The 72,089-nt window shown below is 35.9% G+C and overlaps 1 protein-coding gene and 1 long non-coding RNA gene across 2 annotated transcripts; both read right to left on the minus strand.

The window, feature by feature from the left end:
* Positions 1–21,696: 21,696 nt before the first annotated feature.
* Positions 21,697–58,084, minus strand: LOC131050877 (translocase of chloroplast 34, chloroplastic). Its single transcript, XM_057985174.2, has 9 exons — positions 57,836–58,084; positions 56,167–56,285; positions 55,923–56,030; positions 55,636–55,760; positions 55,191–55,455; positions 28,557–28,694; positions 22,814–22,873; positions 22,516–22,677; positions 21,697–22,391 (listed from the first exon to the last, which is right to left on the minus strand). The coding sequence occupies exons 2-9, from the start codon at positions 56,263–56,265 to the stop codon at positions 22,305–22,307; spliced, it is 1,044 nt and encodes a 347-aa protein (XP_057841157.2). The 5' UTR covers positions 56,266–56,285; positions 57,836–58,084; the 3' UTR covers positions 21,697–22,304.
* Positions 42,932–51,563, minus strand: LOC131050878 (uncharacterized). Its single transcript, XR_009107050.2, has 3 exons — positions 50,176–51,563; positions 49,915–50,056; positions 42,932–43,181 (listed from the first exon to the last, which is right to left on the minus strand). It is a non-coding gene; the product is annotated as an uncharacterized LOC131050878 (long non-coding RNA).
* Positions 58,085–72,089: the final 14,005 nt, after the last annotated feature.

The following is a 72,089-nucleotide window of genomic DNA, read 5'->3' on the forward strand; positions in this document are numbered from 1 at the left end:
GAGATCTTGGGAGAGGAAGAGTAAAAAGAGAACCCTGAACAAATCCAAAGTGAATGTTTCTGCTATAGAAGACCACAAAAGGAAAAGTAAAACTAATGCAAGCCTTGGGAAGGTGCTTAACCTTCCCCAAACACAATGCCCTCAATATAGTGCTTGATTAAGTGTCAAATCGATCAAACAAAACCAAATATTTGCCTCCTTTGAGAAACCAAGCTTAGAAAGGAGGAGAGCGAGATAAGGCTTGATCATTGGAAACAATGGAAAGGATACTTTGTGGGATCAGAAGGAGCTTCAGGGGGATTAGGGTATTATGGAATCCTTGTAAAGTAGAAGGCCTAATAGTGGAAGATAATAAATGGTGGATAACAAAATGCTACAAATAAATGAGTCTTTTTTTGTAATTAATGTATATGGTCCGACCCAAACATTGCAGAGAAGGGAATTATGGACACTATTGACAGTTAGACTTGAAACAATCAAGAGAAAGGGATTTTAATGCCACTAGAAACAATCAAGAGAAATTGGGTGGTTTCAGGAAAACTACAATGGTTCAAATAGACTTCCAACATTTCATAGACGTCAATAATCTTAAGGACTTACAGGAAACAAATGGATCTATGTGTGGACTCATTGGAGGAAAGGTTTTACCAATATAGCAGAAAGACTTGATAGATTTATGATGGTTGGTAACTGGGATAGCCTAATGCAGTTTTATGAAGTCTATGTGCTCCCCCTCACTAGCTCTAATCATTATCCTATCCAATTGACATCAATTCAAAATAACTTTTCTGCAGGAATCCCATTCAAATTTGAAAACGTGTGTGGCTCAGGGACCCAAATCTGGAAAACTTGATTACAAAGTGGTGGAAGGAGACAAACCACAAAGATCATACACACATGTTCCAACTTAATTGTAAGCTAAAGTATGTCTAAGATGAAACTAAAAGACTGGAATAAAAATATATTCAAGAACATTTTTCAAGAAAAAATGAGATTAGAAAAAGAATTAGATGCTCTCGATGAGAAAATCATTAAGGAAGGTATGGGATCAGAGGAAATCATTAAGGAAGGTATGGGATCAGAGGAATGTGAGAGAGAAAAACTCTTAAAGGCAGAATTTTTTGAAGTAATAGCAAGAGAAATCTAGGGAGGTTTGGCTTCTAGAAGGTCATAGAAATGCAAAAAAAAATCATAAGAACTCTCTAGCAAATAAGGAAAGATGTAGAATTACAAAAATTAACAGAGCGGATGGTTCGATAACATAATCTTTGGAGGAAGTTAATCAGGAGGCAACAAGATATTTTGAAGAAATATTAAATAAAGATTCACCTTTGAATGCAGAAGCAAGGAAGGAATTTCTGGAAGGAATTCCGGAAATTATTTCAGATCATCAGAATAATGAGCTTTTCGAGAAGATAACAATCGAGAGGGTTAAAAATGAAGTATTTGAGATGAATCTTGATAAGGCTCCAAGCCCAGATGGCTTTCTAGCTAGTTTTTTTCAACATTTTTGGGAAATTTTAGCAGAGGATATTTACAAGGTTATGGAGGAATCAAGGAAAAAGAAGACAGTATTGAAAGCAATGAATCACACTTTCTTAGCTTTGATCCCAAAAAGATAGCAAATTCAACATGAATAATTTTAGACCAATAGCTCTATGTAATACAATATACAAAATCATCTCTAAAATTATTGCAAATAGGCTCAAAGGAGTTTTAAAACTTTAATTATAGAGCAAGAAAAAGGGTGGTTAATCAGTTCGAAAACCAAAAACATGAAAAAAATGAAACTAAGGTAATCACATAACTTAATCTAACATGTTAACCTTTCCTAATCCTACCAACAACACCATTGAAACAAAAACAATACACAAACCTTGAAATCTTCAATGAATCCTCGTTGTTTTTCCTTTCATCTCTAATGATGTTATGTTGCTCTCTTGTATGTCAGGTGCATGAAACATATGAAAGCAAAGATTGGTGTTTGAGATTTACTAGGAACGTGATTATGCAAGATTGATTTTGATAGAATGGCAATGCTTAAGCTAGATGATTACTGGACAAAATGACAGAATGAAATTACATGAAAGTTAGTTTTTTTGACAAAGAAAGGGCTCTCAATTTATATAAAACTCAAAATTTGATGGACGGATGGGATTTAAAAGATTTTTGATCAGGTGGACAGACCAGATTGAGTACATGACAAAGTTGTCATTTGAGGAAGGATGAAGATAGAAGAAAGCAAATGGGAAGATATTATGAGAATAAATAATAAAATCTTTAATTATCTTCTCATAAATACCAAATTAGCAAGTTGAAAATATCAAAAAGATTTCAATAATTAAAAATTATTCAATATCTTCATTCAAAAAGATAAATAGAAGAATTAAAAATAAATAAAATATCTTCGTATGAGAGGATAAATAGAGATGCTTAATAAATAAGATTTATTAATTATCTCCTCACAAAAAAGTAGATTTTTGAAAATGCATACCTCGTTTGAATTTAAAATAAAGATTAATGAGATATTTTCGAAAAGATGGATTTTTGAAAAGCAAAGAAGATATTAGTTTCCCATTTTTAAAAATTAGGAGGATAAATAGGAAAAATAATTAAATAAATAAAGATATTTATTTAGTTATGACAGAATTAAAAATCGAACATTTTAATTAAATAGTTAAGATTATTTAATTAAAGTGTGAAATTTGAAATTAATTAAATAAAATAATTATTTAATTAATATTAAAAGGGAATGATTAATTGATGAAAGATTAAAAGAGGAATAATTAGTAAAAAGGGAAGGCTTAATTAATTTAAGAACTAATTGAACCTAAAAGGGAAAATTAGTCAAACTGATGTCTGAAGACCTTAATTGGGTCAAATTAAGTCAATTTGGTCAAAATAGGTGAAATTGGAAGAAAAATGGAAAAATTAGGTTAGGTTAGGACAAATTGACATGTTAAAAATGGAAGACACAAGTGAAGTAGATTTATTTGAGCGTTGTTTCAAAGAAAATTGAAAAAAAATCATGCCCCAGCAAATCGAGGGATGGAGGTAGGATGCCTCCTTGAGAGATTGTTTGTGTATGAAAAAAATGAATGATCTCTTGAAAGAATAGAAGAATGTTAGATGAATAATTGACCAATTGGACTAAGGAATGACAAGATGCAATCCTATGTTTTTTGGGATTTTGAAGATTATGAAAAACCTTGGGAGTGCAAGTCTAAAGAGATACCCTAAGAAATTGGTATGAAGTCACAACCTTGATAGGACAAAAGGACAAATTCACAAAGTCTCACCTATTGCTTGGATACTAAGCTAGGTTTGACTAGATAATGACTGATGGTGGATAAAACTTCTTGATAGTGGATAAAACTTTTGGATAATGACCGATACTAAGGAAATGATATGAAGAAAGGTGATGATATGTGCTAAAGGGGAAAAAATGGACTAAGAATCTTCGTAGCACTAGCTCCACTCCACGACACACACTTCTCAAGCATACCAAGCTTCAAATTTCTAAAGACCCGAAGATCCCAAGAAATTTTCTATCTCAAGTTGAAGGGTACATGAGGGGTTTCTTCCCCATGTATGTATCACAATGTTTGAGTCAACAAGTAAAAGGTTTTTGGCAATCTAAAACAATTGGTTCGTAATAATTTTTAGACAGGTCTAGGTACAACAACGGATTCTTTAAGCAAGATACTTACAAATTTCATTGAGCTTATCGGTGCAAAGAAGGCCTCCACATACGTCAAATTCACTCAACACTTCAGCCGCCTAACCAGGTTTTTTATATAGTGGCTCGAAAAACACCACTCAAGATCCTGCTAGAAGAGATGATATCCCCAACATATCTCAATTCGAAATACCCTTGTGAGGTGATCAAATCCCTAATCAAAGATATCCCTCTACTACAAAAGAGAAAAGTGGTTTTCGTTATCACCTTTCCCTCTCTCCCAACACCCTGAAGACGGGTGGAAAGGTACTCAATGCAACAACAGGCCCACCCTACAGAACAAGCAAGCGCTCAAGAGATGGCAAACAAGTATTCATTCCTTTAAAGATAGAAATGTGTAAGCTAATCTAATCAAAAGAAAAATCCATGTCCATTTTAAACCAAAGTGAAAAGATAGCAATGGTGAGCTATGCTATTAAAACATCATTTGAACATAATTTTGTTTGATTTTCAATCTTAGACAATCATTCTGCATCAAACTAATTAGTAATTTTGTGAATTTCAATCTTCATCCCACCGATGCCACAATGTTGCAAAGAACTGATTAGTAATACACAAAACCTCTAAGCTAAGTAGGAAAAGCCACATGCAACTAAAAAAGCAACAAGCGGAAAAAACAACATGCAACTAAAAAGCAACATGAAAGAAAAAAGTAAAAAATGCAACTAAAAAAATGCAATAGGCAAAAAAGCAACATGCAAGCAAAAAGTAAAAAGAAACATGCAACTAAAAAAAGCAATAGGCAAAAAAGTAGCATGCAACTTAAAAAGCAACATGCAAGCAAAATGTAATATGCAAAAAGAAACGCACAACTAAAAAAGCGACCTCCAATGAAAAACACTACATGCAAGCAAAGAAAACCGACAAGCAAGAAAAAAGGAAAAAGGAAAAAGAAAGTGACATGTAAGCAAAAAAGTGACACGCAAGCAAAAAAAAAACACGTAAGCAAAAAGTGACACAAAAATAAAAAAAGTGACAAGCAATTAAAAAAAGTGACACAAATCAATAAAGCGACAAGCAAGCAAAGAAAAAAGACATGAAGAAAAGAAAAGTTGCTTTATGAATTAATCCCCTAATTAGACTATGTGCAATTTATTGTAGAAATGAAAGATAAATCCAAGACTAATTAGGATCTAGGTGCAATTTGTAGCATGAAATCAAAGATTAATCCAAGCCTAATTGGGAACTAGGTGCAATTTGTAGCAGAAAGGGAAGATTAATCCAATCCTAATTAAGAACTAAGTGAGAGTTGTTGCATGAAATTAAAAGATTAATCCAATCCTAATTAGGAACTAAGTGAGAGTTCTTGCATGAAATTGAAAGATTAATCCAATCCTAATTAGGAACTAAGTGAAATTTATTTTTTCAATTTTAAGTCTTTGATCGATTAAGCCCTACAATAGACACATTAACTCTTCTGAAACCTACACAAAAACAGTGACGAGCACAAAAATCAAGAAATTTGGTCTTTTGGAACCTGTATCTCATCAAAATGTCTCACAAAAACTGTTAAATTGAATGTGTGATTCACGTCAAGTTCACCAAAGGTAGATCAAGAAAAAGGGTGATTAATCAGTTCAAAAAACAAAAATATGATTGAAATGAAACTAAGCTAATCACATAACTTAATCTAACATGTTTACTTTTCCTAATCCTACCAACAAGACCATTGAAACAAAAGCAATACGCAAACCTTGAAATCTTCAATGAAGCCTCATTGTTTTTCCTTTTATCTCTAATGATGTTATGTTGTTCTCTTGTATGTCACATGCATGAAATAGACGAAAGCAAGGATTGGTGTTCAAGATTTACAAGGAATGTGATTATGCAAGATTGATTTTGACAGAATGAACAATGCTTAAGCTAGATGATTATTGGACAAAATGATAGAATGAAATTACATGAAAGTTAGTTTTTTTGACAAAGAAAGAGCTCTCAATTTATATAAAACTTGAAATTTGATGGACGGATGGGATTGAAAAGATTTTGTATTGGGTGGATGGACCAAATTGAGCACATGGCAGAGCTACCATTTGAGGAAGGATAAAGATAGAAGAAAGCAAATGGGAAAATATTATGAGAATAAATAATAAAATCTTTAATTATCTTCTCATAAATACCAAATTAGCAAATTGCAAATATCAAGAAGATTTTAATAATTAGAAATTATTAAATAACTTCATTCGAAAAGATAAATAGAAGAATTAAAAAATAAATAAAATATCTTCATATGAGAGGATAAATAGAGATAATTAATAAATAAGATTTATTATCTTCTCACAAAAAAGCAGATTTTTGAATATGCATACCTCATTTTCGAATTTAAAATTAAGATTAATGAGATATTTCCAAAAGGATGGATTTTTTAAAATCAAAGAGGATATTAGTCTCCCATTTTCAAAAATTAGGAGGATAAATAGGACAAATAATTAAATAAATAAATAAATTATTTAATTATGACACAATTAGCTAATTGAATAATTTAAAAAATTATTCACATTTTTCGAGGCATAAAAATTCATATGGTCGTACCTGCACCTGTGTCACAAATATTTTCCAAAAAAAATCTATTGGCTAGTGAAAAAAAAAATTCATTGCTGTGTTTTTAATTTTTATTTTTTATTTTTTTAAAAATCAAGTGGGTGCATGCCATTTCATAAAGATTAATTTTTTAATCAATTAAAAGAAGTCAAAGTACCTTCAGCATATTTTTTGTCCACTGACGTCAACGGTACAGTCAACATGCATGGCCCCTCTTTGATCTTCTTTATGCCCTAAAAGAGGGGGTTGGTATTTTTCTCATAACTTGAGCATACGGAGTCGAAATCATGCAAACCATATATCGTTGTAAATCTCCTTCCGAGCCCTATCCAAATATGGAGGTATTTTTTTCCGATTATTTCATTTCACAAGTTTTTTTTTCTAGTTAAAATCAGAAGTTGTAGTTTGCACTCCTGGGGGCATATCTTGTGCATCCGGACTCCGTTTTTCGCAAACAAGATATTGTCAAAAAAGTGATTCAAAGATCTATCGAAATCCTAGGTCCATTTTTGTAGATATCTTTCCAACCCACTTTTTCTTCCTTCCAAAGTAACCAGTGACTTCATGGCCCTATTTTGCCCTCTTGTGATCCGAGCTCCATCCTTTTGGCACAGATCTTTGTTTTTTTTGCATCATGGAAAATAGCATTCATATTCTCAGTACCTATCATACCTCTCCCTTTTCATCATTATGGGGGGGCTTCTACTATTGTTCTTAATGCTTTCTTGGTTTCATGTTGGAGTGTTTTATGTATTCAGTACTTGTTCCTATGTACTAGGAGATGCAAGGCCATTTACCATGCATTGTTTGTGAGATGGAGCACTTATGTATTTGTTCCTATGTACTATGAGATGCAGCAGCCATTTGTCCATGCATTGTCAGTGAGATGGAATACTTACCATATCAACACTCTTCCATTCCTATTTCTGGAGGTTAGATTTTTAGCATCATAGCAGTCATTCTACCACAGTGTTTGCAGTTTCTTCATGTTTCATGTTTCTTCATGCTTGTCCTTTGTTTCTCTTTTGGAGATGATTTTTGTTCCCATTCAGGGTTTTCTCCTTTGCTCCGTTTTTGAGAAACTTTCGTGTTTGTTCATGGATACTCATCAGGCTTTATGTCGGGCCCATCTTGCATTCATCTTCGCATGCTTTTTTCCTACATCTTTTTTTGCTCTCTCCCAGTTGTGCATTCAGGGGGTGTTGGAATAAGTAATTTATATATTAATAATTCACTTAATTGCATTAATTCACTAAATAATTTATTACTTAGTTAATTAATTAATATTTATCTTCATGCATAATGCAAACTAGGAAAATGCAAACTATGTTTAGATTTTTGAGAGTTTCATGCATTAATTAGTCTATTATGCTATTTGTACATACATGATTGATTCATGCATTGTATTTCAAACTCTTAGTCTATTTGTAGACTCCACCATTTAGGGTTTCTATCTTTAGAGTTAGATTTCTTTATAAGGATGTCATATCCTTCATTGTAATTAAGCAATTTCAAAGCAATACATTCAATTATTGTTAGTTATCTTCCATTCTCTTTGTTGTTCAATTTTCTCTTATTGTGTGATAAGTATTCTTGCAAAATATAACTGGGCTTGTGGGATTCACATTTCATGAATTCTAACAATAACCTGGGTAGTGCACTATCCGCATCATTCTTCCTCTTTCTTGGCCTTATCTTGCATCCCACCTCTCACCTAGCCTCCTCCATTGCCTCCCTCAATTCTGCCTCCACTTGCATCAGGTCCACAAAGGTCTTCAATGCCTCCCACCCGCACTTTGCCAGTGCCTTGAACCTCTCCTTCAGTTTGCCTTCCTACCATCTCACAAATGGCAAATTATCTACAAGAATTTCTCCATTGATTCCTTCAACCACATCAAAGCCTTCTCTAGGCACCGCTCATTCAAATATTGTCCATAACCAGCAAATATTCTTTAGGAACCAGAGCCTTCATCACCTTCCTCACAGTATCAATCGAGTCTTCAAATTCCAAACACCACGTAGCCATTAACGAATATACATCCATAATCGTTCTATAGTGGTGGCTAATATAGCTTATCTCCTCCCCCATAACCAATTTCACCACCTTTGTTAGCCTCTTATCCTTGAACCGAAAGAGGCCCTGCAATCTTCTATCTAAGACTTCCTACAAAGGGAACCAACCGCTTCTCAGTTTTAAACATAAAACTAGCCTCCATTTCTTCCGCTTCAACAATTCCACCACCTTCACAACCTTGCCCAAACCTCTCTACAACCAAGCTCTGAGAGAAAAAAGAGGAGCTTACAGATAAAATTGCAAACACCTACCAAAGAAATAGCCACTTCTAAAAAGTTGTAGCATCTATCAATGCGCCACCATTTCAAGAGCATTCCTCATATGCACGCCATCAATAACCATGCTCATCAACGCAAAATCATAAAAGTATTGTCCTTGGCATGTTGCAAACATTATTATCCTACTGAAGAAGCAATAAATCCATCACTAATCTAGCCATTAAGCACACCTATCACCCTCCTTCTTCGTACTTGCCAATTTCTAGGATATGCACGAGAGCTTAAGCATCCACCTCCACATCACCAATCTGAAGATTTTGAAATAATATGAGTTGTCTTCTATGTTTCGAATGATGTGGCCCACTTTGACAACAGATTCGCCACATCATTCACTTTCCTTCATGCATGAGAGACTCTAAAATCACTGAAAAAAAATTAAATCATTTTTTATCCTTTTGACATAATTATTTAAAATCCGTGCCTATGTCTCCCCTTTTATTATTGCATTGATAATTATTAAAGAATCTCCTTCCAAATGGAGATTTAAGAAAAAAAAATTTAAGTTTCATTCAACCACCAGTAGAGCTGCCTGTGTCTCCCCCTCATTATTCGTGCCCCTACCCAGCCTTTGAGCTCCCAATGCTATAATGTTCCCTTTTTAATCTCTAAAAACCACTCCTGCCCCTGAAACTCTCAAATTGCGTTTGGAAGCCCCATCAAAATTTGCCTTAATCCATCCTTCATCTGTTGGTTCCCATTTTTCCTTATTTTGTACAGCGGAAGGGCAAGAAGACATATCATCCCATCTAGGCCCAAAGGAAAAATTGAATAAGATAATGAGAAGTTTTTTTTGGAATGGTATTAATGATCAAAACAAAGTGCCTCTATTAGCTTTGAAAAATATTTGTAAACTAAAAAAGGCAGGAGGATTTGGTTTGAGACAACTGATTTCGATGAATTTAGCAATGGAAGCAAAGCTAGTATGGAATCTCTACTCAAATGGTGATCAGAAATAGGTTAAATCCTAAGAAGAAAATATTTAAATAGCAATAATTTGATCATCATTCTGAAAAATTAGTGACCCCCCTAGGGGCTCAACAGTTTGGAACTATATATTGGAATGTAGGGATATCATAATGAGGTGTGTAACATGGGAGATAGGGGGTGGAGATCAGGCCTCTTTCTGGTCAAATTGTTGAAACCTTTAGAAAATTTTCCAAATCTAGAGGATATAAGAAGAGAAACCCTATTGAAGTGGGGGTCAAAAGTGAAAGATTATGGGATGATATTACAAAAGAATGGAATTGGGATTTAGATATGGAAACTTCTAGATAATCTTCAAGCCCCAAGACTACAAAAGGAAATTTTGTTAGATCTTCTAAAGGAGAGATGGGTGATTCCCTCTAATGAACTGGATAGGATTAGATGGTGTGGTTCTAAATCTGGATCCTACAAAGTAAGTTTAGGTTACAAAATTAAAGAAATTGTCATAGAAAAATTTGACTAGCCATGTAAGCTACTATGGAGCAAGCATTGCTTTCCTAAAGTAGGGGTTTTTGCTTGGCAAGCAATCCAAGGAAAGGTACTCACTCAAGATCATTTGGAAAAAATGGGAATACAAGGAGAAAATAGATGTGTCCTTTGCAAAACAAATGAGGAATCGGCATATCATATATTTCTAGACTGCTCTTATTCAAGAAAATACTGGAATCTTTTTTTGGATAAGCTAGAATTATATTGCCCCAAACCCCAACATCTGCTAACCTAGTTTAAAATTTGGAATGGAATGGGTAAGAAAGGCCTTTTTTTAAGTTTATGGAAGGTTACTCCTTCAGTTTTAATTTGGTAAATTTGGAAGGAAAGGATTAGGAGGATCTTTCAAGATAAAGAAATGCATGTGGAAATCCTGTATCAGAAAATGGAGGACCAAGTGGTGGAATTGGTGAATATAGCGGCCAGAGATAAAATAGATAAAGGAAATGTTTTCAGTCCATGGGATGATGAAATGATCAAAAAATTTAAGGGCTTATTTATTCCTAAAAGCTATCAAGGAGGCAAAATCAGGGACTCAAAAGTTAGCAAAGAGAATACTAAAGGGACCCCTCCAAAGGCAGGCTGGATTAAAATCAATTTTGATGGAGCAGCAAGAGGTAACTCGAGTGAAGGAGGTATGGGGTTTATTGCTAGAGACGATGTAGGTAATATAATTGCCTAGGATTCAGAGGTTTTAGGTATGACAACCAATAATTTGGAAAAAATGAGAGTTGCATTGCTAGGACTACAACTGGGTTTAGAATTGGAACTAAGAGAATTCACTTGGAAGGTGACTCCCAGATTGTAGTCAACACCATTCAAAAAAATAGTTCACCAAATTGGTTAATGGCCAAATGTGGTTAATTCCTATATTTGAGATCTAATCATGAAATTGAAAGATTTCATTATATACAAAGAGGGGAATTGTGAAGCGGACATGCTGGCAAAAACTGCAGTTAGAAATGTTTAATTCCCTATTAATTGGTGCTTTTTCTAAAAACGGATCATTTAAGTATTATTTAATTCCTCATTACGTTTTCGCCTATTCAAGCCAGAGCTGATGAAAATTTTAAATTTAAAACTTATCATTAATGTTTGATGGGACTATGAGGTTAGTGGAATGAGGAATACTCACGGATGGGATGTTTGATTAAGTAGGTGTAGTGTTGAACTAACTGTGGATGTCAGATGATTAAATCATTACTTTTGTGCCCAAATTTGTCTTTCATAATTTTTCTTTATCGAATTACTGGATCGTGCAAGGTGGTAGTAGAATCAATATTGCATAGATAATTTGACAGTAGTTGGAAATTGAGCTATTATTGGAGGTGATATGGTAGGAAAATAGCCACATGGAATCATGAACAATTGAGTTGGTATCCTCAAAGTTTTATCAACCAAAAATCATGATGGCAAGGTCATTAAATCCCAATTTTGATGAAGGAAAGACAGGCACTCTGAATTTGACGTGTTTTTTTTAAAGAGGATTTGAAGGGGATTAAATTGTAGAAAAAGGACCAGTGAAATTTCCAGAAGAAGCCCACTACAAACAAATGTCTTTGCTTATCCATTAGTCTGGAATTATCTGTCCAATGGAGACTCTGATCCGTCTGCTCGCAAATAAGAGGCAGATGGCGTTTCTAGGAGAAATTATGGACAAGAGGCTGAATACTAGTCTGAGACAAAGTCATCCCTTAGTAATATACGCGATCAAATATCTTCTGGGTGAGGATTTCATAATGGCAGATCACAGTTATCGGGTTAATACAGATATTTTGTCTATGTTCTTGGCTTTAGCATTAGATAAGGGGTTAAGCAAAGAAATGGCTAGAAACCTATGCAAAGAAATCTTTAAATCTCAGGTTCTGGGTGACTTGGAAGATGTATTGAGAAACTATGAGGATTTTTGGATTCCGTTGCCTAAGGATTTTGACAAACAGAGTGAGGAAGTCCCAAAGTTGCCCATAATCCTTTTGGATGATGAAATGGGATGTCAGGGCTATAAGGAGACAACAATCTGAAGTCTAAATTTCCTGTTGAACTGGACAAATATAGTTGTGAACGCAGCCCTGGACTGGATTTCGACATTTATCCAGATGGAAGACCTGGAGGAGCAGACTCATGGAATCAACATGGAGAGAGAGATACCTGTGGACAATGGAAGGATGGACAGTGATATTGAATGTTATAAAGTGGGCCATTGTTCTCCTTCACTTGTTATTCTGACACTTTTTTGTCTACTTAGTATAGTTTGGTAGAATATATAACCTCAGTAGGAAGAATCAAAGCATGTAGGCGAAGAAGTATGACTGGAAAACAATAGGTAGTCTTTGAATTCTCAGAAATCTAGCAGCCCGAAGCTTATGTTAAATCTGGATCATTTTGCAATGCCTTGTAATTTCTCTAATGTTAGTCAGATGTATGCATTTTTAACAAATGCTTGCTTATTATGAGCGTAAACCAGAACTATTTTTACAGTCGAGAGATACTTTCTATCATGTTGGAACTCTTTGATCATGATGTATATTTTTATTTCATTTTGAATGAATGGGGACTAGCCCTATCTAGTAGTTTAATTATAAAAAAAATGACTCCCTTATATTTTTTTATGCAAAAATTCTTGGGAAATGAAAATATCGGCATAAATAACCAATGAGGAAGCTATCAAAATCTTCCCTCTTCTATAGCATGTGTTTTAATGACAATTGAATGCAAACCTCCAACATGTGGTGCTTTATTAAATAAAATGAGAGAATTGGGACATATTCGTTAGATGCCTCCAAAATGTGTAAACGCCATTAATAGAGCCTGCTAATAAAATTAGGGAAATGCCACTATCATCCTTTTCTTGTACTTGACCTTTAGTATCTTCATCCTTAATTACTCTAGGATTTCCTATGGGTCGAACAATTTTGTTACATTTCAAGATTATGCATAAATTTGTCATGTTGTCAATTAAACAAATAAGAAAACCTAGATAGAGTTTATTAAAGCAATATTATGAAACCCTACCAAAAACATATTCTAGTAGCGACACAAACCATTGCCACTCTCCCTCAATCGATCTATTCATAACAAATGAAGAGTAGATGCAAAAACTATCAAAATTATAGAGATGTTCCATTCCTGATGCTCAAGACAAAAATTTAGGCATAAAATTATAGAGATGTTCCATTCCTGATGCTCAAGACAAAAATTTAGGCATACTTTGAATCTAAATATTTGTTGTTAAGAAATCTTTCTTCTCGTGCATGGGGTGAGGAATGTTTCAAATGTTTGAAAATTGTACCTTGGCATGCTATTTTTATCATTAGGGATGCATGTCATTTTTCATGGCTACATATGGACAATGTTACTTCGAAGTTTGTTAATTTTTGGACGTAGAGAGAGGTGGCTATTGGCAAGGTTAGGTTCAAATTAACTAAGGATTTGATTGTGAGAGCTACTAGTCTATCTTGTGAATGGTTAAGAATTAAAAAAAGAAGGGAAAGTACAAGATATTCATTAACACTTTCTTTGAGGAAGGTGAGAATGTGGAGAAATTTCAAAATAATTATAGTCAGGAGAATCTTTTCAAGTCATGGATTGCGATAAGCTTACATGTTACGACATATTCCACACTTGAGGTAAGGTTTAAAATTTTCCTATTTTAAATCAAATAAGACGTAGTAAAAAAAATCAATATACCATTTTATCTATCTCTCTATAGAAACATATTGTCCATGGGGCCTAACCACATTTCTAACAAAGTTTAATTATGATTTTTTATAACTATAAAATTATTGTTTCTCCTAAGGTTAACCTTGATGATAAGCAACAAAATGTTCAAATAAAATATTGGATAACAATAAAACCACAAGAATTTATGTTAAATTTTTTAATGATAGCTCAAGCACAATTGATTAAAAAAAAACCCTATTGGTAGTAAGAAGGGCTCTAATGAAAATGGTAAGGGGTTTATGCATGTGTATTCTTTTGATGACATGAAACCTTCTCCCTCTTGGGATTTTTTGTTCATTATCCCTCCAAGAAAGAGGAAAGCCTCTGATACTGTTGTTAATTTGAAATAAATTAAAGGTAAGATAATTATGTTTCATAATAAGGATAATTAAATTGAGGATGAGGGAGTTCTTCCTCAACCAAATGAAGACTTGTGTGCAAGGAGGAATTCTCCCAAGATTATTTCAAGGACAATGAGAAGGATGACTCTAAGAATGAATAGGGGAAAGATGGGGAGAATTATAAGGAGAGGAAGGGAAATAAGAGGAAGACAAGAGAAATGACAAAAGAAAAGATCGATGGATGCAATTGCAGCTATATTAGAATATTAGTTGAGGATCGGTTCAAGGAGATATTTGTTATGAAGAATAACAATGCAAAAGTTGTATGGTGAATGTGAGCTTCTAGATTTGACTGTGTGTGCTTTTTTGTTATCAACGTTTTGAATCATACTCTATGATTCATCGACAGGATGAGCTAGAGAAGAGAACAAATGAATGAAGAAGTTGTTCGGAGGATTGTGGCGAGAAGTGTTTGTCCCAAGCCCATATACATAACGCTGAGATTTTGGAGGGTTTCATATACAATATTGTGTGCATGTCTAGAAAGTTCAAAGGGGGTAGAAAGCAATCAGAAGAATGGTGAAATCGGCACATGTTTTCAATGCTCTGGCTACTCTACGATATTTAAATCAAAACCCAAGTAAGGGATATGTGGGAGACACAATTTGTATTGCAACAAATCGGAAATCTAAAAGTAAGCAAGCTATCACCCTCCTGCATGAGGGACAGAAAAGAAACATTATGGAAAAATTTGCATGTTATGTAAGCTTCTATGAAAATCTATTCTCCCTAACCTAGATTGAGAGAATTTAAGAAGTTGAAGATAGGATTAAAGTCCTAATTTTCTCTCTCTATTGCTAGTGACTATATAATTTTGTTTTTTTAGTGAATAGGAATTGTCTAGCAATCTACCTAAAAAAATATATTAAAAAATCATACGTAAGATAATAGACAATATACCCATCTAAAGATGACATAAAATTTATCCTAAAAAAAATTCAAAATGGAAAAATCCAGCTTTCAAAAGCATCCATGACATGTATTATCAACAATGCAATATTACAATACATCTTTAGAGCCTCCATGGACACCTTTGAAACATTAAGTCTCTCCAATGCATCCTCCATGTATTCAATCATGAATCCACACATCCCATGCCATGTTTCACGTATGCGCTCTTCAAAAGAATACTTAAAACCTAACTATCTAGCCTCAAACAACTACCCTTGTGTTTTCTTTTATAGAAACAAGTTCAACAAAACCACCAAGTGGCATTACATAAAACCATGTGACTAATACCATGAGATTATAAAGTCATTCACTCCTTATTAATATTGGGTACTAAGTTTTCACTTTATTTCTCTCCATTATTGAATTAAATATATTTTCTCAATGAGACCCCACATAAATATATTTCTCAATATTAGATGTTACAAACAATATATAAAGTGAGCAAGTTTGAATATTAACTCCTACTAATGCATATACTTCTAGATCCTCTTGTGTGCCTCACACATATAATAATAATTAAACATTAAACATTATGTAAGATGTGCAACATCTTATTCCTAACAAAAAAAATTTATTCCTATTTCCTTTACAACGACGTGAACCAATGAAACAATAACATTTCTTCAAATAAATTTAATTCTGAATGTTCTATCAAAACTAGCCAGTCGGGAATCCAAATGTAAATCTTACCTTTTGTAAATATAAATATGCTCGTCAATCAATGTTTACACCTTCAGTCTAAAAATATTTTTGAACTTTTCAAATAATTTCCTTATTAGAAAAATTGTTTGATAGCTTTCTTACCTTGTAAAGGTTAAAAAAAGTCTCTTGATTATGTTTTTAAAGACCACAAAAATAGTTTGTTTCCTTCCTACAATTTATGCAATCATTCTTGTGAATTACAGTTTAAATTTCTTTACTTTCATTCAAATGGACTAATTACTTACCATCAACTTTAATTGAAAAATCAAGTATTACTACCAAACCAATATAAATTCTAATCACTCAAATTGAACTACGTAACCTTATAACAAGTCAAGAAGTGACACAAGAATAAAATTGAAGTGCACGCACATAGAATATTTTGCTCATTCTTCAGCTTTTGATATTAACTTTAATAAATTACAATTCAATTCTAAGATGGTCCCCTGTTAAAATTGATTATACAAATGCTTTGTTGCTAATAAAATTGGTGTGTATTTTGTTGTGTAAGCATAAGCATCACTAAGAATAATTAAATATTGTAGCATGTTGTCCAAGTTTCTTTATTCTCATGAAATTTTGATCTCGTCCTTTTGTTTTGAATCTTGGTATGATATTCATGTGTTGTGGTATTCACAAAATTTCAAACAATTTCTATACTTACTCATTTTTCTAACATGTCAGGATTTCACTTTGGTTCAAGAACTCCTTTCGAAGTCGACAAACCTTTTTGCATTAACTTACTCATTTTTCTAACATGTCGGGATTTTACTTTGGTTCAAGAACTGCTTTCGAAGTCGACAAACCTTTTTGCATTAACTTAACATTTGTGATCCTTGTCTTTAAGTTCTAGTGGACATTTGTCTTAGTTCGAGAAATTGTGTTGGTCCCCAATGACTCGTCTGTAATAAATAAAGAGTTCCAATTTTTTTGTTGAAATCTGAAATGTAAACTTGAACCAATTTTGTTCTCTCTTTAGATTTATTTGTTCAAGATTGTCAAATTTTAAAGTTCTAAGTCAAGCATCGGACTCTAATGTGATTTTTGAACCATGTTGGAGCCCGATTGTTGAGTTAGAAAACTACATTCGAGACCGAATGATCATTTCAAAGTGATTCATTACATGTTTCAAATTCGAAGAAGAGTTCAAGAACTAAAGGTGGCCCCTAAAATGGTGTCAATAATTGTTGTATAGTCTGACGCTCTTCTTCAAGAACTCGATAGAACATTCAAACTAATACGAAGGTGACAAAAAGGCATTGAGCATTAATTACACAGGATGGCTATGGGTAAGTGTTAAATGCACTAGAATAAGCTTTTAAATCCCTCTTTTATTACTGAAGAGCTTCCACCAAAAGATTCATTACACTAAAAAAGGAGTACGAAAGAAGGCACGGGCGGAGTAAGCAGAATAGTCTTGCCACCATTGTTACAAGGGGAGATCTTGCTTGAGTAATGGTTTTTATACTTGAGATTTAGGAAGTGATTAAGAATGAAAAGTTTCAGTTTAATTCTTGCTGCAATTTTCATTAAAAGGGGGAAAACATGAAATTCAAAATACCTAGGGTACGAGCACTTAAATGGGCTCGAGTGTTCTCAGCTAAAAATAGGAGATACGAAATTGGGGCACATAAATTTGAATGGATTTTGGTAGAGAGTAGAAAACCCTAACATGCACCCAAATACACAGAAGACTAGCAAAAAGAGGGTTGCCTGAAGCGATCGCCTTCCCAGTTGTCGTGCAGTGTATAGATTTGGTGTTAGAATGCATGAACGGATACAACCCTAACACTAGAGAAATCAAAACACAAGATAACAGGGTTCTTGTAGCCCTTGATCAAGCCACAATTCAAAATTGTTTCCACCTCCCAAACAGAGCGGAATATGCTCATTGAAATTTCACATTGTTTCGATGTAAATTCAATATGAAGTAGGGTGTCTACATGAACATGATTACAAAGGAATGGTTTGCTATGCCCGGGAAGGGGCGATCCAAATTGCCAAAAACCATCCACAAATATTTGCTGAAAGAAGAGATTGCAAACATAATTGTTTTATTACAGAGCCTCAGAGGAGATGAAGATGTATTTAACCTAGATGAATGGATGTTTTTCTTCATTCAAGTCATCTATGCCGGAAACTCGTACTTCCATTGGGCGAGCTTGATTAGTGAGCAGTTGCATTATATGATAACTCATTTCAGACTCTTACATGTTTAGCTTGCAGTTCATATTTGTCAAGTTTTGGATTATGTGGAGGAATTTGATGACAATATCCAAATTTATGACTTTTATCTAGATTCACAGCTGCAAAAGAGTTATGCTAATTTCAGAAGAGTTAATGATGTATTTACAATGGGGTTAGTAAGGGAGTTAAAAGAACTCCTGAAGTGGAGGATCTGACCTAAAGCGAACATGTTGATAAAAGTATATGGCAATTAATTTCTACAGTTCCCTAACTTCACGTATATAAGGGTAGAAGGCTATGATGGTTTCCCTCTAAAATGCCCAACTATGTTGAAGATAAGTTCATTTTGATTGAATTATGCAGACATATTTGTGAAGTCAATAAGAGGTAAGAGGTGTGTGGTGAAAGAAGGAAAATAGGCATTCAATTTCCTATTAGCCTAGGAAAGTATAGTTGCAAGACACAATCAAATGCCTTAAATATTTTAAAGGTGCTAGAGAAATATACTATGGATACCTATGATGTCCTTAAACTGAAATTTGACAGTAAAGATTTTGATAGAAATAATTTGCACTTGGGCTCTGCATTTTGTCATGTGCTTGCTTCAAGGATTATTGGGAAGATTGCACAGATGATTTCAAGGTGAGAAAGAGGGATTGGTCAAGAATGACCTTGAGGCAAATAATAGATTATCATCTTGAATGGGATGTTGATGGTGTCATTGACAATGGGCCTGATATGATCGACGCTACATATGCAACCCCTAGACCCTATTGATCGAAATCAACCTGAGGAAGAGAATTTGGATAAAAGGATTGCAACAGTACTAAAAAGAACTTAAGCCTAGGTGGCTAAGAAGAAATGTAACTTTCTAAGACCATCCCAACAAAGACAAAAAAATTGACGAGACGGAGCAGCGATGGTAATGTGAACCCCTCTTCTACAACTCCACCTACACAAACAGCACCCCCAACCGATTCAGGGGGGAATGGAAATGGAGAACCACCAAAGAAGAACCAAGCTCCCAAGAAATGTGGGGATGGCTCAACACGAAATATTGGAACAAAGGAACAAGAGAAAGAGAAAGAGGAGAAGAAAAAGAAAGAAGAAGAGAAGAAAGTTAAAGAGCCTAAAAAGGATGGAGATAAAGGAATAGAGATTGCTAGAGAGACAAACCCAATGGGTATCACTAGCAGTAAACTTAAGTCTCCTTTTCCTTTTGATTTACAAAATATAGATAAAACTTCTCCTATTAAAAAATCTCTTTTTTCTCAGCCTTATGTCATGCAAAGTGCTACTCGAAGTCTATCCTCTCCTCCATGTCTAGAAGTATCTTTGTCCAAAAAGAGAAAAATTGAGTCCATTAGGGAACCAGCCAAGGATACTATTTCATAGTTGCTTCACCTCCAGTTGAGGATGAAAACTCTAACCAGCTTTTCTTATAGATTTCTCAACCTACGTCTCAAAAAGACCCAAGTCAGGCTACCGTAGCTAACTTTAATTTCACTTGCATTGATATGGGACTTCCAAGGAGGGAAGGAGATCTGCACAATTTCCAAATCACAACCACCAAAGTAATTGAGAGAGTAAAAAGGATAAGTTGGACAAGGAGGGTCTGAAGCCACTGGTTGAGGCATTGTTTTGAATGCCTAAAGTCACTACTGAACCCATCACCACAAGAATTTAGCTCTTTGGAAGCCATATTGGATCTAAAATCATATACTAACAAAGAGTTAGTGGTAAAGTTCCAAACGAATAACCATTTTGGCTGAATCGCATAGGAATGGATAAAAAAAGTGAAGAATTAAGGTATTCCATTCATTGATAATTTGAGCAAATCTTAAATGAACTTGTGCTGGCAAGGAATAGTCCGACTAGTGAAATAAGTAATGCTAAAATGGAAGACTACTCGCATTTGCAGGCCATCAAGGACTTAAGAAATTATTGAAATGTGCTTTGACTTGGCTGTTACCGAAAAGATAATCCCAACCAAGGACACACCTTGCAACACATAAGTCAGGAGCCTGGAGTGAAAAAGCAACTTTTTGTAGCAAAACATTAGGGAATAGGGTAGATTGCGCAAAGCTAATAAAATGATCGCACAAGTAATATAGGAATTCACAGGCATTGGCTTCCAGTTGAAAAAGAAAGATAATTCTAGGATTGCCACAACCAATGAGCTGAAAACAAAATTTCGTAACATAGATACTTTGTCTGACCCACAGGCCTTTGATGAAAAGAAGCATGATCAGTTAGCAAAGATTGATGCATCCTTAATTTGGTGAGCTAACCCTGATAAGATTTTCATTGCTATGAGCAAGGCCATCAGAATAGGGAAAGCTTATCGGCATTACGAACAAGCAATGTGGTCATCCTGTGCAGACATGAGATCCCAAGAGTCCTCAAAGCACTGTAGGATTACAAAGATACGCAAGCCAAACAACAATCTACGCAACCAGAAGGCACTTGTACCGGATAGGAAGAAATAGCCTTCCAACCTTAATGTTGTCACTTATCCACTTTCAATTTTATTTGTTATTATTGTTTCATAAACTTAAATATGCTTTTAAACGGTTCTTTTAAAGAATCGGTCATATTTTTGTATCACCTAAATATGCAGGCTGTGAACATTGAAAGGGATCAGCAACTTTTATCCCCCTTATGCTTGGTCATATGAGTGAATCAATTTTTTGAACATAAATACATGTTGCTGGATTACTAAACTTCCTTGTGCATAGCTGTGAATTTATGCAATTTAGATGTCGTGTTCTTTGAAATGTGATGTTCATGTAAAGTATCTTTCATTTCTTTCAAAATTCAATTAATATCTAAATCAATTATTTCTTTGTTAATAATCAATCGTCAATCTTTGAGTTGGTATTGATGCCAAAGTTTCTTTTATGAAATTCGATAATCTATGAATTATTTCAATCTTTTTTCTATTCTTGTCATTGCATTTAATTCATTGTGATGGGCATGTGTTAGACCTTTCCGACTTTCTAGTTCAAAGTATACCAAAGTTTTTATATATTCAAAGATCAAAATTTTATCTTACGAAGGGAATTATAACTCTACTTCAAAATTCAGAGGGAAACTACCTTTAGTTTACCCAATTGTTGCTAATAGATTAAGTCTTGTTTTGGGGAAATAGTATGTTTTTATAACATTTGAAAAAAGACCAATCTATTAACCAACGCGGCACAAATAGTTTGCAAAGAACTAACGAAAAGCATAGAATGGAATAACAGAATAACACACGACACAGATTTACGTAATAAAATCTTGACAATGTGCCAAGAAAACATCCACAAGAAAAGGTTTTGGTATTCTTATTGCTTGGAAAAAACAATTACAAACTTTACAGCTGCTACTACCACTATTACAAATTACAATTTGCAATGACTTTGCCTCAGGCAACAAATCCATATAGAATATATCTAAAACCACCACCGCCACCGCCACCGCCACCAAACATAGAAATCCATATAGTTTAATTCTTTTAAAGAAATTAGAAACTCAGAAAATAAGATTAGATTAGAATTGTTCTATTGTTTTCTCTGTTTTCATCATCCAAAATATTTGAAGATACTCGTGAACGGAAATAATTATCCTCTAATTGAACAAATAATATATAAAAATACAGACAAGATCATAAATTAAGGTCTGTAGTACAGAATTATTCTCCAACAAGTTACACTTTGAATTGCATATAAAAATCTACACGGATCAAATCACAATATTTTGCTACTTTCATTCAACTAACTAAATTTGGTAGCACTCATAAAACTGATCTTTTAGGGGAAAAAAAGAATAATGAGTATTTCCACAGTTTGAATCAGTGACAGGCTAGTAAATTGTTCTACAGACAAACAGAATTCCAATAGAGTGAAATTTTGAGTAGTCATGGTCAAAATACAAACATGACACCTAGTATTCTGTATAGCTTGTACAACAACCTATGAGTTGAATGTTAACCCTTCCGATGAAAATTCACAAATCTCAAAATTTCTCAGCACTTCGTACAGCTAGCCGCACAGCTTCAGTTGACTGACTTCAGAAAACCCATACTATATTACTTTGACAATGATAGCCTAAGAATTGAAAGGAAAAATGTCTTAACTGCCCAGTTAAACTTCATAGTGCATTAAATATAAAACATCAGATGTGTGGCTCCATTGTCCAGAAACTCCAGCTAATGTTTTCATCATCAAATGTATCTCCAATCTCTTTTCATGGCATTAATATTTCACCCAATCATTTCCCCTCCATTCAGCAATTTTATCTTGCTTTATGGCACGTAGCATTCGCTTCATCACAAAAAAGTACTGCATAAAATACTCAGATTATTAGATAATTTATTTCTTATTTGTCGAAGAGCAAGCAACCGTCGACTCTCGTACAGAACTATTCATGAGATTCAGGTCCAAATATGTAGTCAAAGAGCAATACCTGGAACAACAACACAGCAGGAATCCAACGTTTGCCTCGTTGATTGGCATCAGGACCATCAATCAATTTTTTGTCAATCACAATTGATTTCCCGTCATTTGTTGCCACCTCAACAATATTCTTTACCAAATTAGGAAGCCAAACTGTACCATCTGGAAGAATCTGTTAAAGATAGGCAAGCTGAAACTAAGGCAAGGGAAATGAAGAAAATTGGAAAATTTAGAAACAGAAGATCAAATGATCATATCGAAATTCAAAGACTACAAAAGATATACGAAAGTCGAACAGTTAGAAATACCTTTTCCCCACCATCATTTGTGTTACAGCGTCCACTGTTCTCCACCAATACTACTGGAATCTGCAAAAATCAATATTAACACAGCAGTTAGCAACACATATATTAACTCCAGAGTTGCAGCAGGAAATGCCTAGAAAATACAGGCAATAAATCTTCCCCAGTGATCCCATAGAATAGCAAGAAACTAGGAAGAAGTTAATATCTAGAAACACTAAACCTATTTGTTTGGATCTATTGAACACCTTCGAGAGTGAAGTCATGGAATTGCATGTTCAACTGAAAGATGGTATCCAGCAGCAGAAAAAATGATGAAGCCAGCATTGAAGATTAGAGAGCCTGAGCCATTCAAAGGACAAAGCAATGATAAGTTATCAGAGAACTACTTCTAAGACGTGCAGGAACTGTTTTAGTCAAGTTTGGCAGACCTTAGGACGTCCATCACTTCCTTACTGGGAGTGCCAGCCTAAGCCACATGAAGAATAAAGGGATGATAAGTTAAAGACATGAAGGAGCTTTTGTCAAGTTTGACAGATCTTAGGAAATCCATCACTTACTGTGAATGCCAGCTTTGATGGAGGGCCATCATTGAGTTCTAGTAGGCCAGAAGAACTGTGATGAAACTAGATTATTGGGAGGAATTGAATGACTCCCTATGGGACCAATGTAGGCCTGAGAATTTGGTGTAGTAAGGTAAGGAACTATGTTCAAGCCTTCTAAGCATTGGTACTTTAAAGAGGAGTCTAAGAGATATGGAGCTATCGAAATGATCAGTGGTAGAAGCCAACACAGACAAAATGGCGAGTCAAAGGGATCATGGACTTCCTACAACAACACTCAATCTGGAAGTGGTCAGCCTTCCCTGACAAAGATTTGGTGATGGGGTCATCAAAGGAAGCTGAGTCCATCACTATGTCCAAAAAGATGACCCAGTTAAACCATTGGGCTTGCAAATGTCCAAAGAGGAAGCATTTACAAACCAAATGCCAAGTGAGTTGCCAGTAGCATTACCAACTAGAAGTGCCAATAACCATAACATTGAAACAAAGCAGAGAGCCAGCCCTCTTGTTTGGGCACCTTATAGATTGTCTGGGTCTAAGATGATCTCATTGAAACTCGGGAGTTGTTGGCAGGGTATCTTTGTCAATCAGACTCACATATGGGGCCTGAATGTTGTCCCAAAAGAAAAAAGTATGGTTCACTTTGGCTTTGAAGGGCTATCGAGCACTCAATAAGTCAACCATAAAGCACAAACCCTCTGCCAATAATAGTGGATTATTTTGATCAACTGACACAGGCAAGGCACTTCTTCAGGTCCAATTGCAAGTCTATTACAAAGAAGGTAGCTGCTGGGAATGATGAGGAATTTGTGTGTGAGAAGATAGGGACAGAATCGTGTATGAGTTCTTTGAGCTATGTGATGCACCAATAATATTTTGCACCCTATAAACAATGTGTTTCGACCACTATTGGGCACATCAATTCTGCATTTGGATGACATCTTGGTTCATAGTATGAGCACGGAAGAGCACTGGGTTGACCTAGCAAAGGTCTTTGAATTGCTTGGGGAGCATAACTTTTTTGTAAAGAAGTGTTCAATTAATCAAAAGGAAGTCAAATTTCTTGGGCATAGGATTGGCAAAGGAATGATCCAGTTGGCTCTAGAAAATCTGAGGCTATTTACAACTGGGAAACACCAATATTCATTCATGAGGTGCAATAGTTGTATTTGGGACTCACCATATATTATAGAAAGTCTGTGTAGGGTTACTCATGTTTTGACCAACCCCTTCCAAATCTTTTGAAGAACAACGCTTTGTGCTGTTCAGAAAAGAATCAATGGGCATTTTAAAAGTCTGAAGAAGTTAACATCTGCACATTCGTTCTTACCAGACTTTGGCAAGGTTTTTGAGGTGCCATCAGACATTAGATTATATACCATTGATCAGATCTTGACCCAGAACAGACATCCAGTAGCCATTGAGTCAAGGAAGTAAAATGATTGGGAGAGGAATCACAATATTCGCACTATTCATTGGGGCTCCATTTGTAGTTCAAGACAGACAATATTTCCTCAGCCTACTTTAGGTTTCAGGCCAAGTTGATCCCAAATAGGGCAAGACAGCAAGGGTTCAGCATGGACATTGTCTACAACCCAGGGAAGAAAAATGCTGTGGCTGATGTCCTCAAATGCAAGGCTAAATTTGCTATTGTGCTACACTTCTTTGGTGCTCCCCAAAAGAGTACTCAGTGTTAATATTTCTTCTTGTGCCCCTCTGCAATGTCTGTCATCTAGGTTTTCTAGCTATGTTAGAAGGTAATGAGATATCTCCTTTTCTAAAACACGGTTCAAAAATGTTGTACTCTATCAATCAGCACCTCAAACAGCAATTTGCTCACCCTCAACCTCTGTAGGAGACTCATAAGACTTATAGGACCAAGCATCCTCATCAAACTCACATCTCAGCTCAGTACTTTGGTTGTGACAGAACATAGACCTTATAAACCTTGGAGAACTTCTTGTATCCTATAAACATACTCATCAAGTTCGCAGGTCCAAGCTTCATCCTTTTCTCCTGTTGCCCATGAATGTATATAGGACTCCCAAACACCTGAAAATGAGAATCATCAAGTTTGTCTCGTGTAAAAGCTTCCTCTAGAGTATTGTTCTCCAACATCCTATGAGGACACATGTTCAAAATGTAAAAAACACAACTACAAGCTTCTACACAAAAAAACATGGGTGAAATTTGGTCATGGATCATGGCCTTTGTTCTCTCTATCCTCTCTGCAACCACATTTTTCTGATGAATGTAAAACAAAGTTAGCTCCTTCATAATACCTGCATCCTTGCAAAGGGTATCAAAAGCTTTGGAGGTATACTCACCTCCATTGTTAGACATCAAAAGCTCAATCTTCCAACCTATCTAATCCTATGCATGAGCTTTGAACTTTTGGAATTTCCCAAAGGTAGTCATGAAATAAATCTAGGTTTTTCTAAAAGAATTATCAATAATTTAAACACAGTAAATGTAATCAGCCAATGAAGTTGCTTATATAGGTCCACACATATCATAAAGATTCATATAAAAAATCCCTCTTGATACATGCTCACTAGTTGTCTTCTCTATGTTTAAGTCTGGTAATCCCTGCATCATGTCCTTTAAGAGAGGCAATGATCCATTGTGCAAGTGACCAAGTTTCTTGTGCCAAAGCTTGCATTATTTATCACTATCATGCACAAGGCTCCCATTTGTTTAGATCAGCAAGGAATCTTTAATGGCCATTCTCTCACATAATTTTGGCCAAAAGTCAACCAAGATCCTAACTGCAATCTTTGATAATTACTTGTTGATCATCAAACTCACTCACACACCTACGGTCTATCAAGGTTGACAATGGAACCAAGCTCTTTGTTAACTCAGGAACATGTAAGACATCATGACGCTGAAGCACATGACCTTGAGGCATGCAGAACTAAACAAATCGCATACATGTAATTGCATATGGGGCATCATCACCAAGCTTTTCTCATACACCTACTTTCTGTTTTTGAAGTTCTGTTGAAAGCAATAATATGCATCAATGGTCCACCATCCACAAGCCACCTTACACAAAGAATAGTGAAATTAGGTAGGCACGACACCAAAGAGAAAGCTATCTCAAGCTTTAGATGAAAGCTACATCCATTGTTGAGGCTTCTACACTCTGTGCAAACTGCTTTTATTATTGCTAGCCCATCTCTTCTTAGGGCACTCCAAAAGATGGTGGTCAATCTTGTGGTCATTTGAAATACCTTCGAAACACTTAATATGGTTCAAGTCTTTCTTCCCTCATTGAGAATTATTCGAATCCTCTTTCCCCTTTGACCCTCCTAGGTTGTTCTTTCTTATCAAATTTCCTGGGCTTGCCAATGAGGGTTAGTTTCTGACTTTCTTCCACTTTGACTGACACAATCTCTAGTCTAATCTCTTAGATAAAATCATCCCAAAGCTTCTCAAAAGTGAGAAGCTTCACAATCACAAACACCTCAAACAAACAAATCCCAAGATGGAGAGAACCCATTCAAAGCTATAGGTACCAATTCATCATCTGCAACATTGACCTGGACAGCAGCAAGTTGATTCAATGCTCAATGACCTATGTGTGTGCTACTAAGCCCTTTCTTTAGCAACATCTTGCAAGAAAAGTTCACACTTTGGTAAAGAGTTTGCACTATGAGGGATCAAATGGTATCTAGGGTGATTCAATTCACCTTGGCTGACATTTTGTAATAAATGTTAAGACAATTAAATAGGATTTGTAGAACTGCAACCTTCATCTCCACAAAACTTGAATGGTCAACCTCCTTCAGTAGCGTCTGCAATCTATGTCTCCAAGGAGCAAAGTTGGAAGCATGCTACAGACAGTTGCATTCTCTGAGACCGAGACTAATCTTACCTGCCACTGTTGGAGCACATTGAAACAAAATAGATCAGCTGGGAATAAGTAATTTCTACAACCTTTCATAGGTCTGCATCGCTTTGATCACCAAAGCAAGGGCATCAAGCCCGCCAAAATCCTTCAAAAGCTCCCTAACATAGGTAGCAGTACACTCTATACAGGCATACTGCTGATAAACAGATTTTGTACTAAAAAATTTAGTCCCGACTACAATCAAAACAGCTGATCTGAGTTTTCTAATCTACAAACACATACTGCTGAAAATATGAACAGCAAATACTCAAAGATATGGACTCTCAACACTGTATCTATCCTTGATTAAAAACTAAAGATAAATGCATTACACTGAAATGAAATTTTAGAAAAGAAACTCTGTATACATCATTATTAAAATTAAAAATATACATGGTTTAAATAGGCAAATGCACAATGAACCTAAATAAGAGAAACTACATAAGGTGTCAAGTTAAACTAATAATCCACTAGAGTGACACTCAGTTTGACTGAATACTCAACTAGTCTGACTAAGCAATCAACCAAGTCTAACAACTTATAACTACTATTAAAATTTTAGAAAAGAAACTCTGTATACATCATTACTAAAATTAGAACATACATGATTTAAATAGGTGAGTGCATAAGGAATGTAAATAAGAGAAACTAGATAAGGTCTAAAGTTAAGCTAATAACCCACTATAGTGACACTCAGTTTGACTGAATAATCAACTAGCCTGACTAAGCAATAAACCAAGTCTAACAACTAATAACTCCTAATCAAAGTAACTTTGAGAGTCTGAGACTAAGTTACATAGTCTTAAATAGTTAACTGGCTACCAATCTGAAAGATGAAGCCATACATAGCCGGGCACCATTCTCCTACATAACTACATCCTCTCCATGCTGTTCTCTCTGCTGTGCACAGGTCAGGATCCACTGCTGACAATATTGTGCCATCACTGTGAAAACTTCATCGCTGTAGTACATAACATGAGAGAAAACTTATCTGTCTCATACAGTCAGTCATCTGTGTCTTGAAGAATCTAATACTGCAATGAGTCCAATTAAATCTCTAATTTCCTATGATATTTTTTCAAATGCCTCTAAAATTCATAATCAGAATCTAGGTATATGTGCTCTAAGTTAACCAATCTACTGTATTCTAACTGCTGTAAGGCTAAACAGTGATGTATGTACTACTGCATAAAATCATTGTAGATAGTGACAAGACCTCCACCAATATGCCCACATTGAATTAGTTCAGTAATTAAAATTTCATAGATTGGACAAGAAATCTCCTGCTTACCTTCCCAGACAATGTTACAATATTTCTCTGAACATTTGATATCAAAGGTAGATTTGATACAAATGTTGCACCCTTTTTGCAGGAATTCGATATCAAAGGTATATTAGATAACAAAGGCTTCATCTGCATTAGCTTCATCTGCATCATTTAAAAGAAAGGGAAAAAACTTAGTGCAGAACAAAAAGGAAATAAGTTTGTGATAAGACAAAATCTAGTGTTATAAACCTTATATGAAACAAATAATTTTCGGTCTTCCTAGAAATTGGATAAGTTATCCGTAATAATTTTTCAGGGATTTTGAAACAATGATTGTCAGAAACTGTTTTTATTAATACAAAGAAGTTGTTAAAAAATAACTGCTAAATCTCAATGTCATATACAAGCCACAAATGTGGATTCTAATCATAAGCAAATATGTACGTTTTCAGCTGCTAGTATCCAGAATAAAATTATGAGATAAATCTTAAGACTGATGTAGGAGTTGACTCCCTCTAAAGAAAAAACTGAGTAAAAACTAATCAAATAAAAGTTGTTAAATGAAGAATCTTTCTAAACTAATAAATAGTTTATTTTTAAACTCCACAAGAAATTAACTTCAAAATACACAACAACAAATGCATGATAACAGACTTAAAAAATATATCAAAATGTGATTGTGCATGCGAAGGTGCGCCCCTCATACAAAAGTTCAAATTGCTATGCAAATGGTTCAAAATCGGAATGATGATATTGGTGATATTAAAAACATAAGAAAATATCTGCAGTAATCAAAACACGAGGACCCACCAAATCCTAGCACCAGTCACCCCCCACCTATTTGATATCAAATATCTCCTAGATCCTTACAGATTTCAGCTTCAGCAATTGGAGCCCTCTGGGAGATTTTAGCTCGAAGTCCTGCAGGATCAACCACTGTAGTTGGAAATCAAAACAATGGAATCTCAGTCAGACACATCTCCATCTTCCATTTCACTGAGTGGACATCTCTGAATGAGCTTAGTATTGGCAGAAAAGGAAACGTGAATGAATCCTGCACAATTAACTTCAGAAGATTTAAAAGTACCTAAAACTGTCCAATAGTCTGCCATGTGATAGAATGCAAACAAAAGGCATATAGTTCCCAAAGTCAGTACCCCTCAAATCTCTCTAACCCTAGAATGTACTTAAAAGTGTTTTGATCTAGACATGCCTCTTACTGCTTCAGTCAGCTATAGCACATCAATAATTTAGAGTTAGAGTCCCAAAGTTTCATGGCATAGTCAATAGATTTGCCTAAATTTTTGCATTTTTAATAGACAGCTCCAACCAACCAACCCTCTTTCTTGATCAGTGAATTTGTATTATGTGCCACAGATTATTTAGGCATGTTGGTTCAGGGCCTTGGGTGGAAAAAATGATGAACTGGTGAAAAAGCCCGCCACTTTGTTATGGCCATAGATTTTGGTCCCTAAGGCACATTGTTGGAAAGGCTTGGCTTTAGAACTGAATGTGAAGTGCCTCAAACAGCTCCTCCTGCAACCAATAATATACATGGAGAAAGTTGTGTGCAATAGAAATTGCAAGCATAGTTTGGGAAGAGATTTGCCCATACCTGGTTCTCTAGATAAGTAATAGGTCCTTGGACGCAACCCCCACTTTCTCTAGTTAGGTCATGAGGATAGTTTGGATAGGCACCCCACAACTTTAGAAAAGATGGAAAAGGGGGCAAACTCTAGAAGAGAGAGAGGTGAGAGGGTATGGTGAATGAAGCCACAGACCCCGTGTGGAGTTCCACCGATACAAACAGAGATCGGACCAGGAAATTGCTCTAACAAGAACTTTCCTTCTGTTAAAAAGTACAGATCTATCAACTACTCTTACCAGGGATGAAATTTATGGTTTCCATTGGTGCAAATCCAATCACCTTGATGTGGGATGAAAAGCACTTCATCATTGGTAGAGAATGGTTATCAACCCATTGAGCAAGGAAATAATGCAAATTGAAAAAACATAAAGAGATTATGTTTATATTGCTGCGAGAACGGACAAAAGGTCAGATACCTTGCCAACTCTCACAATTACATGTCGTTACTGTACCTATAAATCTTATCATGAAAGTTTCTCTTACTTGATAATTCGGGGGGGAAGAGATGAGCTAGAGATGGTAAACTATACAAGTTACCAAATAACTCATCTCATATCTTAGGGCTCCGGCATATAGAGAGGACCTTGTCATTAGATAAGGAACCATAGAAACGAAGAAATCCATAATATATATATATATATATATATATATGTTTTTTTCTTACTTAAATGCAAGGTCCAATCCCTTGCCTACTTGGAAGGTGCCTAACTGAAAAGAATTATGGTTGGGAAGGTTAGAGTAGCAAAAGCCATTGGAATCTATATTTTATACACTAGAAAAATCAGTTTTATTCTTAATAAGCCAAACAAGAAATAGATTGATCAAAAAATAGATTAGTCATTTATGAAGAATCAACTTCAATGACCAGAGTTAAACGTGCATATATAGCTAAAAAATGTCAAAAAAAGATTGTTGCATTTGCATCAGGCTCTCGAAGAGCCCATTCAAAACTTTTTAGGGTCGCTAACCAACAGAAGAGGAGAGCATTAGTTTCCGCTCACCAAGATAGACTTAAGCAGAAGAGATTTTCGTCATTTGTGGATTACTCAGATTAATGCAGCATCCCATGCGAATGGAGTTTCTTATAATAAATTCATACATTTTTTATAATGCTACAATTGGATCTGCTACAAACAATGTTTTGGATTGTAATAAACCCTTCACATAGGATACCTTCGCATTTCTTATTTGTTGCCATATTTTGTGAAATACATATGCCTGGGAGATTCCTTGGAATGTTTGTATCTTTTAAAATTGAGTTGATAATTCTACTTCTATTGGTAATGAATATTTTTCTGATTGCTCCAGTATTCTCCACAATTACATGTAAAGTGTATGTATCTTCTTGTGGCTTCTTTTCATAAGAAGTTATCTCAAGTGCTACATTTGATTCTTTCTTGCCCTTGTGTGTTAATGTTTTAGCAACACAGAAATCTGAAACAAAATACACAGAATTTATCCTAGGAAAACCCTCCACTTGAGGGTGAAAACCCCAGCCCACTCAAAAATGAACTTTATTATATCTCTGAAAATGAATACAACTGTTGACAGTTTCAGATTACAATCAATCTCAATAAGATAAGTTTGATTCTCCACAAATCAATCTTGACAATGAAGTCAAATGATACATCTCTTATAAATTCTATAAACCTTCATAAGTCTGAAAATTCAGAACACAGAAAACATATAATATATCTGATCTGACAGACTACATACACAATATTCTCAACTTGCTACAGACAAACAAGAGAAGCCAGCACAATATATCTATCCATCTGCCGAAGAAGAAGAGCAATGAATATAAAGAATCGGAATTGCAAGTGAAGAGACACCATGAAGGAAGAAGAAAAGACACCAACAGTTACATCTTCACCGACAGCCATATGGACATGAAGAGTCACCGGCAGGGAAGTGAAGAGACTCAATGGTGGAGAGGAAGAGTCACCTACAGGAAAGTGAAGAAACTCCATGGTGGAGAGGAAGAGTCACCGACAGGAAAGTGAAGAGACTCCACAGTGGATAGGAGTTAGATATTATCTTAGATCTCTATCGCAGCTATAAACCTTCAACACTCCCTCTTAGCAAGAGAGAGATCTTCAAAATGTCATCACATGACAAGTACACATAGCTGCAACCAAAAGAATGTCAACAAAAAAAATCTCATCACAGATTTTCTCAAATAAAAAATGTTATCTCAGCATAACAATATTCACCATAGCTACTCCTAGAGGGTGAATCAGAAAAACAGAAAATAAAGTCATTAAGTCACACACATGACTTCCACCATGGTTACTCCCAAAGGGTGGATTCATCATAGCTACTCCCGAAGGGTGGAACAAGGGATTTCACCTCGAACTTCTCTCTCAGAGAAGAACTCATTAACCAAGGGATTTCACCTCAAACTTCTCTTGCAGAGAAGAACTCATTAACAAGGGTTTTCACCTCGAACTTCTCTCGCAGAGATGAACTCATTAACAAGGGATTTCACCTCGAACTTCTCCCTCATAGAGAAGAACTCATTAGCAAGGGCTTTCACCTCAAATTTCTCCATCACAAAGAAAAATGCATTAACCAAATTTTCATGATGACGTGGCTCCCTCTGAAGTTGAAATGTCAGGCTCTCTCTGAAACTAAAATGCCAAGCTCCCTCTAAAGCTGAAATGCCAAGCTCCCTCTAAAGCTGAAATGTAAGGCTTCCACAAGCTCCCTCTGAAGCTGAAATCAATCTTCTGACCTCTTCGTCCAAGGTTACTTCTAACGATATGTCAGACTCCCTCTGAAGCACAAGATCTACCTTCAAGCGGTTAGGCTCTATAGAAGGAACCTGGCTCTGATACCATGTTAATGTTTTAGCAACACAGAAATCTGAAACAAAATACACAGAATTTATCCAGGGAAAACCCTCCACTTGAGGGTGAAAAACCCAGCCCACTCAAAAATGAACTTTCTTATATCTCTGAAAATGAATACAACTGTTGATAGTTTCAGATTACTATCAATCTCAATAAGATAAGTTGGATTCTCCACAAATCAATCTTGACAATGAAGTCAAATGATACATCTCTTATACATTCTATAAACCTTCATAAGTCTGAAAATTCAGAACACAGAAAACATATAATATATCTGATCTGACATACTACATACACAATATTCTCAACTTGCTACAGCCAAACGAGAGAAGCCAGCAATATATATCTATCCATCTGCCGAAGAAGAAGAGAAATGAATGTAAAGAATCGGAATCGCAAGTGAAGAGACACCACGAAGGAAGAAGAAAAGCCACCAACAGTTACATCTTCACCGACAGCCATAGGGACATGAAGAGTCACCGGCAGCCACAACTACACCGTCAGCCACATAGACATGAAGAGTCACCGGCAGAGAAGTGAAGAGACTCCATGGGGGAGAGGAAGAGTCACCAATAGGAAAGTGAAGAGACTCCACGATGGAGAGGAGGAGTTAGATATTATCTTAGATCTCTATCGCAGCTATAAATCTTCAACAGTGTGCCTGAAGATCTGTTAATAATTATTCCATATATAAAAACTTCTCAAATTAACTTTCAACAACAGCACTTCTCCCTACGGAAATGGATGCAACTCATGGTAATAGGTAAGGAAGCCCATTTTCCTTAAGCTCACAGATTCCTAGCTTTGTAGGAAGTGGGTGGAATGCATGTAATGTCAACTTGAGTTATGGTATGAATTGGATGAGTTGTAATGTGCATTCACCATCATGTAAGTCATATCTCTTGTGTAAATATTACAAGGTTTGTATGACCTTAGAGAATCAAATTCCATGCAGTATAATCTTTCTGAGGTTGTAATTAGATAAGGGAATGAAGTAAAATGTTAAGAAACAGATACTAAGCCCTGTAAAACATTTAGGATGATTAGGGAGGTCTGATGAAGCTCCTTCAAATCCTGTTTGTCACAGCACATCACAGAGACAAGTTTGGCCATACTAGAATGAATTTGTCCTAGACCAAACTCATCCCAATAGGTTCCAATAAATAGTGGATTTGAAGAAGCTCATTTGCTAAAGTTTCAATCCGTAGTTACTCGTGTATGTGCTAATCTTGACTTCAGTTCCATGTTTGTATGTTATTTCTCAAATTTCATGTAAATAATACAATATGGCCACCCTTTGATCAATTATGCATAGAAAAAATACTAATTCAGCATATATAAATTTAATACTAGATAACGTTTGTGCAGCTAAATTAGCCATCAGTCCACCAAACCTGATTGTGAATCATCTTATAATGCATTCTTCAAAGCTATTTAGTAAATAATATTCATCCTTGAAGATTTCAAAGAACTGCCACTGAGTTTCAGCTAACTCAGATTATTTTTCCTGATGGCAGAAAGAGTAAGATTCTCACCGATTTTCAACATGTAACATGACTTTCATCAGTGCAAATATTGTTCTCACCGTCAAAAAAAAAGTCTCCATAAATATAACTCTTGGACAACCCAATTGTATACTCCATCAACATTGAATTTAACTCCGAACATGTAGGTATCAAAATTAAGTTAAACCTGGGAGTTTACTTGCCCTCCACATGTTTTACCCAATATGGAGGACTACAATGAGGGAGCAATTCGTCGAAGAATTCAAGGAAACAAGCAGAACATGTTATCTATTTGCTTTGAAAGCCCTAAATCAGATTCTTGGTATATTGCAAGCCAGGTCCAGTGCCTCTATATTTTAAGGGTGTAAGTAAGATAAGATAACCTAAGGGGTTGCATGTCTGTACTCTGTGCATCCAATAGTCCAATCTTGTTTGTCCAAGACATGCAAAAGTAAAGCAACCTTTCTCTATCAACACATCCAAATAACACGAGCAATATAGGGGGAAATACACTATTTGCAAGATTCAATGGGTTACAGAAGAGATCAAAATCGGAAATCCATAAATATAATTCATCAAAGACTAAAGAAAGATAGTGTAATGTCCCTTGTTAATTACCAAGTACAATGTTTTGCCTGGGTTCGGATTATAGGAAAACAAATTAGACAGTAAGAAAAGAGTGTCTATAACATCCCTGGAACTATACTTATATAACAGCAAAGAAGTTAATTAAAGAAATATTAGTATGTCATATTACTTTATTACACAGCGGAATAGATTAAGAACAGTGGAAAGCACCTTATTAGCTTAAAATATCAGACACAATGCCTGGAATAGATAACAGAATTAAGTATAATCAGAGACACCAGCATAATAAATATCAAGAAAATAATTTACAGATTTTATCTTATCATATTGTTGATTTGCCAGGAGACAGAAAGACTGTTTTCTTATGGTTACAACTGATCATGAAGATTCATGTTATTATTTGTTCAGAAATTAATGTATATTTAGGTTTCTTAATTTAGTTCTTCCACCCTATCCAAAGAGGTAGCGGATGGTAGAGGTGGTTCATCATACCAGACCCAAGCCCAGGAGCAGTCACTTGCCCTCCTGGCCTACTGGCCCATTACTACACAGAAGGTGGATTACTTAGGGGGGCCATCGACCCCCCTACAGATCCCCTCTCCCTGGAAAAGCAGTTTTATTTGTTCGTTATTTTATTATGCTTTCAGAAAGTTATTTCAGTTCAGCCTCCAATCATAAACTATTTATTAAGTTTATTTAAAGTTACAGACATCTGTATTAAATTGTTCTTCCAATTTCAAGGTATCGTGAGGGAATCATAGATAAAATGAAACGACGTCTGTAAGACTTCCTGTTGAGGCAAAGCACGGACTATGCCCAATTTCGTATAATTATCTTCTGTCATTATTTGCACGGAAAGACAAATCCTAATCATCATATCATCTAAGTATGGAATAATGCAGTCTATGTAAATATATATATATATACTAGATGCAGACATATTTCCACGGCTCATAATAACTCTGAGTATGATGACATACATGGGTTCTCCCACATGGTCTGTCCCGTCTCTTATCGCTATAGATTTTCCTTTTTTTCCCTTTTCCAAAACGTATTTTCCTCAAATGATTATTGATTCCATTTAATATCAATGCTGAGATTGGAGGAGTGGTGACTCTACATCGCACCCTTACTATAAAACTCTTCTCCGCACCCCTTATGGTTAACTATTCAATAATTTGTTAGACGTTGATCTTAGACCTCTCTTTGGCGGCGATATTGGTATTTGCTTAGTTGAGTTGATCGACTAAGACTTAACTAATGATTTTATCATTCTTTATAACATGATATGTAATCTGCTTACTTGCTGATCGCCGTAACTTTTACTTGTAGCGATTATGATTGTTTGTTGCTGATTGGTAAGTATATCACTGCAGACATTGAATCCACATCATGATATCATTAATGTCATATTTGCCACTAAGGATTACTTCTTGTAATCTGTGACCATGAATCGCTGACAATAAATTTAAACAGATCGCCGCATAAGTCACATGGGGGTGTTGCTGTTCTGGTATGGGCTTCATAATATGATCGTTATTCCAGAATTGATTATTTAGAAAACATAATCTCTAAATTTTCTTAGATTACTGACTTTGATAATTACATAGCTTGTCTTTAGAATCAGTCCTACTTAGTAGACATCGACTTCTTCCCAATTAGTGCCACTGTGGTCATGGTTTAGCCTATCTTCAGAATATTATCATTAATGAATATTAAATAATAATATTAATAAATAAACAAGTATTTAATAATTTCAATTAATCTTTTATTAATAAATATTCTTATCAAGAGTGCATTTCTGGATTTCTGGATTTGCTGACAGTAAATTTAAACAGATCGCTGCATAAGTCACATGGGGGTGTTGCTGTTCTGGTATGGGCTTCATAATATGATCATTACTCCAGAATTGATTATTTAGAAAACATAATCTCTAAATTTTCTTAGATTACTGACTTCGATAATTACATAGCTTGTCTATAGAATCAGTCCTACTTAGTAGACATCGACTTCTTCCCAATTAGTGCCACTGTGGTCATGGTTTAGCCTATCTTCAGAATATTATCATTAATGAATATTAAATAATAATATTAATAAATAAACAAGTTAAAATTTCAATTAATCTTTCACACAATCGAATCCAGAAATGCACTCTTGATAATTATATGATGGATTGTGGAAATCTCTTAGAACTGAATAAATATTCTATTAATTAGTAATAATTATTTTATTTAGGTTTTATATATATAATGATTAGGGAGGGGACATGACAGATAGAGTGATAAAAAATAAAAAATCCATTCATGTAGAAGTTATGCACATAATAGTCGATAAGAATAAATGAAATGCATGAATTTACACCAAATAACACCCATAACTAGGTGCAAAGTGAGCCTATTTTTTAAGACAAGACTGCATTCATTTTTTTATCAAGTTCCTTAGGCTGGCTGTCTAAATTTAGCTCCATTTGCAAGGATTGGTGAGAAAGTATTGCGGTACTAGCACCACCTAGCTCTAGATTTGGCACTGGTGCTAGAGCAGGCACTTTAATAAGCAGATTGCTAACAACAAGACAACACCATCTGATGCTAGTATTAGCATTAGAGCTCAAGCTACCTCATGAACCACAATGTAGCATTTAAGAGAACATTTGAAAGAGTCCCAAAGTGTCAGTACAATTATCACCATTAATTGAGCAATTATAATTTTTTGCAGTTATACAGGACCATACATCTTATAGACTATGTTGGAACTCAAGTCTATAATGCAATTTTTTGCTGTGACTCATCCCTTCTGTGTATCTTAACCCTTTTAAAATCCACCATTTATAATCTATCTGAGATAGTGTCAATGGGTCTTCTACGAGTCAAAAATGCCTAAGTGTTGCCCTATACCATCCCCCATGTGCTCAGTCACAAGAAATCCATCAAAGTTCTAAGTCTTGATAATTTTTTGGCAAATTATCTGAATCTAGCTAGTTATCAGAGTTTTGGGCTTCCTCATGCAAGCACGCCTTTTTACCCCAAGTCCGATCATCTTTTGTTTCTATAGATTTATAAACTTTCCCCTCTCAGTGTAACATCCTACCTAGGTTTGATTCCCTTTACCTTTTTCTGGTCCATCAAATTTCCCCTTCCCATCATGCCATCTTCTTTAAGTCCAACTTTCCCTTTGTTTTAACCAAGTTAAACTTTCCCCCTCCCAATACTTGTCATGAGGCAAGCCCGATCCCCAACCCCTGATAGTCTGAAACTCCCACAATTTTTACTGTTTGACCTCACCTACCTCCCTGTAAACCTAGAAGACCATTTTATGACTAGGGTTGAACTTGACATCATAACTTTCCAAATTACGGTTTCTCCTGCCCAAAAACCACTTCCCATCTAAAGCTTGTGAATTTACCTACAAGATGCAATGATAAGACAAACAACACAAAAATACAAAAAATGATCAACAGATCAAATCAAATAGTGGTCGTAAATCATTTTTTAATTAAAAAGATGCAGGTTAAAAATAAATAAAAGGTAATAACCAGCCCATATTGCATTTAATATGACGGTTAGGGTTTCTAGACCCAGTGGCATTCACACCATCCCCTAGCAAAATTTCCAACAGATTTCTAAAATCAACCATACCTTAACCCATCAAATCTAGAGGTGTGTTGAATAAATAAGTGATTTGCAAATTCGTGGTGTGTTCTTCCATGCCTCCCACATAGATTTCAATTTGTTTTAAGGCAGTTTTCACACAAATTGTGATGTGTGACTGACTACAAACAGAGTATGGTGGGTTCCTTAAATCATGAATGATTTTATAGTCCCGAGGCTCCCACAAGTTGCTGGACTCTAAAAAAACAAAAGATATTTTATATTCCAATTTGTAGTTCATTCAGAGGGTTAATCGCAAAACCAATTTTTCAGTCTCTACATGCCTCAAGCTATTTATAGGGTATCAAACATTGAAGGTTTGAACCATAGAAGCAAACATTGGGAAAAAATCACGATCAGTCGCGATTGATAGGCAATAGGGAAGGTTCACAATTTTTTCCCCCAAAAATTGCATAAAATCAGTCAACGGTTTTTTCACGTTTTTTTCTTGATAAATCGTGAAAAAATCGTAAGAATAATCAGGGAAAAAATCACAAACAGAGAAACCCACAGTAAAACCCTAAAACGCAATGAAAAGGCCTGAAAATGTGTAAAAAAGACCATCGGCGTGGGGTTGCAGGTTAACGGCATGTCTTTCTACATTTTTATTCAGCATCCAAGTGTCTGTTCGAGTAAATCTACTCAGCAACACACAAGACAAGCAGGTTTGAAAAAAAAAATTAATTTATTTTCAACCAAAATCATAGTTTCCATTTTTAATTTCTAGGGTAAGATTTATAATTTTATTAATATGTAATATCCTTAGTCCGAATTTAATATTAAAATGAATATAACTTTCAATGTTTTGAAAATAGTTAAAAAAAAATTCACTTTTACATTTAAATTAAAAATTAAAATAAATAAAATATAATATAATTAAATATTGACGATAAATAATAATTAAATATTTTGATATTTAAATCAGAATATAAAACTAAAATAAAATATATTATAATTTTATTAATATGTAATATACTTAGTGCGATTTTAATATTAAAATCAATATAAATTTAAAAATAGTTAAATAAAATCACCCTTACATTTAAATTAAAAATTAAAATAAATAAATATAATATAATTAAATATTGACAATAAATAATAGTTAAATAATTCAATATTTGAATCTGAAAATAAAATATATTAGATATAATTAAAAAATATACATATATATAAAATATTGCTCTTAACTATTAATCATTGTTAATATATTTTTGAATTATATTTAATATATTAAAAACAATTAATAGTTAAGAATATATATTAAATATAATAAAAAATAACAATAAAATTACAAATAATAGTTCAATATTTAAATCTGCATATAAAATTAAAATAAAATATATTAAATATTATTAAAAAATATACATATATATAAAATATAACTCTTAACTGTTAACATTGTTAGTATATTTTGAAATTATATTTAATATATATATCCATTTAGTTGGTCTTGAAAAATAGCCATATCCATATCAGATACTGTACCTTACCTTAGCTGTATCCATGTCCATGCAACTTTGTAATTCATGTGTTGAAGTCTCTTTTTTGTTTGCTTACAATATCTCTATGCTATGAAAAAGCCCTTAAATATTAAAAAAATGTAGTTTTTGATTGCTTTTCCTTAATTTTTTACGTTTGTTTTAAATCCAATTTTTTTCCGACTTCTTCCCCAATTTTAAAAAAAATCTCATACTTTTGGTTTGCCAATTAATTCCCCAAATGATTAATGCTACCATGCTTTGAACTATTGATGAAGGGATAAACTTTGTAAAACGTAGGAAGAATTTTGTAAAGCACATCTTCTTTTGTAATGGATGTCTCTACTGCTGATTATGGTGAATCCAGCAAATATCTAATCACAAATATGTTTTCTTTGGCCACATTTGTTGGCATGAATGTAATGAAGATTTGGTATGTGTGTGACAGCAACCAACATATTACAAATGCTTTGTAATAATCATTCCTTTATTCTGTATGGGTCCTTGTAGTTCTGATTATGGATTGTTATGCATGTTTATTGCAAAAACATAATCTCTAATTTTCATATGACTATTAACCTAGTGCAATTAATATTTTACCTGATGTATTTCCTTCTGCTTTGCTACTCACAACTCTGTTGCCCAATGGAGTAAGCAATGGTTCATATCAGTTCAAGATCAAACATTTTTATTTAAACATCTTTGTCCCAATTGGTCGTAGGAGTAGATTAGTTTTAGTTTAAGTTATGGATGTTGTTCATGATTCAGCACTATTAAGTAGGGTATTATTTTAAGCTGTCCTAAATGTTAGATACTTAGAGAATTGTGTTCAATATATCTACACCTTTCCGCTGTGTATGAAACATTAAAGAAAACATTGTAAAAATTATAATACAGTTGTCATCTACAAGTGCACATGCAGTCTTTTACAGCTAATTGATTTCAACTTAGTGACAGAAACTAGGGTTAAGTGTACATTTGGGTATAGCTGGTGTTTGTTATAGTCGTGTTATATTATAGCTAATTTAAATACATGTTAAGGTATACCTCTAGCCCCCCATGTTTAAGCTAAGCCCAAAGTGTAGGAGAGATTGCCCACTCTCATTCAAAGGCCTTAAACTGTCTATAGTTTGTTGATGAATGCCTGTTTTACCTTGTTGACAACATATCCCTAGCTTTGAAGGTGAAAAGAAGTTCTAGGATTGCAGAAACTTGGTTTTGGTACCTAAAAGACTGCTCATTTATTAAACCTGACCAAGATCAATGATACAAGAGATGCGCAAATGCCAGCTTATGAAACATAACAGCATATACATAATGGACACAGAAAGAAAGAGCTAAAAGAAACCACAGATTAATTATAGTAGAAAGTTACCAATCTTTGCTTCAAAATATTAACAGTATGAGAAAGAATTGATTCAGATAACCCCGAACCACTACTCTGCTCAACATGAACAATGTACTGTCTTCATTAAACTTTGCATACAGCTGAACCATTTCATAGTCATCATAGTTTACCTTGAAGAGAGCTTTTGACTGAAGGCTATTTACTATGCAGAAATCATTTCATATTGAGATTTGACTTCCATGCTGCTCAAAAGTAATAGCTATTCTAGAGTAAAAAGTCAGCCTCCAATGAAAATTATGTCTTTTCTAGATTCGATGGATCAGAGAAAATTGAGCTATGGGCATGGATTCATTAATGTTTTTAACAAAAGAATACTATAAATTGTTATTGCACAAAGTTGAGGAATTCATAGCAAAAGATGCAAGAGTTTATGGAGGAGGTTCCCATCACTTATCCCAGGACAACTCCTGGAAATTTCCAACTATCGTTCGGAGAATCAGAATCATAACTAACACACACCATCTTTTGTCCACAAAGGCACTCTGCCAACATCAGACAAGTGGTTCTCCAACTCAGATTCTGTAGAAGACTCCCTTTGTCCCATGTAGAATTTGGGAACAACTTCCTATCCACAGTACAGAGAAAATAGCAGAAATGGTGCTTCTAATTATTGTCTCCCTTGCAATTATCTATATATTGTAAATATCTGTATCAGTATGTACATTTGACCAAATTCAGTAAGCCTCACTGACTGTATGTGAGTTACACTAGAAAAAGTGGATTTCAGTTACTTGGTGCCTCACTGACTCCATTTAAGACTAAGTAAAATGGAGTTTTTATGCCCAATTCTCAGACACCTTGTAATGTCCCCAATTTTGATAAAGTGACATGAATTAAATTAATTAATTAAGTTGTCCAAAAATAAATATTATTTCAAAAGTATAATTTAACATTAATTACTTAAAGTTATAAAATTGAATAAAATAATATTAATTGTCACTTTATTTAATAATGTTCATCTCAGCCTCAAGCATTAAATGTAGGCCTATCTTCTAGAAGACTGATGGGAGTCTTTATAAAGAAGGGTTTGTGGATGAATTGAACATGTTCAGATTGTTATTAAATTGATATGTAATTTATTTCCTTTCCTGGGAGGAGTGAAATTTCTGAGGACACAAACCCTTGGAGCTTGAAGATTTGGACAAAAACCCAACCCTTCTCCATGGAGTGATTGCAGGTCAGCAAATTTGTAGAGTCTTCCTTTGAAGACAAATTTCAGTAATAAATATATTTGCAATTATATTATCTCAGACAAATCTGGAAGTATATCTGTGTGCACATGACAATCTATAGGGGTCAATTTGATAAATATCCAGTTATGAGCATGATGGCATGTGGGTTATGTTAATGTTTGAACCTTGTATGCTGGGTGCGGATACATCCCTGCTATTGCCATGGACTTCTGGATAATGGTGTTGCACTTTCTCCTTACCTAGTCATGGGACTCCTATTATTCTGGCATAGTATGTTTGTTGGAGAGATCCATTTCTGGGTAATACAATCTGGTATACTTTCTTTGCTGGCTGTACATGAAAAATAAATTGAATGAATGATTCAATAATCGGATAATCTATTCAACAATATACAAACATATATAAAGAGATTACAATGATGACGTTCTAAATTAAGAACAAGTCGTTTAAAGTGAACTACTAAAAAGAAAAAGCAAATTAACTAAAAAGAAAAAGCTAAATGCTAAATAAAGCTTCAAAGCTAATTAACTAAAAAGTTAAATGACCATTAAACAAGGAACTAAATATAGGTAACTAAAATATAATTAAATATTCTAATACCCTCCCTTAATGGTCATTCTATCAACTAACTACCCTACAGAAGACACTACAGGTCTTTTGATCACAAACGAAAAGAACACTCTGCTGCGGTGGAGACCCTCCCTAGATCTGAAAAGTGTTAATGCCTAAGAATACCAGAATCCATCCAACCTGATGTTGGGTAACCAAACTTAAACCCGAAACCACAGTTTTGAGGAAAAATCGGCAAACCCTTTTGCAGAAGAGTACCAACTCCAAAACTGATTGCAAGATACCACGGTTGCAGATGTTCGCCCTAGAAGGTACAACCCAAACTAACTGCAACAAAGCACGATTTTGAGGAAAAAACTGTCAAACCCTCGAAAAGAGAATTTACGATTTTGAGGATAAAATCGAAAAACCAAGAAATCTAAGGGGTTACAAATCATCATTTTTGTGGAAAAAAACGGTAAAACCCAGATAATTAAAATCTTACGCGAATATCGCGAATTACAAATGAGATAATTTTTAAGGGAAAATTATAAACCTGTTGACGTGTATTTTGTACACTATCAAACACAGAATAAAATACCCAAAGGTACCTTATCCTCTCTTGAGTAAAGCCTCTGATTGCTGAAGATATCGCGGAAAAGGATCAATCAGAATGACTCCAAGGTTCTTCGTTGTAGGATCTCTACGTGTGGATAAGCTCTCTGTGGTATGATGTGATTTGCTGGAATCACAAGGGGACTTACATTTGATGATTGAACTTTTGATTTGCTTTGAATATTGTTGGAACACAAGCTCTTACTAGCTTTAAAAAAAAGGAAAAAAGACGAGGGCGAGGAGAGGATCTAATCCTAATACTAAGAATGTAGGAGCAATGAATGATCTTTGATGAAATTCTAACTAAGTCTTGTTTTGACATCGTTGGACCATCTCCACAAGGTTAGTGCGATCTTCGAAGGAAAGCTTTATGATGTTCAAATCATCACTGCAGGCATAGACACCATCAGGTTGATGCATATCAATGAAGAAGCGACAACTAAAGTTAAGCTTAAGCTGAATGATTCCAGTTGACTACACAAGGCAAGTCTGCAATCAACAAATTGCTAGTAGTATGGATATACGAATTCCACCATCAATCAAGCACATTTCTTCCATTCATCTAATAACATGAAATCAAATATAAGAAGTATAAAGACCATGCAAATTGTCGAATCGACCCATAAATTTCACCATTTCTTCAATGAAGTTACAAGTCTCTTACAACAACATCTTGGCAACAATCTTTGCCTTCTCTCTCTACTCTACTCTAATTGCTATTCTATCAACGAGCTAATCACCTTCTAACTACTCTCTATCTGTCTTCTAACTGCTTCCAACTATTCCCTTTACAAAATGAAGAGTCGGGACTTATATAGTGCCCACAATACAATTCGATGGCTAAGATCAATTTGAGATCAATGGCCAAGATTCAATAATGAAAACCCTAATTAGGGTTTGTTACAACCATTACATAACATTTAATGCTTGACCAATGATAAAATTGCATTTATTGGACACATGTCCTCTCTGGAAAATTCCACCAATGGATAGCTGGGGTAGGTACATCGAAGTTTGTGCCACCTTCCATGAGTTAGGTACATTGAATCTAGACATGCTGAGGTGGATCACACTGACTAGAGAAGTGATGACTAGGATGCCACCTCGTCTGACACTTGTAACTTGGTAGATATTCAACTTGATGTTGTTGAGAAGCTAGCTTTAATTAATTCATCTGGAACTATCTGCTTCTTCAACGAACCCTTTGCTCCGATTTCTTTTGTCTCTGATGTGCAGGATGATTGATGTACCTCGCCTTGGAATGTTGGATTGGAAGAGGTCGCCCTTGTTGATGTTTGATCGAAGAAAGCCATCCTTGTCGATGCTAGACTGGAGGAGGTCGCCCTTGTCCTTGCTTGATCTTCTTGGAGGAGACCGTCCTTGATCTGGCTTGATTTTACAACTCCGGGATCTCCATTTGATGCCTACACAAAATATTAAAGTTAGTCTTTTGAGCATCAAACCTCAAAGCATGAAATTTAAGACCTTTCAACGGTAAAACTTAAGATATTAATTTGAAAAAAGTCATGATAAATCAAGAACTACACATTTTCAAATTAATAATGAATGGAATTTGGATCTTCAAGACTTAGACTTTACAAAATTGCAATGGGATCATAATAAGTCTTGAATAAGAATTTCAAAAAATGATTCTTCATACCTTCCCTTTGAGTATTTAAGTACAAAACCTTGAAAAATGAAGGAAGAGGACCAGATTTTGTTGGGCAAGATTTATAGTCCTTCCTTGGATGAAGTACGCCTCCTCTAGTTTGAAAAAAAATAAACTCCACTAGCCTCTTCAAAAATCTGGAAATTCGCCTTCAAATGTCTTCCAAAAATCTGGAAATTATCCTCCAATCTAGCAAGAAATTCACCTCTCCAATAGCCTTCAAGATGAATTTCGCCCTCCTTAGTCTCCACACTTTCGCACTTTATAAGGGATGAATGAATGATTTGAACTTGAAACAATGCCCCCCCTATTATATAGAGCGCTCACCTTCTTTCCTCCAAGAGGCCGACCTAGCAAATAAGCCTTAAAATAAAATATAAAAAACACTAAGAAGAAGGCCGACTTGATAAATAAAGACAAAAAAATGCCTTGTGCGCTCAACTTTTAATTTTTTATTTCAAAAAAATTAATTTTAAATGCCTTTATAATAGAAATTCAATTTTTTGAGGCCCAAAATTAATTTATTAAATGCCAATGTGATTTAATTTTTTTCAAATATTTCAAAGTTAGCAATTTGGCATTTAATGCAATTTTGGAGGATATTAACGCCCAAATATGGTAAAAAATAATGAATGCCATTAACTTTGCTCTGGTCCCTTGGAGAGAGACAGGAGCACTTTTTCATTTTTAGGCTAGGATTCTCAATTTTTTGAAGTCAAACCTTTGTTCACCATGCTTTAGAAGATCTTTCCCATCTCACACAACTTTGCCTTAGCATAATCTCGGAGGGAATTTGTTGTTTCATAAAAAGCGCCCTGGTCCTTCAGTGAGGAACGGGAGCACTTTTGAGTCCATTGCATGAATTCTTGATCATATCAACTTCAAATTATCCTCCAGGCGTAGAATATCACATTTCAAAATGCAAGGTAAATGGTCATATTTGGAAATTGCGCCCTGGTCCCTTGGTGAGGGACAGGAGCACTTTTGCCAGTTGTCATCAAAATTTGCAACTCTCACATCTCAATTCCACTTCAAGGCATTTTAAACACTTTTTCAAACTTGCGCCTTGGCCTCAATTTGTCCAAAATTGGTGAGAAAGGCTAGATAACATGTTAAGCGCTCTGGTCCTTCAGTGAGGGACAGGAGCACTTTTTCAACTTCAAGCTTATCCGTCCTTTGCTAGCTTCCCAAATTATCTTCAATGGGCTAATCATGTCCTCTTCCATTCATTTCAATCACAAACTTGCCTTGGCCTTGCAGGAAATTTACACTTTTTTGGAAAATCGCTCTGGACCCTTGGAGAGGGACGGGAGCACTTTTTGGAAAATCGCTCTGGTCCCTTGGAGAGGGACGGGAGCACTTTTTGCATCTTGGTGTATTTCTTTGTTCTTTTAAACCTTCAATCGCGTCCAAGGCATAAAACATCCTTCGTCCTTCCCATCCAAGTCAAGTTTTGCCATAAAATATCAAACAAAGAGGAGAAACTTGAAAAAGTGTCATGGTCCTTCAGTGAAGGACAGGAGCACTTTTTGTCACTTGGGTTCATTTACTCCTTTGTAGACCACTTAAATTATATTCAATGGACAAAACATGCTTCCCTTGACCTCTTCAAATCGTAAAATTGTCTTGATCTTGCAAAAATAGTGCAAATTTGAAATTCAGTGCTCCGGTCCTTCAGTGAGGGACAGGAGCACTTTTTGCCTTCTAAGCCAAATTGTCTCACTTTTCACCCCGAAATTCCTTTGCTAGGGAAGATTTCATCTTACTTCACGCTACGAATAAGAGTTAATGTCCAAAAAAGGTCTAAAATTCGGCATATAGAGAAAAGCGCTCTGGTCCTTCAGTGAGGGACAAGAGCACTTTTGACCTTCTAGGCAAAAACTTCATCATTTCATCGTTTTTGATCAAGTCTGGATGCTCTATCACGTTCATTTCGCCATCCACCATGCCTTTGATGTTTTAATTTGACCAAACAAAGCCTAGAATGACTCAAATAAGTCTTTTTGCCCTGGTCCCTCAGTGAGGGACGGGAGCACTTTGCCTTGGTCCCTTGGTGAGGGACAGGAGCACTTTTTCCTTTAACCTTCAAAATTCACCATTTTTGTGCCTTCAAAATCTTCAAAAGTATCAAGTCATGTCCAATTATCATTCCGAAAGACCCTGCACAAAACAAAATAGAAAAGTCAGTGACAAATATGCATAAAATAACATTTGTGCTCTGGTCCCTTGGAGAGGGACAGGAGCGTTATGCGCTCTGGATCCTTAGTGAAGGACAGGAGCGAAATTTGACTTTTCGAACTCTCCGACAGGATAATTTTTATGGAATATAACATTTAAGTATAAGAGACATTTGAAATGTCACTTATACTTTAAGTTATATTCCATATATACTTTCAGGATGTTTGAGAGTGGTTTCAGACCTCCAGGAGTTATATTACAAAATCTAGTTTTTTGAGGTTTTTCAGTTTCCAGACTTAGTCAAATTTCAGGATCAGGACATTCCAGACTTAGCCAAAATTTCAGGATCAGGACTTCACTCCAACAGGACCTGCTATCCATGATCTCCCCGACAACACTCAAAAATGCAAAGGCTAACCGACAAAACCCTAAAAAACAAAAAGCAGGGGTCCCCATTTGCAATGGGGTGATGTGTGAAAACGTCACAACAAAACCCTGTGAACAATTTTTGAGAAAAAAATCGTGAAAACCCTCCCATGATTTTTTGTGGAAAAAAATGTGAAAACCTTGGGACCTGTAAGATGAGGTCTGGCCTAAATCAATCTGATAAAGGTAACGATATTCAGATATCGTGAACATGCACTGTTTCCAGGTGTTGTGGCAGTTGTTGAACTTTTGACTGTGTTCCGACATGATGTTGGTCAAAGATGCCATCACAAAAATGGAGGTTGAACAAGGTCAACCTAATGAAAGCATGAGACAGAAGAATCTGATTCAAAAATCAAAATAAAAGTAGCGGCACAAAAAATCTGAAACCCTGGAGGAGAATTCTAGCACAAATTCTAAGGCGCGAATTTTGAGGTTTGGAAGAAACCAAGAAATTAAAATTTTCTGCAAACTTAAAACCTGAAATTTTTCCTGAAAATAATTAGAAAAAAATTATAATTTGCTGAAAATAAAAAAATGCCTCTGATTTTTTTGTAAAAAAACAGAAAAAATATTGACGATTTTTTTTCCAAAAAAAAAAGCAAAAAAAAATAGAGGCAGAAACCTAGGTCGGATGTACAACATAAACGGCACCCAGAAGACACCAAAATTCCTGACGTCCATAGAATCAGCAGAAATCACTGACTATTTTTAAATTCCAAGGCAAATTCGCTAGCACAAAATTCGAGGCATCGAAACAAGGCACCCAGAAAAATTTGAGACTAACCCAAAAAAGCTCTCGAAAAACCCATCGAGAATCTGAAATCAAAATGCAAATCCGATGGCCCAAAAATCGAGGCACATAAAACGATGCACCCAGAAAATATGATGATGACCCAGTTGAGGTCTTGAAAAACCCACCAAGAATCTGCAACTAGAATAAAATTTCGACTTGAACTGAAGGGTCAAAACCCTAGTCAAAAATTGCAAAAACCCTAGGAAAATTTTCAATCTGCAAAAAAAAAACCTCCAGGTTGCAGGCACGAAAACCAAAACCCTAAAAAAAACATGAACTGCTGCCCAACACAAAGAAATTTGCCCACGAACTAGAAACCCTTGAAACCCTCAAAAAGCCTTCAAAAAAGAAAAATCGTTTTTTTATAAAAAAACAATAAAAAAAATCTGAAAAATATTCCAGAAAGAAGGCCATGAAATTTTATTAAAAAATTCGCCAAACTTTAAAGAATCCCATCGATCCGCTCTGATACCAGGAAAAATAAATTGAATGAATGATTCAATAATCGGATAATCTATTCAACAATATACAAACGTATATAAAAAGATTACAAGGATGACGTTCTAAATTAAGAACAAATCGTTTAAAGTGAACTACTAAAAAGCTAAACACTAAATAAAGCTTAAAAGCTAATTAACTAAAAAGAAAAAGCTAAATGCTAAATAAAGCTTAAAAGCTAATTAACTAAGAAGCTAAATGACCATTAAACAAGGAACTAAATATAGGTGACTAAAATATAATTAAATATTCTAATAGTACACAACTGTTATTCAATTCTGAGTGCTGCATAAACTCCATATTAAATCGAAAAATTCAAATTTTACACAAACCTGCAACTCAGAAGTTTTGGAATAGATGAAATAGGGACTCCTATTATTCTGGCATAGTATGTTGGAGAGATCCATTTCTGGGTAATACAATCTGGAATACTTTCTTTGCTGGCTGTACGCAACTGTTGTTCACTTCTGAGTGCTGCATAAACTCCATATTAAATCGAAATTTTCAAACTTTACACAAACCTGCAACTCAGAAGTTTTGGAACGGAAGAAATAGGGAAGTATGGGCGATATTGGGTAAGGGATCTTACACACCTTGCATGTGATTGACCTTGTTTGGCTAGCACACATCCTCACCCTTGTAATTCTATTTAGCCTGTGTTGATGAAGAGTTATAATATCAGCTTTAATCATGGATACAAAATCTGAAACAATTTTTTTCAGAATGGCCAACTTGTCCAAATCATCCCATACTTCGCAATTTCTATTAAAGTTTTATGTCATGGCCCCCAATCTGATATCCCTCTCACAAACAGAAAACTTGCATATGAAATTGTCTTACAGAGTAAGACTACACAATTTCATAAAGAACGCAATTGCCTATCACATAAATCGGGATTAATCAATGCAGCGAATATATTCTTCAGAAACTGATTGAGATAAGGTGATCACCCTTGTTTGGTTCTCACAAATATTACATTCATTCAGGAATGATTAATTAAGGGCCGGTTATTGTTGCCTAGCCCTCACGATAATTAGCTGAGGTGATTATCCTTGTTTAGTCATTCACGAACTCAGAAAGAGGAGCCACCAAAGGACACATCCTTCATTAGCAATACAACCCGTGGAGAGGGGTCATGACTCCCCAATGGCCAGCGAGGGATATAAGAGTACCTCAAAGCACCCAATCAAGAGGGGATCAACAAGAAGAATAAGAATACAAGCAGGGTTTACAATCATTTGCACAGCAGACCAAGTTCTATAATTAAAAATTAATTTGTTGTGAAAAGGGAAGATCACACATAAAATAATATAGCATCAAGCATCAAGAAAGATCAGATCAGAATATTCAAACCAGAAACCTAAGTTACCAGATTCTTTTGCAAATTCCCTGGGTTTGGGTTCGATTCGCTGCAAATTCTGGTTCGTTGCAAATTCATTCAAAATTCGGCCAGGGTTCGTATTTTGCCCTGTGGATTTGATCATCAGGACCCGGGGAGAATTTCGGCACCTTTCCAAAGAATTTTGAACCCAGCAGCAGAACCCGAGGAGAATTTGGGTGATTTGACACATTTTTTAAATTTTTTTAAAGTTTCTTTTTGCCTATTTTGGTCAAAGCATTGGGATGCTGAACCAGAGCATGCAGAGTTGGATGATTCAATCGCCTGCCTTGATGCACTTGGAGTTGATGATGATCATGATGATGAGCTACCTAGTGATCATGAGGCTTCTCCTGAGGCTGCGATTGCTCGTACCACTGCCAGTGGCACTGTTTGTGCTTCTAATTTGCCACGAGAGGAGGATAATAATATGTTTAATGACTTTTGATGATATTTGATCAGTGATGGATGATTGTTAATGTTGACATTAATATTTTTTAACTTAAACATTGATATGGTGATGTATCTTGGCAATTTGCTATGTTATTTGCCATTTGGACTAAAAGTCTACAACATTAATATATATGGTGGTGTCTTTTGCTATTTATTTGCTGCTGCATATATGTATATATTTTTTATTTTTTATTTTTAATATTTTTATATGTTTTTGTACAGATGAACCCAAAGCGAACCCGAACCCACCCCAAAAAAAAATTGAACGAATTTGCAAACCAGAATCTGATTCCGAACCGAGACCGGCAACTTAGCCAGAAACAGATCAAGGCATTTAGTCCCCAAAAAGGGATTGGAGCATTAGAGAGCAACAGTTAAGGTTGACTCATACAAGTTGAACAGATTCATTTTCAGATCCAAGGCAGACGGTTGATATTATATCAGATCTGCTCACCACAGCACTTCTCTCCTCAAATCAATTAAGGTATACCTACTTACTTATGGCTTATGCATAATAAATTATGCTTAAATGTATATTCATGTAGTAGAATATAGGATATGTTTAATTGTCATATATGTAGGTCAACGCTGCCTATAATGACTATGCTGCCTATGATGACTGAATATGAGAGAAATGCCTGATTGTCTCAAACCCATCTTGCAGGAAGGGCCTGGGTTGTAAGCAAAAGGGGCATACAATGCTGCCTATGATGACTGAATATGAGAGAAATGCCTGATTGTCTCAAACCCATCTTGCAGGAAGGGCCTGGGTTGTAAGCAAAAGGGGCATACAAGGCTAAGTATGTAGGCCGTTATAGAGTTGACCATGATGGCTTCTAGGACCAGAGGGCACTTACATAGAGAACCAACTAACTCACTTACAACCCCTGCCCAACTCTGCAAGATGGTAACTGTCTTTAGAGGGATGAGACATTGATGGGGAAAGCAAGTACAAGCCGCCAAGCAAGCAAGCGGGCTGTAGTAGACATCCACTCTTGGCTTGGTGTAAAAATGGCTTCAGGCGGACCCATCATGTCTCTTCCCCCAAACCCTAATGTGATTGTACTCTATGAATATGATGCAATATTGCCTAGCCCTAATATATATATTTCAAACCCAAAATCATGTTATTAAAGAGATATTTATTTGATAAGATATAACCCTAACCCTAATTTGTTGCAATTGTAAATTATAGGGCAAATTAAGAAGGGGACATTACATTTTACCAGATTAATTTGAAAATTCCAGATTTCTGAGTTTTTTTTACCTCCTGAATGAATTGAATTTTTTGAACCTGGTAGCTATGGTTTTAAGTTGATTTAACAAAAACCTCTCTCTCTTGCTACTATTTGTTTTTTGAAAGTGTCTTTTAGTTGTATGCTGTTGTAAAGTTATATCACAATTTCATCTAGCCTGATCTTTATGATCCTTAAAGGGTAATGTGTGATTGTCCATCTTTGTGATTTCAAACTAAAATGTGCCATTCGTTGTTGAGTATGACGCTTCTAGGTTTGGGGGTTTGAGCATTTTAAATGCAACAGGATTGATCAATCAACTTTTAGAGTTATGTGAAAAATAAGAACTTACCTATTTATAATATGGATATGCTGTTATCAATGCATGGAACGAGTTCAAGAACTATATGGTGGTATATCACAATTGGACTGACCCTTTCAGTTTAAAATAATTCCTACTGCAACATGATCACCATGAATGGGAGCTTAAGTGGATGGAAAAAAGTATACTAGGGATGATGATTGTCATGAATTGTCAGAGGATCAGCACGCATCTGTGGCCAAGGGAAACAATAATTCTTTCGCAGTGCGGCCATTCATCACCACCTACAGTAGTTAAGCATCCCATTTCAAAATATATGATATATGTAGTTTTTTTAGCACTTCTTCAACCAGACACATTGAGTTCTTCAAAAAAAACTCTCGAATTAGGAGAACAAATCAAAGAGATGGTTTAAAGGGTGCCTTCCACAATTTCATTTTGGCTTGTAGTTGTGAGCAATGTCAAAAGGTCAAGTGGAATAAGTTTGAAAAACAATTTAACTTCAGTAAATGGCATTCCTAGTGTAAATTGGGAATTATCACCACCAACTTCATCACAAATCTTCCTAAAGTGGGTTATAAAGATTGCACCATTGTGGTTGCTGACAAATTAACCAAGTAAGTTGAAGTTACTGATACTCATATTAATGTCAGTCTAAAAGTCAATAAACTTGCAGTTAAATTTACCATTGATCAGTTGTATTATGGAACATACACAAGTTAAAAGGCCTACCAAAAACAACTGCAACAAATTCAAAATTTACTAGTAAATATTTTAAAGATCTTTTTGAGTTGATCCATGCAAATTTATCATTCAGTAGAAGTTACCATTTTAATGCCTAATGGGAAACTAGAAATTTGAAATTATAAAAAAGACCTTGTAGGGCTGTTTGCTGAAGATATTCTGTAATAATTTATCATTAAGCCATAGTTTGTAAACTATCAAACTGACTTGAAAAGGCAGAGGTAAGGAAGATAATCTACACTGGATTCACTCAAATTTAAAAAATTTCAACTTTTGTCTAGGCCATTGTTTCTTATAATATAAAGATTGGTTTCTAATGTTGTGTGTGTTATAGGCTTATAGCATATCTGTCCAGTTATCATAATTCATAGCATTTTTAACATTCTAATTTTTTTGTTGCAGAGCTGTAATGACCATGACCAATGAGAATAGTACTACAACAGTCTCATTAAAGTATCTAAACCAAATGTAATCTTTCAGTATATAGATGTGAAACATTCTCTTGTTCAATTCAAAAATAAGAGATGCATAAATCACAATAATGAAGACCAGAATTCTTTAAGCAAGAGAGCCCAAGCATAACTACAGGTACATTCTCTAAAGCATCCATGTAGATAGCAGTATAGTGATGCATATTTTGGACCTTAAAGCTTTATCATTGCATATTTTATGATTTTGCATCATACTTTGGCATTTTCTATGAGTTGTCAACTGAAATATATTTGATATTTCATATTAGAAACTTGAAATTTGAAAATGAATGCCATCTATTGTTATTTTGCAATTTGAGAATTTAAGTTTTATGTTTTAACTTTTAAATAGTCTTTAGTGTAGAGGAAATGTATAAAAAATTTGGATATACTCCCTTTTTCATTTGTTTCAGTTTGATATTTTATTTTCACTATATATGCATCTAACGAAGATGGAGTAAGAATGTTAATAAAACTGAAAGAAACTGCTGAAACTGTTCTGCCTGGCAAAAAACTCCAGGTGCCCCTCCCAGTTGACTACCAAAGCATTTCAGGTTCTAGACCTGATCCTGATCCTTGTGGGAACTATTTAAGAAATGCCCAATACATCAGGCTGTTCTCATAATCATCATGTACCTTTCTGAAAACATCATGACATTTCCAGCCCATTTGTAGGGCAACGCCATGCAGATTATCAAATAAAGAACTACCACAGCATACAAAAATATAAGAAGGAAGCTATCATATTGCATATTGGCATTCAATAACACAATAAAGCACTTATCAATATTGCAACTTAAGTATATCATTTACAAAGACCATGATATTTGCCCAGCTGAGATCAAAACATACATCAAAACCTTTACATTGTCAATTGCCAGATATACTGAAAGAAAAAGAGAAATTTCCTAGGAATATTAACGTGACAAATTGATTGTATCCTTACGAAATTTCAACCATGGGAATCAAAAAATATATTTGCATCCATAGTATGATTGTAAGTCACCTGGATATCAGATTTCTTGAACCCAGCTGCTTCAAGAATTGCATCATGCAATGCAGCTGATCTCCTTTCAACAAAGTCAGCATAACTTAAGCCATCTGGAGGAGAGAGCTGAGCATGTGTAAAGACCACCAGGCTTCTCTGCCATATTTGTTTTCCAAAAGTATCAGAAATGGCCTTGATAATTTGTTTATCCAAGTTATCAACTCGATAACTATCCAACCGATCCACATAAAGCAGGACATCAATAATCTTGTTTGTCAGAAACCTGCCACAATAACATCAACTGTTATTAACACAAGTAATTGCAACAAAGTAATACACTGGAACAACATTTTCTTGGTAACAAATATCAACCAGGCAAACTACAAATCAGAAGTACATAAACTCAGGAGTGGCAAGTAGGCTTTACAGAATGACACTAGTACTAAAATTCAAACATCACTACCTTTTTATAAGGTCGAGAGCATGATCGTTTACAAAACCACCTTCTATTAACCCTGGTGTGTCAATTATATTTAATGTAAAACCTGCTCTTGACCTTGAACATAATACAGGTCGCATTGCCTCAGCCTGCACAGTTCGAAATAAAAAATATGATCAGACACATTAATCACATACAAATTCATTGGGCTGAAATATAACATCCTAGAAAAAGCAATATTGTTAAACAAATGAGGTTAATTTTTCATTTAAGGCCCTGTAACTGAATGTTCTCCAAAAATATATTTATACCTGGAAGGCACTGACAACAGCTACTCTTTCCCCGACAAGAGAGTTAACTGTTGAAGACTTTCCCACACCGCCTTTTCCCATAACAAGAATAGTAAGAGAGTTCACATCCTGAATGCATTTCATGCTTGAATAAGGCATCATCTAGATTAAACACTAAAAAAAAGAATCCATGATGAGCAAAATAACAGTATTTACTAAGCAAAAGAATCCATGATGAGCAAAATAACAGTATTTACTAAGCAACCTCTTGCTTCAATTTACTCAGCAACCCGTATAGTGCACTCTGGGTAGCACCTGGAAACTGCTGAATACCCATCCACTCCCGGGCCTGTTGAGATGCCATGGAACCTGCTTAAGGTAGGCCTGCAAAACCATCTGCATTTTTAGAACAAGTATGCCAAACCAAATATAGCATGTAATATTTTGAATTTTTCTTCAAGAGTCAAGACCCTATAAAGCAAACTCAGATTAGATCATGTTCAAGTTAGAGGCTACTGCAACTGGGCAAATGAGTTTAAATATAGTTTTCAACTGCTTCGGATAAATTGCCATTGTTTCAATCTGGCAGGTCATGCCATAATAGTAAGGTGGAGCAGATGCCATGATGATGAGCCAGCTGAACACGCTCTCCATGATTATGGGACTACATTAATGGAGGCTAGATGAACCGGGGTTGTCTGAAGAACTCAAGTTAATTGCATACCCCGTGAATTTGATAAATTGAAAAGTGTACTCCAAAGGACCGTGGTGCAGTGCAAAGCATGATAATTCAGTAGCAAACTACTTTTAAATCCCCACAATGCATTAAGATTGACTATAACACAGTCTATATCACAAAGGTTAAGGTGTATTGAACACATTGTTCACTATTTCATGCAGGAGCGACCCAACACCATATTAAGATGCTATTGTTTTCAACTACTTGGTATAAATTGCTATTGTTTCGATCACATGAGTGACAGCATAGTAGTGCGGTTGAGCAGTTGTGATGATGATGAGACGGCTGACCATACTCCCCACGTTTATATGATTACAATAGTGCAGGACGGAAGGAACAGAGTTGTGTGCAAATCTCAGGCTAATTGCATTCCCCTTAAACCAGGGTTCTGTGCAAATCTCAGGCTAATTACATTCCCCTTAAACCAGGGCTCTGTGCAAAACTCCAGTTAATTACATTCCCCCTGAATTTGATAAGGTGGACAGTGTACTTCAAAGAGTGGTGATGTGCAGCGTAGGTACACTGGAAAATGAAACATATTCAAATCCCTGCTGTAGTCAAACAGCCTATAACCCAGAGGCCATGACAGAAAGGTTAAGGTGTATAGATGATTTTGTACGTTTGTCAGTGTGAAATACAGGTGCAATCTCGCACCACGTTGAGACTACCCACAGTCTCAGTCCTGCAGGGGTCCACAGTCCCGGTGAAAAACCCTAAGCGCAAAAGAAATTTTTAAAAGCTAGCAATTGAGGGTGTTTGACAACTCACCGAGCAGTATCAGACCCCAAGCAGAACTACCAATAATACTTTGCAAGTGAGCATTAATCAATTTTCCAAACAAAAAATCTCATCATTGTTAAACAAAATGAACAAGCACGTCTCTCCAGGACTTTTTTTTTTTGGCAATGCTCTCTATAAATTTAAAACAAAAACCAAACTTCAACAGACCCAATTCAAGAAGCTCGGCTAAAATTATCTACAACAATTCTATTCACATACAGTTCATCCAACATACTTCATATTATTTTGAAATAAAATGGTGTGAAACATTTATCATACTATTTTGCGAAATGCTTAGGACCCAAGAACAAATTTGGCCAATTCCTTAGCTGCCTAGACTTATTCAAATAAAAGGTAAAACAAATAGCCACATTACCAAAAATTTCAGAAAATTTGAGCAAGTCTGCTTGCTTACCTCTGCCTCTTTGACAGAGATCCACCGCTTTCGATGTAAAAACCTCTGGAAAAACCCCTAAAAGCTCAAGCTACCTTATCCGCAAAAACGAGTAAAATATATATATTGCACGCTTTAAATAATCAATGTTTAGTCTTATCGTATAATTAAGACCTTGGCAACAAAGTATCCCCGTCCCCGGAATTGAAAACCAGTAAATCCCTAAAAAGGCGCAAGAAACGGGTAAGCTTTAATTTTTGTATGACTGCTCTAGGTTAATTCGATGTATAATATTTGTTAAGTTTGATCTCAATATTTATATTTTCATATAACAGAAATGAAAATTGATTTTGTTAAGAATCATTGTTTACAATACAATATAAGTGAATAGATTTTGAAATGTGGAAAAAAAAAACATGAGTGTGAAGAAATAATACTCACTAAAAAAACAAGGAATGGAATTTAACTTTGATAAGTTGTCAAAATGTTTTTGTCACATAAAGTGTTTTCATAATGTATAAAGACCACCATTAACTTAAATAAATAAATAAAATGAAAAAAAAAAAAAAAATTCTTAAATTGTATATCATATTTTTAAATAAAAAATATATTATTCATTAATTATATATTATTATATGAAACCCTATAATAATATTCAAATATTTCTTAAAATTATATATCAAATTTTTAAATATAAAAATACATTATTTATCATAAAAATTTAGCAAAAAGAAATATTTTTAAAAATGACACGAAAAATAAAAATGTTAACTAATGTAATTAAAACAAAATTAAAGTAATTTTTTTTTTTTTAAATGGAGGTGTGAGGGGAGCTTCTCAAAGATAAGCGAAGGGAGCTTCTCAAAGACAAGCGAAGGGAGGATGTCAAGAGAGATTGGACAAAGATTAACAGGGTGAGCAAATAGGCAATTGACGTAGAGAAGGCATTTCCAATAGATGCTCTGAGGGCAAGATGTGTGCAACAACGATTCAGGATGGAGGATGTGAAACATGGAGACAAATGGCAAGAAAGATATGGAGGCTTAGATGGAGTAGGGGGTGATTTCGAAGAGGACAGGGGAACAAGTCAGAAGCATGCGATAGATCAAGATGGATCCAAAGACCATACTCCGCAGTGGGTATACTAGGATGGTCAATGGGTGGATGATGTCATCTGGATTATTTTAATCAGGACCAGCATAAAAGGGTTTCACTAAGGAGATAATGGCAAAACAATAATTGGGAGAGAAGGCAAGGCTACCATGGATGGAACTATGTGGAAGGAGGTATCAGAGGTATATCCCTCTAGCAAGAAACGGGCAAGAGCAACAAATATTTAACAATGTTGAGTAGGTCTCCAGCATAATTAGAAGAAATGGATACTAAAAACATAAGAATGGGGGGTTTTGGTATGAGGCTACCTCGAGGGTAGACAATGCAAACACTTGGCAAAGCAAGAACCACCCCCAAGCGAAATCTAATCGATGGGATCGGGTGGACAAATCTTGGAAAGGTAAAGGGAAAGTTGAGTATGATGAAGGTCCATCCAACAAGCAAATGGTGAATGTTGGTAAGCATCTCCATCTAACTTTAATGAAAACATTTATTTAAGTTCATTTAGAAAAATTGAAGAATGAAATCAGAAGATTAATAGATCGATGGATATTCTTAAAATGGGGTGGCCTTGCAAAAGAGGTTGGGTTTGTGGAAAACTAGTGCTATGATAGTTGGGGTGAACAAATTCAAGTTTCTGCCCTAGCAAATGAATTCTATTTGATAATATTTACTTCAATTCAAGAGAAACGGGATGTTCTAAGTAGTGGTCCACATTATTTAGAGAGCACGAATACATTTAATCTACCGGTATCCAAATTTTAACCCATGGAAACATGACTTAAAGGAAGGTCTGGTGTGGATCCAATTGTATGAAATCCCATCTAAATATTGGGACGAAAGCATCCTAAAGGAAATTGTGAGTAAGTTGGGTACTTTCATATCAATGTATGATATTATAGTAGATAGAAGTCAAGGGACCTGTAGTCACATAAATTTGTCCATCTTAATTAAATGAATATTTACTATTTATTTGATTAATAAACCCACTAGCCACATTTAATTAATTCATCCTCAACCATTCTCCTATTAATTAAATAAATTATTCAATTTATTTCAATTAATTCATTACACCAAATTCACAATTAATTAAATGAATAAAATCATATTTATTTAATTTAATCCCCTTTCCTCTTTTAAATAAATAGTTTAAATATTTATTTAAATCATTAAATCCCCCCCCCCCCCCGACTTGCATTCTCCTACAAATGCAAGTTGCAACCACAATTGAAATTATTTTATTTTATTTTAATTAAAATCATATTTTCCCTCACCCACCAAATCCACTTGTAATCCTAAATCCCCTTCTAGACCCTTCTAACCACTTTCTAATCATTCCTAATTAGCCTAATCCATCTCCTAAATATTGTCACATTCCTAAGCAACTTGGAGTCACTTCTCAAAGACTCCAAAGTCTTTGAAAAGCATTTAATGCTTTATGTGTTTAACAAGCTAACCCCTAAAGTCTTCCAAACCACTAATGGCTCTTGCATGACCATTAATGGCTCTTACATAACCATTTATGGTTAAAATCCACTTGCTCCCATGGTTAAAGACTTTACCTCTAACTCAACCCTCATTTAACCCATGGGTCTCTTCAAGCATTTATTGTTTTGACCATGGTTATCCTCACTAACTCTTGCACAAGAGTTTATCCATTGGATAAAGACATTATTTATTGGATAATGGCTTTATTCTTTCAACTCAACATTAACCTTACCTTCCAAGTTAACCTTCAAGTCATGTCAAGCATTTAATGCTTATTCCCTCTCCTCTCAACCCATCTCTTGTTGACATTTGTCATCCTGGGATTGGGTTGAAAGCCCTCACATGGATCTTAAGCCCTTCAATCCTAACCCTTGTTGAGATTACTCAATCTCAACCCTCCATTGCTCCATTTTACCTATAAAATAGAGCTCATTTCTTCATAATCCAGATCCTGAAAATTTGTATGCATCTAACTTATAGTGAATTTTAGAGAGTATTTTAGCATCACTCACATTGTCTTTTGGCTAAAATTAATCTTAGTTAATTACATAATATCTCATATTTAGTTTGTTTTACACTTGCATTTTCATAGTTTAAAGTATTCACAATCTTGAACCTCCATAAGACATCCAGAATAGTGCAAAAAGCTACTGAGAGCTACACTCATTTGGGAATTTGGAGAGGAGAGGAACAAGGGAGGAGGCACTATGAATTTTTTGGTCAACATTTGGAGGAGTTTAGTTTACCTCTTTTGTCTTTGCATGCTTTCCATTTCTTATTTAGTATCTCTCTTGATATGCTTGCTTAGGAAAGTATTTGATTTGTGATTGCTAACACTAATGTTTGAACTTGTTTCTTGTGTTTGCATAACTCTCCTAACCATCCTTTTTTGCAGAGCATCATTTGGTGAACCTGACGTGAATCGAACATGCAACCTTCTGATATCATTTTTTTTAAAAACTACTAACTTTTTGTATGTTTTAATTGACACATGGGTCACGCTTTAGCGCCTTCGAAAGTTGGTACTTTAGCGCTGTTGTTCTTAATAATAGCACTATTGTCTCTCAATTGGTGTTATTGTCTTTCGTTTAGCGCTATTGATCATTAAATAGCGCTTTCGTTTCTTCTTTTAGCGCTTTTGGCTCTCTGTTTGACAGAAATAATTATGTTTGACAGAGTTAATTATGTTTGACAGAGTTCTTTTAGCTCTTTTGTCTCTTTTTTTAGCGCATTTGCGTTTCTTTTGATGCTTTTGATTGTTATTTAGCGCTTTCGTGCTAAATAGTGCTTATGTTTTCACACAGAGTAGTGCTATTGTAACTGAGAGTTGTAAAGAAATTCCTTGTAATCGAAAACCCAAAAAAATTAGGCTTGTAGAAGCCCACCAAATAGGCGGATTTTACTAACTGTTTATCTCTTTGTGCAGGTTTTAAAATTAGATTAGGAAGTAGATTTACTTTTTTTACTAACTTTTTCAAAGTTGGCTTAAAAATGAATTCACTTTTTATTTTAGTTTAAATAAACTTCACATTTCAATTTGGGCTCTTAAAAAGAATCACATATTTTGTTTGGGCTCATAAAAAAGAATTTGATTTGTCAAATGGTAAAAAGAACCACAATTTCAAAACCCAATAAATTTATTTTTGCAAGATAGGAGCAAAATCTTTATTTTGGTGCTTAAAATCAACAAAGACAATTTTTCATTTCTTGCATCAACTTAAAGAAATCACAATCCACACTTCATTTTGGGCAAAGCTTAAAAAGAACAAGCCATTTTTCCTTCAAGTTCAAAGCGATTTTACTTCAAGCAAAAATGTGTTCTTAATTCAGTTGACCACAATTTCAAATTCTTAGACTAGAAAACATTTTGCCTTTGAAGTTAAAAGGAACACCATGATTGTTGGAGCAACATCTCCAAATACTTAGATCACATTGCAATGAAAATCAGTTAAAAAGAACAAGTGTTTTCAGTGATTGGCACACTTGTGCAAATTTTGTCAAGTGGTCCTACTTCTAACACACATTATCCTCTCCCTTGGCTTTCGTGGTCCTAGGTGCAAGAGAAAAGTGTTAGTAACACTCAAAATTTTATCTTTTTAAGAGAGGCCTGCCAAGAGACACATCACTCTTGAGAACGACCTCGCGCTGTAAATCTTTCGAGCCGCTATAGAAATCAGGTGTGAGTGAAAGTTGTAGCCTTGGGTATAGTTGTTCCTACAGTGTAACTTGTCGAAAGGACATATGGGCCCCACCACAAGTTACAAGGCTTTTAAGTGAGTCACTGCAGAATGAACTTATGTCCAAAAACATCAAACATTACTATACACCTTTTTATATAGAAAACCACCCGTTCCATTGATTGAGGATATTTGTGATAAATTCAGTGCAAGAGCATAGATGGTTTTGCTCCCAAGATATTCACCATACATATTTCCTTGAGTAGAAACATGGCTTTTTGAAAGGCTACTTGTAGCTTGATAAAAGTGGTGACTCCCCCATCATAGGGATCATCTATCTGTTATGCTCGCGCAAGACTTAGTATATCACATTCTTACCTGCTACGGCGGGATTCATAAGGTATGTAGTACCAAAGTTGAAGAAATATCAAGATGTGGGCTGAAATTATCGCAACTGGCCATTTGATCTTAGGGATAAAATGTGTTTGAAGTATCTTCGTTTTGTGTCAGACCAGTGATAAATTGAGCTGACTTCGGGCTTTTGAAAAAACATACACAAAAACATTTGGAAAAGGGGTCAAAAAGTTCAAAGATTGGGTTGATTTAGACCTACACCTTATTTGTGCCTTTTGAGGCAACATTATTGTGTTTGTGTGCTTGCTTTGTTTTCTTGTCAAAGAAAATCAAAATCAATTCAAAAATAAGTATTCATTCAACACCAATTTTCAAAACCAAACGTTTGGCAAAAATCAAAACAAAGTGCAAACAAGATATCAAACTATATGACCATCCTTCACATTTTGAGAAAGAGGAATCTTCATCAACATATCAATTTAAAGAAAAGACCACTGAGTTCAAAGGCTTTCATCAAAAGAAGGAATTTTTTGTATCTCAATAGAAATTTTTTTGTCTCACATAGAGCCTTCTTGCATCACATGCGTCTATATCTTCAAGAGAAATCCAACGAGTTTGATCAAGAGTCTTTGAACAACAGAGCTTTTACTCAATATAGAGCTTTGAGTTATCATGAAAACAAGGGAAGCAAAATCAATCTTGCCTTCTTTCAAGACATCTGCATAGCATATAATATAGCTCGGGAAGAACCACCAACCCTCGAAAGAGAAGAGGAAGAATTTGTCCCATTTGTAACACAAAGTTTTTATTGAAGTTAACATTCCACCATTCTCACATTCATACATCATCAAATCCATTCCAACTCTCGAAACATAAAGAGGTCTTGTCCTAAGTTCTTTTCAAATATTGCTTGAATCAAAACAAAACATCACTCTTTAGAGTGTCTCTACATCTAGGATAAACTCATCCTCAGAGGCATTTCTACGCAGGTTAAAACTAGTCTATGAGTGCATCCTCTCATTACTAGGTAGCTTGGTTTGTAACACATCTCAGACTTTGATATACCTTATCATCTCAAACATTGTCAACAAACACAACAAGCAATTCTTAGAAGGACTTTGGTAACATCAACCTTTAGTGTTGGAGATCTATATGCTAAACACTTCACCAAACATTTATCTCTCATTCCATCACCAACTCGTAATCATTTTCACCAAACTTCAACAACAACTTTCAAACAAAATGGCTCAAACCAGATCAAGGACTCTAGAGATTGAAGAGGAAGAGGAGGAAAATCCTAGTACTCTGCATCCATACCTGCATCCTCAACCTCTGGCCACATATCCCAGGGTAGGGGTATCATCTCTGTCAGCTGTGTGACGGCCTGATCATACGATAACAATGGCCCGAATTGTGCCTGATCCCTAACCGTACGGGCATACATGCCCGAGCCTCGCTGCATCCTCTGGATCCGGCCGAACTGTCTGCCTACCCAGTCAACCAGCTGTCTCTCCAAAATGTAGGGTGTCCGCCCAATCAGATATCTGCTCCTGAATGTATATGGCAGCTCCAAGGCGTCGTCCTCCCACTCCTCGCACCCCAGGTACGGCCTCCAGATGACTATGTCAATATCATCTATAACACGCCTCCAGTGCTCCAACCGGCCAATCCGAGGCTGTGACGTAATCATATCATAGAGGTGTACGAAGCTCCGTCCATGCCCTCTACCTCTGAAGTGAATCGGCCGTGTGATAGGAAGGTGCTCATATGCCCACACCTGTAGGAGTGTCACTCCACAGCTCAGTCCCACTGATCCGTGATAAACGAACTGATGCAGCTCATAGTATAAATGTGCCAAGACACATGGCCCCCATGCATATCTGGTGTGCTCAGTCACCAGTATCTCCAGTGCTCCTCCCCAACCCACTGCCAACCCCTGTGTCGCTCTGTCTGGACACAAGAACCCACTGATGGCTCCTCCGATCATAGCTGGCAAAGCTAAACCTGTCGCGGTCATGGTATCCCATGCCATGTGCCCTGCTCTCATCTCTAACCCGGGATCCTGGAATACCCGTCTCAACGCCTCCCTGTCTCCATCTCGATCATATGGAATCAGCTCTCCATCGATCGGTATGTGCCAAATCCTATAGACATCCTCGAGCGTCACTGTCATCTCCCCCATAGGCAAGTGAAATGTACAAGTCTCGGAGTGCCATCTCTCCGCCAGTGCAGTCAGCAAACCCATGTTTGCCCGAAACTCAGGCACATATAATACGTGTCTCAATCCCATCTCCTCAATAGCAATCCTGTCCTGAATCGACAACTCTGGTCGCAATCTCTGTGTCGACGGGAATCTCTCCCGTGACTCCAGCATAGGCAGATACTCCTGCAGTCAAGCAATCAATCATGTCAGTTATCGTGGCATTCACTGTTTATCACAAAATGTTGCTTGCTATCTAAATGCATATGGTTATCTATCCTAGTGACACTCACTGTTCATCACAAAGTGTTGCTATTTATCCTAATGGTACTCCATGTTCATCACAAAGTACTACGTGTGTGACATTCCCTGTTCATCACAAAGTGTTACTCACATTCGCACTCCCTGTTCATCACAAAGTGTTGCCTATCCTGGTACTCCCTGTTCATCACAAAGTGCCTTGATCTATCCTAGTCTTTCTAGAGGACCTGTTTGAGTGTATCCTCTCAGCAGCTTATCCAATCGACAGCGTATGTTCATCACAGAACTGTCGATTTGACCTAGAAGACTAAAACCATGCATTTTGACACATAAACGCGCTTTAAACTCATAAACGCGCTTCTAGACTACACAAACGCGCTTCTGCAACACAGACGCATTTTAAGAACACAACGTGCCTATATCATGCACAAACGCGGCCAGGGAACATAGACGTCCCTGCATGGCATAAACGCCTCTAAAATTCACAAACGCGCCCGCAATCAACGCAAACGCGTCCCAAGCATAGACGCGCCTGGAACCGACACAGACGTGCCTGTTGGACACAGACGCGCCTGGCACTGACACAGACGCGGTTGTGCGTTTTTGCATTTTTTAACTACCCTATTCCTAGCGCATTTATTGCTACCTATTGAGCATTAATGACAAAAATTGAAATGTGTGAAGGTACGAGGAAGTTTCATGGTACTTACCGGCTCTCCTGCCTCTACTGGCCTCTGAAATCGGCAAACGCGGTCGAATCTGTGTACGAAAGCCATCGCTGCTGACTGTTGTTGCTCTTTTCTCGCTCTGCACTGTGATCTTGTAAGGGTGTGGATGACAATGAGGATGTCTTTTGCCCGTGGTCTATCTTATAGCCTACCCTAGCCCTGGCCTTCATTTCCCGAGTCAGTTCTTCTTCATCCTGTGACTTTGTCACTTTATTCGGTCAACCCATTCTAGCCTTTCTTTCTTATCGAGAGATTGTCTGCAATCTTTTCAGACATTTTCATCCAATCTCTCGAGGGGGCATATTATTCCCATACTGGGGCAACTTTGTATCAGTTCATCTTATCTTCTTTGAAACAACGCTACAAGCCGCATTGTCTCAAAGAGGGGCAAAATGTAGACACCTAAAATTGTCATGTTTAATTAAATAAATATTTTATTTATTTAATTATCTAAGCCTAATTCTTCTATTAATTAAATAAATCTTTATTTATTTAATTAATTCATTTATCCTCTTCTAGCCTTATTTCTCATTTAAATAAATACATTTATTTATTTAAATTATCATTTTCCTAAAGTAAATAAATATTTTATTTATTTAATTGATCCCACTTCTACTATTAATTGATCTTTATTTATTTAATTAATTCATTAGCTTTTTCTACACATGACACATGTCATTCATCTCTTAATTCATACACTACCTACCCCTTTCATTATTTTGGTATTTCTTTTACCTACCCTCTAATTCTAGCCGACCTCCTTTTTACACCTCTCAATCTTATCCCTCCATTTCTTATTGTGTCTTCTATTTAAGGAGATGCTTTCTTCATTGTTAAACCCTAATGACTAATCACTCAGCCCAATCAACAATTTGGAGGACTCCACTATACTACGATCCTACTTGCAACCACATTCCGTTCTTTGTTGAGCTCTTGTGCATATAAAATTCTGAGAGCAAATATATATCAAGCAAGATCAATGGAGATAGGAAGAATGGAGATCCAAACCCTATTGGACATGTGATGGTATAATCTTTGTGATTTCATTTGATTTGCATTGTCTTAGGTAATCTTCATATGTTATGGTGGATCTTTGTTCATTGTTAGGCTAGGGTTTTGTGGTTGGATTCATTTAGCCTTTCAATATTGTTATTATTGTTATCCATTTTCACCATAAACATTTTGGCAAAAGAGGCATTGCGAATCAAAGTTGCTGAAATTCAACAAGAGGACTACTATTCCACAGATTCTAATGAGTGGGAATGGGGTTCAGACAAATCCTCCAGTGACTATGAGCTCACCGAGACATTCAGAGAACCAGATGAACCCACAAAAGAGGAGGAATTTTACAAAAAGTTCAGAGTTGGTCAAGAACCAACCCCTAAGGATCCCGCACAGTCTTCGTTTCAAGGTCCTAGGTTGAAATCGCATAGGATGAGGACACCTGTCCCTGAAGGCGCTACTAGTGACGATAATTTGGATTCGCTCGCGATCGAAACTGATGAGGAGAGTGCCATCGATGACCTCGACGATTGTCTTGACATACCTGAATATAACCACATCTTCACTCTTCGCCCTGCAAACTTTGAAAACACTAAAGAACTTCCCCTTGTTCACCCCCAACTCATTGACTGAGATCATGAAGGACCAGCACAATTTGATACATTTCAAAATGACGAAGCTATTATCGACTATCTTGGCATACGAGATGATCTTCCCCCTGGAGACCACAAAGCAGGATACACCATAGAACTCAACAACATGGCATATTTTGGTGAGGGTGTCGGGCCTTCTAGTCGCAAAAATGTGAAAATAAGAACAAATCAAGGGTCTTATGGCAAAAACCACACTGTGGCGCTATCTGACTCCAAAAAAGTAAAAAGAAAGGACGTATCTGAGGGCGAAAGCCTCTCTGAGGCACCCGAAGATGGAAGGCTCGACATTCTCCCAGCATCATATGAGGAAAGATCATCCATGTTGGTGGAGGAGACTATAAAGACAAACATTGGTATGGAAGAGGTTCCACACAACATATTCCTGGCTCAATCCTTGACAGAGTCTGAGAGGGCAAAATTCATAAGCTTCTTCAAGGAACGACAAATCAACTTTGCATGGTCATACGCTGATATGCCTGGATTAGATCCGGATCTGGTAATGCATCATTTGGCAGTCAAACCGAGGGCAAAGCCAGTAAAACAGAAATTAAGGAAAATGCACCCGCAAGTGGCATTACTAGTCAAGGCAGAGCTGGAAAAATTATTGGATGTCGGTTTCATACGCCCAATTGATTATCCCGAATGGATCTCCAATTTAGTACCTGTCAGTAAACCAGATCGCAGCATAAGGATATGTACAGATTTCAGAGACATCAACAAAGCTTGTCCGAAAGATGACTTCCCATTACCAAACATTGACTTGATCGTTGATCTCACAGTAGGTCATGAAATGCTATCTTTAATGGACGGATTTTCTGGATATAATCAAATCAGGATTGCGCCTGAAGATCAACATAAAACATCATTCACTTGTCCATGGGGAACCTTCTGTTGGAATGTCATGCCTTTTGGGCTGAAAAATGCAGGCGCTACTTATCAAAGAGCGATGACCACTATTTTTCATGATCTCATGCACATAACAGTGGAAGATTATGTAGATGATCTCTTGGGAAAATCAATAGACAGAGATACACACTTGGACATACTTTCAGTTGTCTTTGATCGGCTGGAAAAATACAAAGTAAGATTAAATCCAAAGAAATGTGTCTTTGGAGTAACCTCAGGGAAGCTCCTAGGATTCATTGTGTCTAAAAGAGGAATCGAGGCCGATCCAGCAAAAGTCAAAGCTATCTTGGACATGCCGCCACCGAGGAATATCAGTCAACTTCGATCTTTACAAGGGAGACTCCAATCCATACGAAGATTCATAGCACAACTTGCAGATAAGTGTAATCCTTTCCAGCACCTGCTACACAAAAACATCAAGTTCAAATGGGATGAGAACTGTCAACAGGCTTTTCAGGCGCTCAAAGACTATCTTTTAAACCCACCAGTTTTGATGCCACCAATTCCAGATCAACCTTTGTTACTCTACATATCAGGTACTCCAACGGCACTGGGGGCACTCTTAGCACAACAAATACCTGACGGCAAGGAAAAAGTAGTATACTATATCAGTCGCACACTGGTGGGATATGAGCTAAATTACACACCAATCGAGCGTGCCTGTCTCGCTGTGGTCTTTGCTTCACTAAAATTACGCCATTATATGCTCACTCACAAGACTAAGTTGATTGCCAGAATTGATCCACTAAAATATCTTCTCAACAAAGCTACACTTACTGGGCGGCTGGCCAAGTGGGTAATGATTCTGAGTGAATTTGACATCGAGTACGTAGACAGAAAAGAAATAAAAGGACAAGCAATTGCAGATCAATTGGCAGATGCTCCCATGATAGATGATGTTCCTCTACAGTCAGAATTTCCAGATGAAGCAATTTTAACAATATCACATGGGAAGCCATGGCAACTATACTTTGATGGCTCATACACACAGCATGGAGCAGGAGCGGGTATTCTCTTTATAACTCCCCAAGGCGATTCTATACCAAAGTCATACTGCTTATCATTTCCTTGCACCAACAATATAGCGGAATATGAGGCATTAACAACTGGATTAAGAATTGTCGTTCAATGGAAGATCCAAGAACTTCGCGTTTTTGGGGATTCTCAACTGGTCATCCGTCAAACAACTGATGATTACCAAACAAAAGATGAAAAACTAATGCCTTACAAACAACTGGTAGATGATTTGAAACAACACTTCACAAAGATAGATTTTGAGCAGATACCAAGAGAACAGAATCGTGCTGCAGATGCCATGGCTACGATTGCTTCGCTCATTGATCTACCACAAAATGAGACCTGCTATGAGTTCCTGGTAGATAATCTGTTGATTCCTTCATACGAGATCACTCCTACTAAAATGATATGCGTTGTTGGTCCTGAATCCCAGTTATATGGTTCCATATTCACATACCTTCGCGACAATATCTTACCTCCCGATCTATCGAACAACCAACGTCGCACTTTCATTCGCCAATCCTCTCGATACGTCATTCTAGCTGATATCCTATACCGACGAGGTCTAGATGGCACCCTTCTTAGATGTTTAGAGAGTGACGAAGCTCAGATTGCGTTACGAGAAGTGCATGAAGGGATATGTGGTCCGCATACTAGTGGTCCTACCTTGGCCAAGAAACTCATCAGGACTGGATATTACTGGCCTGCTATGGAAAAAGACTCATATCAGTTTGTCAAGAAGTGTAGGCAGTGTCAAATTCATGGAGACCTCATACATGCACCAGCACAAGAACTACAGCCACTTGCATCTCCTTGGCCCTTTTGTCAGTGGGGACTCGATCTCATAGGCAAGATTCATCCTCCTTCTTCCAATGGTCATAAATTCATTATCACAGCTACAGAGTATTTCACAAAATGGATTAAAGTCGTGCCTCTCACACAAGTTACAGGGAAACAAATTGCTACCTTCATCCTGAACTACATCATTTGCCGATACGGGATTCCTACTTCCATTATTACTGATAACGGACGTCCCTTCAAAAATCAGGATGTTCATGAACTCTGTGACCGCTTCCATATCTCTCATCGTTTCTCCACACCATATTACCCCCAAGGTAATGGCCAAGCTGAGGCGTCTAATAAAACAATTCTTAAGATCCTTAAAAAGACAGTCGACGACGCTGGCCGTAACTGACATATCCAACTCAATCCTACACTTTGGGCCTACCGTACAAGTGTCCGCACACCTACAGGAGCTACACCTTACTCACTTGTCTACGGCGCTGAAGCCATCTTGCCTGTTGAGGTCGAGTTACCTTCTCTACGGGTCTCTTTGAGAAACATAATCAATGATGAAGACTACAGGGTCTCTCGCTTACAAGAACTAGAACTGTTGGAGGAACGAAGACATACTGCTTTTAATCATCTCAAGGCTTACCAACAACGAATGAGTCGCAGCTACAATCACAGGGTCAAGCCTCGCACATTTGAGGTAGGTGATTTGGTCCTCAGAGAAAACCCCAAGAATCAGCAAGACAGAGAGAAGAAGGGCAAGTTTGAACCAAACTGGCTTGGTCCTTACATCATCACAGCAGTATATGGATTTGGGCATATCAGCTCTCAACTACGGAAGGTGAACCTTTGGAGGATCCTATCAACAGCATGCACCTTCGCAGGTTCTACACATAGCTCTTCGGAACATCCTAATTCAAAAACACAAAAAAAAAAAAAAAAAGTAAAGAGAAATAATTTCGTCCAACGGTGAAAACCACTTCGGTGGCGCCCTGGGCAAGTACCATGGTGAAAACTGGGTTCCCAGCGCCATGCGTAGAGACTTTGCTCCTCCCTCCTTCAGGATTCTCTTTCATCATTTCACTTTGCACACACTCACGACCAATTCGTTCACAATAAACTTACCCATTCCCATCATGGCTTGTTATTGATCTACTTAAGATTGGTTAGCCATCCATAAATCTCCCTTTTCACTCTCTTTCCATCCATAATAAATCCGATCCTATCTATGGCTAAGGCAAATCCTATGTCTAGTGATGGGTGTGGAACTGAGAACATCACATGTTTCGAGGAGTACGGTTTCTTCCAGCTTCCTTTAGTCTATTCGCGCACAATCCGCAATAAAGCAACATTTGCATCACAGATCCACAATAAAGTTTCATCTTCTCCGCAATAAAGTATCAGTTTCATGGATTCAGTCAGTTTTAGATGAGACACAGCAGCAACAATGGGCTTCAACAAATCAAATCTTTCAACAGACTTAGACAACATATGGTTCAGTGTTAATCTATCATTTTTGTGAAAGTGAACATTGTGACCACAATCAAACATGACTTATACAAGTGACAAGAGACACTAAACTTG

The sequence above is a fragment of the Cryptomeria japonica genome, chromosome 11, assembly GCF_030272615.1.
Source record: "Cryptomeria japonica chromosome 11, Sugi_1.0, whole genome shotgun sequence".
In the NCBI taxonomy this organism is placed as follows: Eukaryota; Viridiplantae; Streptophyta; class Pinopsida; order Cupressales; family Cupressaceae; genus Cryptomeria; species Cryptomeria japonica.

What these genes read in the sequence shown, in the direction of transcription:
- LOC131050877 (XM_057985174.2), bottom strand. Translation starts at nt 56,265, where the DNA reads ATGGCATCTCAACAGGCCCGGGAGTGGATGGGTATTCAGCAGTTTCCA. An exon ending in CTGTTGTCAGTGCCTTCCAG is followed by an intron (nt 55,761 to 55,922) that starts GTATAAATATAT and finishes CGAACTGTGCAG; the next exon opens with GCTGAGGCAATGCGACCTGT. An exon ending in TTGTAACATTGTCTGGGAAG is followed by an intron (nt 22,874 to 28,556) that starts GTAAGCAGGAGA and finishes TGATTTTTGCAG; the next exon opens with ATTCCAGTAGTATTGGTGGA.